Source organism: Tachyglossus aculeatus, chromosome 9 (assembly GCF_015852505.1).
Source record: "Tachyglossus aculeatus isolate mTacAcu1 chromosome 9, mTacAcu1.pri, whole genome shotgun sequence".
In the NCBI taxonomy this organism is placed as follows: Eukaryota; Metazoa; Chordata; class Mammalia; order Monotremata; family Tachyglossidae; genus Tachyglossus; species Tachyglossus aculeatus.
This window is the reverse complement of record NC_052074.1, coordinates 2,504,639-2,576,727: the sequence shown is the minus strand read 5'-3', so window position 1 is coordinate 2,576,727 and position 72,089 is coordinate 2,504,639. Positions and strand designations below refer to the sequence as shown.

The following is a 72,089-nucleotide window of genomic DNA, read 5'->3' as shown; positions in this document are numbered from 1 at the left end:
AGAGGTTGTGGGTTCGAATCCTGGCTCCGCCACTTGTCAGCTGCGTGACCTGGGGCAAGTCACTTCACTTCTCTGGGCCTCAGTGACCTCATCTGGAAAATGGGGATGAAGACTGGGAGCCCCACATAGGACAACCTGATTACCGGCGCTTAGAACAGTGTTTGGCACACAGTAAGCGCTTAGCAAGTATCATCATCATCATTATTATTATATCCCTCTGCACACAGTAAGCGCTCAATAAATACGATTGAATGAGTGACTATCCCAGCGCTTAGAACAGGGCTTGGCCCATAGTAAGCACTTAACAGATATTCATTCATTCATTCAATCGTATTTATTGAGCACTGACTGTGTGCGGGGCACTGTACTAAGCGCTTGGGAAGTACAATTCGGCAACAAATAGAGACAATCCCTACTCAACATTTATTCAGTCAATCGTATTTACTGAACGCTTACTTGCAGGGCACTGTACTAAGCGTTTGGAAAGTACAATTGGGCAACAAATAGAGACAATCCCTACCCAACATTCATTCATTCATTCAATCGTATTTACTGAGTGCTTACTGGGTGCAGAGCACTATACTAAGCGTTTGGAAAGTACAATTCGGCAACAAATAGAGACAATCCCTACCCAACATTCATTCATTCAATCGCATTTACTGAGCGCTTACTGGGTGCAGGGCACTGTACTAAGCGTTTGGAAAGTACAACTTGGCAACAAATAGAGACGATCCCTACCCAACATTCATTCATTCAATCGTATTTACTGAGCGTTTACTGGGTGCAGGGCACTGTACTAAGCGTTTGGAAAGTACAATTGGGCAACAAATAGAGACAATCCCTACTCAACATTTATTCAGTCAATCGTATTTACTGAGCGCTTACTGGGTGCAGGGCACTGTACTAAGCGTTTGGAAAGTACAATTCAGCAACAAATAGAGACAATCCCTACTCAACATTTATTCAGTCAATCGTATTTACTGAGCGCTTACTGGGTGCAGGGCACTGTACTAAGCGTTTGGAAAGTACAATTCAGCAACAAATAGAGACAATCCCTACCCAACATTCATTCATTCAATCGTATTTACTGAGCGCTTACTGGGTGCAGGGCACTGTACTAAGCGTTTGGAAAGCACAATTTGGCAACAAATAGAGACAATCCCTACTCAACATTTATTAATTCAATCGTATTTACTGAGCGCTTACTTGCAGGGCGCTGTACTAAGCATTTGGAAAGTACAATTGGGCAACAAATAGAGACAATCCCCACCCAACATTCATTCATTCAATCGTATTTACTGAGCGCTTACTGGGTGCAGGGCACTGTACTAAGCGTTTGGAAAGTACAATTCGGCAACAGAGACAATCCCTACCCAACATTCATTCATTCAATCATATTTACTGAGCGCTTACTGGGTGCAGGGCACTGTACTAAACGTTTGGAAAGTACAATTCAGCAACAAATAGAGACAATTCCTACCCAATATTCATTCAATCATATTTACTGAGCGCTTACTGGGTGCAGAGCACTGTACTAAGCGTTTGGAAAGTACAATTCGGCAACAAATAGAGACAATCCCTACCCAATATTCATTCAGTCAATCGTATTTACTGAGCACTTACTGGGTGCAGGGCACTGTACTAAGCGTTTGGAAAGTACAATTCGGCAACAAATAGAGACAATCCCTACCCAACATTCATTCAGTCAATCGTATTTACTGAGCGCTTACTGGGTGCAGGGCACTGTACTAAGCGTTTGGAAAGTACAATTCAGCAACAAATAGAGACGATCCCTACCCAACATTCATTCATTCAATCGTATTTACTGAGCGCTTACTGGGTGCAGGGCACTGTACTAAGCGTTTGAAAAGTACAATTGGGCAACAGAGACAATCCCCACCCAACATTCATTCATTCAATCGTATTTACTGAGCGCTTACTGGGTGCAGGGCACTGTACTAAGCGTTTGGATAAATGCTATTGTATAATACATCATTTATTATAATGGCATTTAATTTAGCGCTTACTGTGTGCGAAGCTATCATCATTATTATTAGATTATTATTATTAGAGAAGCAGCGTGGCTCAGTGGAAAGAGCACGGGCTTTGGAGTCAGAGGTCATGGGTTCGAATCCTGGCTCCGCCACTTGTCAGCTGTGGGACCTTGGGGCAAGCCACTTAACTTCTCTGTGCCTCAGTTCCCTCACCTGTAAAATGGGATTAAGACTGTGAGCCCCACATGGGACAACCTGATCACCTTGTATCCCCCCCAGCGCTTAGAACAGTGCTGGGCACATAGTAAGCGCTTAATAAATGCCATTATTATTATTATTATTATTATTATTAACAACAGGCTCACAGTCTAGTTACAAGATAATCAAGGGAGATACAGTCCCTGTTCATTCATCATTCATTCAAGCGTATTGACTGAGCGCTGACTGTGTGCAGAGCACTGTACTAAGCGCTTGGAAAGTCCAATTGGGCAACAGATGGAGACAACCCCTACCCAACAACGGGCTCACAGTCTAGATACATGATAATCAGGTGAGATACAGTCCCTGTTCATTCATTCATGCATGCAAGCGTATTGACTGAGCGCTGACTGTGTGCAGAGCACTGTACTAAGCGCTTGGAAAGTCCAATTGGGCAACAGATGGAGACAACCCCTACCCAACAACGGGCTCACAGTCTAGATACACGATAATGAGGTGAGATACAGTCCCTGTTCATTCATTCATTCATGCAATCATATTGATTGAGCGTTGACTGTGTGCAGAGCACTGTACTAAGCGCTTGGAAAGTCCAACTAAGCATTTGGAAAGTCTAATTGGGCGACAGACGGAGACAACCCCTACCCAACAACGGGCTCGCAGTCTAGATACAAGATAATCAGGTGAGATACAGTCCCTGTTCATTCATTCATTCATGCAATCGTATTGATTGAGCGCTGACTGTGTGCAGAGCACTGTACTAAGCGCTTGGAAAGTCCAACTAAGCGTTGGGAAAGTCCAACTGGGCAACAGATGGAGACAACCCCTACCCAACAATGGGCTCACGGTCTAGATAACCGATAATCAGGTGGGATACAGTCCCTGTTCATTCATTCATTCATGCAATCGTATTGATTGAGCGCTGACTGTGTGCAGAGCACTGTACTAAGCGCTTGGAAAGTCCAACTAAGCAATTGGAAAGTCCAATTGGGCGACAGATGGAGACAATTCCTACCCAACAACGGGCTCACAGTCTAGATACAAGATAATCAGGTGAGCTACAGTCCCTGTTCATTCATTCATTCATGCAATCGTATTGATTGAGCGCTGACTGTGTGCAGAGCACTGTACTAAGTGCTTGGAAAGTCCAACTAAGCATTTGGAAAGTCCAATTGGGCAACAGATGGAGACAATTCCTACCCAACAATGGGCTCGCAGTCTAGATACAGGATAATCACGTGAGATACAGTCCCTGTTCATTCATTCATTCATGCAATCATATTGCTTGAGCGCTGACTGTGTGCAGAGCACTGTACTAAGCGCTTGGAAAGTCCAACTAAGCAATTGGAAAGTCCAATTGGGCGACAGATGGAGACAATTCCTACCCAACAACGGGCTCACAGTCTAGATACAAGATAATCAGGTGAGCTACAGTCCCTGTTCATTCATTCATTCATGCAATCGTATTGATTGAGCGCTGACTGTGTGCAGAGCACTGTACTAAGTGCTTGGAAAGTCCAACTAAGCATTTGGAAAGTCCAATTGGGCAACAGATGGAGACAATTCCTACCCAACAACGGGCTCGCAGTCTAGATACAGGATAATCACGTGAGATACAGTCCCTGTTCATTCATTCATTCATGCAATCATATTGCTTGAGCGCTGACTGTGTGCAGAGCACTGTACTAAGCGCTTGGAAAGTCCAACTAAGCAATTGGAAAGTCCAATTGGGCGACAGATGGAGACAATTCCTACCCAACAACGGGCTCACAGTCTAGATACAAGATAATCAGGTGAGCTACAGTCCCTGTTCATTCATTCATTCATGCAATCGTATTGATTGAGCGCTGACTGTGTGCAGAGCACTGTACTAAGCGCTTGGAAAGTCCAACTAAGCATTTGGAAAGTCCAATTGGGCAACAGATGGAGACAATTCCTACCCAACAACGGGCTCGCAGTCTAGATACAGGATAATCACGTGAGATACAGTCCCTGTTCATTCATTCATTCATGCAATCATATTGCTTGAGCGCTGACTGTGTGCAGAGCACTGTACTAAGCGCTTGGAAAGTCCAACTAAGCATTTGGAAAGTCCAATTGGGCAACAGATGGAGACAACCCCTACCCAACAATGGGCTCGCAATCTACATACACGATAATCAGGTGAGATACAGTCCCTGTTCATTCATTCATTCATGCAATCGTATTGATTGAGCGCTGACTGTGTGCAGAGCACTGTACTAAGCGCTTGGAAAGTCCAACTAAGCATTTGGAAAGTCCAATTAGGCAACAGATGGAGACAACCCCTACCCAACAACGGGCTCACAGTCCAGATACACGATAATCAGGTGAGCTACAGTCCCTGTTCATACATTCATTCATGCAATCGTATTGATTGAGCACTGACTGTGTGCAGAGCACTGTACTAAGCGCTTGGAAAGTCCAATTGGGCAACAGATGGAAACAACCCCTACTCAACGACGGGCTCACAGTCTTAGATACAAGATAATCAGGTGAGATACAGTCCCTGTTCATTCATTCATTCACGCAATCGTATTGATTGAGCGCTGACTGTGTGCAGAGCACTGTACTAAGCGCTTGGAAAGTCCAATTGGGCAACAGATGGAGACAACCCCTACCCAACAGTAGGCTCACAGTCCAGATACAAGATAATCAGGTGGGATACAGTCCCTGTTCACCCAATCTCCAGAGAAGCAGCGTGGCTCAGCGGAAAAAGCAGGGGCTCTGGAGTCAGAGGTGGTGGGTTCAAATCCCAACTCTGCCACTTGTGTGCTGGGTGACCTCGGGCAAGCCGCTTAACTTCTCTGTGCCTCAGTTCCCTCATCTATGAAGTCTTTTAGACTGTGAGCCCACTGTTGGGTAGGGACTGTCTCTATATGTTGCCAATTTGTACTTCCCAAGCGCTTAGTACAGTGCTCTGCACATGGTAAGCGCTCAATAAATACGATTGATGATGATGATGATGAAGACCGGGAGCCTCATGTGGGACAACCTGGTGACCTGGATGACCCCAGCGCTGAGAACAGTGCTCAGCACATAGTAAGTGCTGAACAAATACCGTCATTATTAATCAATCAATCAATCAATCAATTGTATTTATTGAGCGCTTACTATGTGCAGAGCACTGTACTAAGCGCTTGGGAAGTACAAATTGGCAACACACAGAGACAGTCCCTACCCAACAGTGGGCTCACAGTCTAAAAGGGGGAGACAGAGAACAGAACCAAACATACCAACAAAATAAAATAAATAGGATAGAAATGTACAAGTAAAATAAATAAATAAATAAATAAATAGAGTAATAAATATGTACAACCATATATCCATATATCCAGGTGCTGTGGGGAAGGGAAGGAGGTAAGATGGGGGGGATGGAGAGGGGGACGAGGGGGAGAGGAAGGAAGGGGCTCAGTCTGGGAAGGCCTCCTGGAGGAGGTGAGCTCCAGAGGTGATCGGGTTATTATTCATTCATTCATTCATGCAACCTCATTGATTGAGCGCTGACTGTGTGCAGAGCGCTGTACTAGGCGCTTGGAAAGTCCGGCTGGGCAAAGGATGGAGGCGTCCCAGGGATACCCCAGCAACGGGTATCCCCCCCGCCCCCTCCCCGTTGCCATGGCAACCAAAGGATGCGGGGCCGGGTACCTTGGAGTACCCAGTTGGCAACAGATGGAGACAACCCCCACCCAACAATGGGCTCACAGTCTACAGCCATGATAATCAGGTGAGATACAGTGGAAAGAGCCCGGGCTTTGGAGTCGGAGGTCCTGGGTTCAAATCCCGACTCCTCCAATTGTCAGCTGGGTGACTTTAGGCAAGTCACTTCACTTCCCCGGGCCTCAGTTCCCTCATCTGGAAAATGGGGATGAAGACTGGGAGCCCCCCGTGGGGCAACCTGATCGCCTTGTAACCTCCCCAGCGCTTAGAACAGGGCTTTGCACACACTAAGCGCTTTTCCCTCATCTGTAAAACGGGGATGAAGACTGGGAGCCCCCCGTGGGGCAACCTGATCGCCTTGTAACCTCCCCAGCGCTTAGAACGGCGCTTTGCACGTAGTAAGCGCTTAATCAATCAATCAATCAATCAATCGTATTTATTGAGCAATTACTGTGTGCAGAGCACTGTACTAAGCGCTTGGGAAGTACAAGTTGGACAAGTACAAGTAATAAATGCCATTATTACTACGATTGAGCGCTGACTGTGTGCAGAGCGCTGTAGTAGGCGTTTGGGAAGTCCAAGTGGGCAACGGATCACCCCGATCACCTCTATTTATTTTACTTGTCCATATCTATTCTATTTATTTTGTTAGTATGCTTGGTTTTGTTCTCTGTCTCCCCCTTTTAGACTGTGAGCCCACTGCTGGGTAGGGACCGTCTCTATATGTTGCCAATTTGTACTTCCCAAGCGCTTAGTCCAGTGCTCTGCACCCAGGAAGCGCTCAATAAATACGATTGATGATGATGATGATGAACGGATGGAGACGATCCCTGCCCAGCAACGGGTATCCCCATCGCCCCCTCCCCGTTGCCATGGCGACCAAAGGATGCGGGGCCGGGTACCTTGGAGTATTCCTGCGCCAGCTTCTGGTACTTGCCCTGCAGCTCGGCCGCCGCCGCCGCCGCCATCGCTTCCCCGCGGCCTCGCCGCAACGTGCCGCACAGCCCCCAAACCCGACCCGCGCATGCGCACAACCGCAAAAACGCCGCGCTTCCGGGATGCCCCCTGGCGGGAGGCCGAGAGACGGCGCTGCGCATGCGCGCGAGGAGAGGTGGGGGCACGCCCCGACGCCCCTCCCCCCCCGGGGCACGCCCGGGTGACGTCATCGCGCCGCCAGGCAGGGGCGGGGCTACGCCCGACGTCGCTCCCCCCCACACCGGGCACGTCCGGGTGACGTCATCGCGCCGCCCGGCCGGCGCCCTCACGCCAAGAGGCGCTGCCGCGCATGCACGCAAGGAGGGGCGGGGCCACGTCCCGACGCGGCCCCCCTCCTCGCGCACGTCAGGGTGACGTCATCGCGCCTCCTGGCCGGCGCTCTCGCGCCCAGAGGGGCCGCCGCGCATGCGCGCGAAGAGAGGCGGGGCCACGCCCCGACGCCGCTCCCCCCCTCCTAGGTCACGTCCGGGTGGCGTCATCCCGACGCCTGGCGGGCGCCCTCGCGCATGCGCGCGAGGAGGACGGCAGCGTGGCTCAGTGGGAAGAGCCCCGGCTTTGGAGTCAGAGGTCATGGGTTCGAATCCCGGCTCCGCCACATGTCTGCTGTGTGACCTTGGGCAAGTCACTTCACTTCTCTGAGCCTCAGTTCCCTCATCTGTAAAATGGGGATTAAGACTGTGAGCCCCCCCGTGGGACAACCTGATCACTCTGTATCCCCCCCCAGCGCTTAGAACAGTGCTTTGCACATAGTAAGCGCTTAACAAATGCCAGCATTATTATTATTAAGGAGGGGCAGGGCCACGCCCCGACGCCGCTCCCCCCCCCCTCCTCGGTCACGTCCGGGTGACGCCATCGCACCGCCTGGCCGGCGCCCTCGCGCCCAGAAGCGGTGCCGCGCATGCGCGCTAGGAGGGGCGGGACCACGTCCCGACGCGGCCCCCCCCCATCGGGCACGTCCGGGTGACGTCATCGCGCCTCCTGGCCGGCGCCCTCGAGCCCAGAGGGGCCGCCGCGCATGCGCGCGAAGAGAGGCGTGGGCACGTCCGGGTGATGCCATCGCACCGCCTGACAGGGGCGGATCCGCGTCCCGACGCCGCTCCCCCCTCCCCGGCACGTCCGAGTGACGTCATCGCGCCGCCTGGCAGACGCCTTCCCGCCCAGAGGAGCCGCTGCGCATGCGCACGTGCCGACGCTACCCCCTCCTCGTCGGGCACGTCCGGGTGACGTCATCGCTCCGCCTGGCTGGCGCCTTCCCACCCAGTGGGGTCGCCGCGCATGCGCGCGAGGATGGGCGGGGCCACGTCCCGACGCCGCTCCCCCTCCTCACGCACGTCCGGGTGACATCATCGCGCCGCCTAGACGGCGCCCTCGCGCCCAGAGGTGCCACCGCGCATGCGCATGAGGAGGGGCGGGGCCACCTCCCGACGCCGCTCCCCCCTCCTCCGGCACGTGCGGGTGACGTCATCGCGCCGCCTGGCCGGCGCCTTCCCGCCTCGAGGCGCCGCCATCTTGACGCCCGGACCAAGATGGCCGCGCGGGCGGCGGAGGCGGGCCTCGGTTGCCATGACAACCGGCGGGCTCGCTGAGGGCTCGTCGTGATAATGATAATAATAATAATAATAATACATAAATAATGGTGGTATCTGTTAAGCGCTTACTATGTGCCAAGCACTGTTCTAAGCGCTGGGGGGGTGGATACAAGGTGATCAGGTTGTCCCACGTGGGCCTCACAGTCTTCATCCCCATTTTAATAATAATAGTATTATAATAATCATATAATACGCCATTTAAATAATAATAGTATTATAATAATCACATAATGTAATATTATTATTTTAATAATGATAATGTTGGTATTTTTAAGCGCTTACTATGTGCCAAGCACTGTTGTAAATGCGGGGGGTGATACAAGGTGATCAGGTTGTCCCACGTGGGGCTCACAGTCTTCATCCCCATTTTAATAATAATAGTATTATAATAATCATATAATACCCCATTTAAATAATAATAGTATTATAATAGTCATATAATATATATTATTATTATTTTAATAGTGATAATGTTGGTATTTGTTAAGCGCTTACTATGTGCCAAGCACTGTTCTAAGTGCGGGGGGTGGATACAAGGTGATCAGGTTGTCCCACGTGGGGCTCACAGTCTTCATCCCCATTTAAATAATAATAGTATTATAATAATCATATAATATATATTATTATTATTTTAATAATGATAATGTTGGTATTTTTAACCGCTTACTATGTGCCAAGCACTGTTCTAAGTGCGGGGGGGGATACAAGGTGATCAGGTTGTCCCACGTGGGGCTCACAGTCTTCATCCCCATTTAAATAATAAAAGTATTATAATAATCATATAATACCCCATTTAAATAATAATAGTATTATAATAATCATATAATATTTACTATTATTTTAATAATGATAATGTTGGTATTTTTAAGCGCTTACTATGTGCCAAGCACTGTTCTAAGTGCGGGGGGTGATACAAGGTGATCAGGTTGTCCCACGTGGGGCCTCACAGTCTTCATCCCCATTTTAATAAATAATAATATGATATATAATATCATATTATTATTTTAATAATGATGTTGGTATTTGTTAAGCACTTACTATGTGCCAAGCACTGTTCTAAGCACCGACGTGGATACAAGGTGATCAGGTTGTCCCACGGGGGGCTCACAGTCTTCATCCCCATTTTAATAATAATAATAATAATACGATATATAATATCATATTATTTTAATAATGATGTTGGTATTTGTTAAGACCACGTGTCCCACGTGGGGCCACGTGGGGTACAAGTACGTGGTATTTGTCCCACGAGGGGCCTACAGTCTTCATCCCCATTTTAATAATAATGTTGGTATTTGTTAAGCATTTACTATGTGCCAAGCACTGTTCTAAGCACCGAGGTGGATACAAGGTGATCAGGTTGTCCCACGGGGGGCTCACGGTCTTCATCCCCATTTTAATAATAATATTATGATAGATAATACAGTATAATATTATTTTAATAATAATGTTGGTATTTGTTAAGCCCTTACTGTGTGCCAAGCACTGTTCTAAGCACCGAGGTGGATACAAGGTGATCAGGTTGTCCCACGGGGAGCTCACAGTCTTCATCCCCATTTTAATAATCATAATAATAATATGATATATAATATATTATTATTTAAATAATGATGTTGGTATTTGTTAAGCACTTACTGTGTGCCAAGCACTGTTCTAAGCACCGGCGTGGATACAAGGTGATCAGGTTGTCCCACGGGGGGCTCACAGTCTTCATCCCTATTTTAATAATAATAATAATACGATATATAATATCATATTATTTTAATAATGATGTTGGTATTTGTTAATACCACGTGTCCCACGTGGGGCCACGTGGGGTACAAGTACGTGGTATTTGTCCCACGTGGGGCCTACAGTCTTCATCCCCATTTTAATAATAATGTTGGTATTTGTTAAGCATTTACTATGTGCCAAGCACTGTTCTAAGCACCGAGGTGGATACAAGGTGATCAGGTTGTCCCACGGGGGGCTCACGGTCTTCATCCCCATTTTAATAATAATATTATGATAGATAATACAGTATAATATTATTTTAATAATAATGTTGGTATTTGTTAAGCCCTTACTGTGTGCCAAGCACTGTTCTGAGCACCGAGATGGATACAAGGTGATCAGGTTGTCCCACGGGGGGCTCACAGTCTTCATCCCCATTTTAATAACAATATATTATATTATATATAATATCATTATTTTAATAATAATAATAATCATGGTATTTTTAAGCACTTACTATGTGCCAAGCACTATTCTAAGCACTGGGAAGGTTACAAGGTGATCAGATTGTCCCATGGGGGGCTCACAGTCTTTATCCCCATTTTAATGATAATAATATAATATAATATTATTTCAATAATAATGTTGGTATTTTTAAGCACTTACTATGTGCCAAGCACTGTTCTAAACGCTGGGGGTGGATTCAAGGTCATCAGGTTGTCCCACGTGGGGCCTACAGTCTTCATCCCCATTTTAATAATAATGTTGGTATTTGTTAAGCGTTTACTATGTGCCAAGCACTGTTCTAAGCACTGGGGTGGATACAAGGTGATCAGGTTGTCCCACAGGGGCTCACAATCTTCATCCCCATTTTACAGATGAGGGAACTGAGGCCCAGAGAAGTTAGGAGATTTGGCCTAAAGTCACACAGCTGATAAGAGGCCGAGTCGGGATTTGAACCCATGACCTCTGATTCCCATGCCCTTGCCACTAAGCCATGCTGCTTCCCTTGGGCCTTGTGGAGCGCTTTTATTCATTCATTCTATCGTATTTATTGAGCGCTCACTGTGTGCACAGCACTGGACTAAGCGCTTGGGAAGTCCAAATCGGCAACATATAGAGATGGTCTCTACCCAACAACGGACTCACAGTCTAGAAGGGGGAGACAAACAACAAAAGAAGTACAAAGGTGTCAATACCATCAAAATTTATCCATTCAGTCATTCAATCATATTTATTGAGCGCTTATTGTGTGCAGAGCACTGTACTAAGCGCATGGGAAGTCCAAATCGGCAACATATAGAGACGGTCCCTACCCAACAACGGACTGGACTCACAGTCTAAAAGGGGGAGACAGACAGTAAAACAAAACAGGTAGACAGGCGAAATACCACTACCACCATCAAAATAATACTAATGATGGCATTTATTAAGCGCTTACTATATGTGCCAAGCACTGTTCTAAGCGCTGAGGAGTTTACAACGTGATCAGGTTGTCCCAAGGTGGCTCACAGTCTTCATCCCCATTTTACAGATGAGGGAACTGAGGCCCAGGGAAGTGAAGTGACTCGCCCAAACTCACACAAATGACAGTTGGCGGAGCGGGGATTTGAACCCGGACCTCTGAGTCCAAATACCATTTCTTAATACCACTATTAATATTATTATTAAAGTCAGAAAGTGTGTAGAGTAGGGTAGAGAGAAGGAGCGTGGCTCAGTGGAAAGAGTGCGAGCTTTGGAGTCAGAGGTCATGAGTTCAAATCCTGGTTCCACCACTTAGCTGTGTGACTTTGGGCAAGTCACTTCACTTCTCTGGGCCTCAGTTCCCTCATCTGTAAAATGGGGATTAAGACTGGGAGACCCCCGTGGAACAACAGGACCACTTTGTAACCTCCCCAGTGATTAGAACAGTGCTTTGCACGTAGTAAGTACTTAATAAATTCCATTATTATTATTACTATTATTGTGAGAATTTGCTAAAATGAGAATGGGATGGGGTGCCTAATACCATCTCTGCGCCATCAGGCCTGCTCCCGAGGCAAACTCCATGGGGCAGAAAGTGCCATTGTTCATTCATTCATTCAATCGCATTTATTGAGCACTTACTGTATGCAGAGCGCTGTACTAAGCGCTTGGGAAGTCCAAGTTGGCAACATCTAGAGACGGTTCCTACCCAAAAGTGGGCTCACAGTCTAGAAGGGGGAGACAGACAAGACAAAACATATTAACAAAATAAAATAAATAGAAGAGTAAATATGTGCAGGTAAAATAAAGAGTAATAAATTCATTCATTCATTCAGTCGTATTTATTGAGCGCTTACTGCGTGCAGAGCACTGGACTAAGCGCTTGGGAAGTCCAAGTTGGCAACATCTAGAGCCGGTCCCTACCCAACAGTGGGCTCACGGTCTAGAAGGGGGAGACGGACAACAAAACAAAACACATTAACAAAATAAATAGAAGAGTAAATATGTCCAAGTAAAATAGAGTAATAAATTCACTCATTCATTCATTCAATCGTATTTATTGAACACTTACTGCATGCAGAGCACTGTACTAAACACTTGGGAAGTCCAAGTTGGCAACATCTAGAGACGGTCCCCACCCAACAGCGGGCTCACAGTCTAGAAGGGGGAGACGGACAGCAAAACAAAACATATTAACAAAATAAAATAAATACAAGAGTAAATATGTCCAAGTAAAATAAGTAGAGTAATAAATTCATTCATTCATTCAATCATATTTCTTGAGCGCTTACTGCGTGCAGAGCACTGTACTAAACGCTTGGGAAGTCCAAGTTGGCAACATCTAGAGACGGTCCCCACCCAACGGCGGGCTCACAGTCTAGAAGGGGGGAGACAGACAACAAAACATATTAACAAAATAGAAGAAATGGAAGAGTACATACGTCCAAGTAAAATAGAGTAGTAAATTCATTCATTCATTCCTATTTATTGAGCACTTACTGTATGCCGAGCACTGGACTAAGCGCTTGGGAAGTCCAAGTGGGCAACATATACAGACGGTCCCTACTCAACAAAGGGCTCACGGTCTAGAAGGGGGAGACAGGCAACAAAATCAATCGCATTAACAAAACAATCGTCTCAATCAAACAAAACATATTAACAAAATAAAATAAATAGAATAGTAAATATGTCCAAGTAAAATAAATCAGAGTAATAAACCTGTACAAACATATATACAGGGGCTGTGGGGAGGGGAAGGGGGTAAGGACCGTCTCTATCTGCTGCCAACTTGGACTTCCCAAGCGCTTAGTCCAGTGCTCTGCACACAGTAAGCGCCAATAAATACGATTGAATGAATGAATGAATGAATGAATGAATGAATGAGGGGCAGGGTGAGGAGCGGCCAATGGGAAAATGGGGAGGAGGCCGGAAGTGACGTCACGAGGCCCCGGCTTGCTCCGCCCTCGTGGGCGCGGCTGGCGTCGTGCCGCGCGCGGCCACTAGGCGGCGCCTGCCGCCTGCACAGCCCCGGCACCGGACACCCCCCCCCCCTTCATTCATTCGTTCGCTCATTCATTCATTCACTCAATCATTCATTCGCTCACTCAGTCATCCATTCCTTAATACATTCGTCCATTCGCTCACTGTCATCCATTCATTAATACATTCGTTCATTCATTCATTCGCTCACGCAGTCATTCATTCATTCACTCATTCTTTCATTTGCTCATTCATTCGTTCGCTCAGTCATCCATTCGTTAATACATTCGTTCATTCGCTCATTCATCCATTCGCTCACTCAGTTATCCATTCATTCCTTCGCTCACTCAGTCATCCATTCATTAATACATTCGTTCATTCGCTCATTCATTCAATCGCTCACTCAGTCATCCGTTCATTAATACATTCGTTCAATCGCTCATTCATTCATCCATTCATTAAAACATTCATCCATTCGCTCATTCATCCATTCGCTCACTGTCATTCATTCATTAATACATTCGTTCATTCGCTCATTCATCCATTCGCTCACTCAGTTATCCATTCATTCCTTCGCTCACTCAGTCATCCATTCATTAATACATTCGTTCATTCGCTCATTCATTCAATCGCTCACTCAGTCATCCGTTCATTAATACATTCGTTCAATCGCTCATTCATTCATCCATTCATTAAAACATTCATCCATTCGCTCATTCATCCATTCGCTCACTGTCATTCATTCATTAATACATTCGTTCATTCGCTCATTCATCCATTCGCTCACTCAGTTATCCATTCATTCCTTCGCTCACTCAGTCATCCATTCATTAATACATTCGTTCATTCGCTCATTCATTCAATCGCTCACTCAGTCATCCGTTCATTAATACATTCGTTCAATCGCTCATTCATTCATCCATTCATTAAAACATTCATCCATTCGCTCATTCATCCATTCGCTCACTGTCATTCATTCATTAATACATTCGTTCATTCGCTCATTCATCCATTCGCTCACTCAGTTATCCATTCATTCATTCGCTCACTCAGTCATCCATTCATTAATACATTCGTTCATTCGCTCATTCATTCAATCGCTCACTCAGTCATCCATTCATTAATACATTCGTTCAATCGCTCATTCATTCATCCATTCATTAAAACATTCATCCATTCGCTCATTCATCCATTCGCTCACTGTCATCCATTCGTTAATACATTCGTTCATTCGCTCATTCATCCATTCGCTCACTCAGTTATCCATTCATTCATTCGCTCACTCAGTCATCCATTCATTAATACATTCGTTCATTCGCTCATTCATTCAATCGCTCACTCAGTCATCCATTCATTAATACATTCGTTCAATCGCTCATTCATTCATCCATTCATTAAAACATTCATCCATTCGCTCATTCATCCATTCGCTCACTGTCATCCATTCGTTAATACATTCGTTCATTCGCTCATTCATCCATTCGCTCACTCAGTTATCCATTCATTCATTCGCTCACTCAGTCATCCATTCATTAATACATTCGTTCATTCGCTCATTCATTCAATCGCTCACTCAGTCATCCGTTCATTAATACATTCGTTCAATCGCTCATTCATTCATCCATTCATTAAAACATTCATCCATTCGCTCATTCATCCATTCGCTCGCTGTCATTCATTCATTAATACATTCGTTAATTCGCTCATTCATTCATTCGCTCACTCATTCATTCATTCGTTCATTCATTCGCTTACTCAGTCATCCATTCATTATTACATTCATTCATTCGCTCACCCAGTCATCCATCATCATCATCATCATCAATCGTATTTATTGAGAGCTTACTATGTGCAGAGCACTGTACTAAGCGCTTGGGAAGTACAAATTGGCAACATATAGAGACAGTCCCTACCCAACAGTGGGCTCACAGTCTAAAAGGGGGAGACAGAGAACAAAACAAAACATACTAACAAAATAAAATAAATAGAATAGATATGTACAAATAAAATAAATAAATAAATAGAGTAAAAAATATGTACAAACATCTATACATATATACAGGTGCTGTGGGGAAGGGAAGGAGGTAAGATGGGGGGATGGAGAGGGGGACGAGGGGGAGAGGAAGGAAAGGGCTCAGTCTGGGAAGGCCTCCTGGAGGAGGTGAGCTCTCAGCAGGGCCTTGAAGGGAGGAAGAGAGCGAGTTTGGCGGATGGGCAGAGGGATTGGGGGCATTCCAGGCCCGGGGGAGGACGTGGGCCGGGGGTCGATGGCGGGACAGGCGAGAGCGAGGTACGGTGAGGAGATCAGCGGTGGAGGAGCGGAGGGTGCGGGCTGGGCTGGAGAAGGACAGAAGGGAGGTGAGGTAGGAGGGGGCGAGGGGATGGACGGACAGCCTGGAAGCCCAGGGTGAGGAGTTTCTGCCTGATGCGCAGATTGATTGGGAGCCACTGGAGATTTTTGAGGAGGGCAGTAACATGCCCAGAGCGTTTCTGGACAAAGATAATCCGGGCAGCAGCATGAAGTATGGATTGAAGTGGAGAGAGACACGAGGATGGGAGATCAGAGAGAAGGCTGGTGCAGTAGTCCAGACGGGATAGGATGAGAGCTTGAATGTCTCCCCCTTTTAGACTGTGAGCCCACTGTTGGGTAGGGACTGTCTCTATATGTTACCAATTTGTACTTCCCAAGCGCTTAGTCCAGTGCTCTGCACATAGTAAGCGCTCAATAAATATGATTGATGATGATGATGATGATGATGATTATTATAGGGAGAGGGTCCAACCCAATTTGCTGGTTTCCACCCCAGCTCTTAGAATGGTGCCTGGCACGTGGTAAGTGCCTAGCAAACAAATAATAATAATAATAATAATAATAATAGCGTTTATTAAGTGCTTACTATGTGCAGAACACTGTTCTAAGCGCTGGGGAGGTTACAAGGTGATCAGGATGTCCCACGGGGGGGCTCCCAGTCTTCATCCCCATCCTACAGGTGAGGGAACTGGGGCACAGAGGAGCTGAGTGACTCGCCCAAAGTCACACAGCTGATGAGTGGCGGAGCCAGGATTTGAACCCATGACCTCTGACTCCAAAGCCCGGGCTCTTTCCACTGAGCCACGCTGCTTCTCATGCAAGTACCACAGTTATTATCATTATTATTAGCATTATCATTAATTGGGCTGCCCCTTGAATTAATTCAGTCCCAGCAGGAGGAAGGAAAGGATCACCGCGCCAAGCCCATTTCACAGATGGGGAAACTGAGGCTCAAGGGATCCGAAAACCCCAGATAAGGCTAGATCAGACTCAAACGTCCCCCTGAATCGAACCTCCCCGATTGCTGCTCCTGCGTATTCCCCTCGGACCCAAGATGCCAGCAATCCCCGCTGCAGTCTTCCCCACATCGCTCATTCTCGCTTGACAACGGCGGGAGACGGAGGCTGAATGTTAAGTGTCCAGTCACACTCAGCCAAGTATCTTGTCAGCTGCGCAACACATCATCATCATCATCATCATCATCAATCGTATTTATTGAGCGCTTACTGTGTGCAGAGCACTGGACTAAGCACTTGGGAAGTACAAGTTGGCAGCATATAGAGACGGTCCCTACCCAACAGTGGGAACACATCTTCACTGTCCATCTGCTGAGGGTGGTCCTCCCGGCCGGAGAGCCCGAGGGGAAAATCTGCGAAGGGCAGGCTCTTCAGGGCTGTATTTCTAGTGCTTTTGCCTGTGAGCCCACTGTTGGGTAGGGACTGTCTCTATGTGTTGCCAATTTGTACTTCCCAAGCGCTTAGTACAGTGCTCTGCACACAGTAAGCGCTCAATAAATACGATTGATGATGATGATGATGAAGAGGAGGCAAAAGAAGGTAGGGTGAAACCTCATCTTGGGTTCCCGATTCCAAGCAGCGCGGTGTAGCGGAGAGAGCCCGGGGGGCCTGGAAGTCCGAAGGACCTGGTTTCTAATCCTGGCTTCACCGCTTGTCTACTGGGTGACCCTGGACAAGTCACTTCACTTCTCTGTGCCTCAGTCACCTCATCTGCAAAATGGGGATTGAGGCCATGAGCCTCACGCGGAACAACCTGGTGACCCCGTATCCACCCCAGCACTTAGAACGGTGCCTGGCACACAGTAAGCGCTAAACAAATTATTATTATAATGCCTGGCATATAGTAAGCACTTCTTAACAATCAATCAATCAATCGAATTTATTGAGCGCTTACTGTGTGCAGAGCACTGTACTAAGCGCTTGCTTAGTACAAATACCAATCCATACTTGACTCCGTTGCCTGGATCATTTTTCTACACAGAGGTTCAGTCCCTGTTTCCCCAGTCCTCAAGAACCCCCGGTGATTACCCACCCACTTTTGCACCAAACAGAAACCCTTTACCGTTGAGTTGAAAAAGCACAAGCGCCTTGCGCCTCCTACTTTATCTCTCTGATTTCCTACTACTAATAATAATGACGGCATTTGTTAAGCGCTTACTATGTGCCCAGCACTGTTCTAAGCGCTGGGGGGATACAAGGTGATCAGGTTGTCCCACGTGGGGCTCACAGTCTTCATTCCCAGTTTACAGATGAGGGAGCTGAGGCTCAGAGAGGTCGAGTGACTTGCCCAAGGTCACACAGCAGGCACGTGACGGAATCAGCATTCGAACCCATGACCTCTGACTCCAAAGCCCGGGCTCTTTCCCCTGAGCCACGCTGCCGTCTCTACTACACCTTCCAGACTGTAAGCCCGTTGTTAGGTTGGGATTGTCTCTATGTGTTGCTGAATTGTGCTTTCCAAGCACTCAGTACAGTGCTCTGAACACGGTAAGCACTCAATAAATACGATTGACTGGATGAATCCCGGACCCCATGCTTCACTTCTCTAATGGTAACCTACTCACCGTAGCTTGATCTTGTCTATCTCACCACCAGCACCTTAGCCACATCCTGTCTCTGGCCTGGAATTGCCCTCCCTCTTCATATCCGACAATCACAAATAGAATAAATATGTACAAATAAAATAAATAAATAAATTGAGTAACAAATACGTTCAAACATATATATATATATGTATATATATATATGTTTGAACGCATTTGTTACTCTCTCTCTCTCTCTCTCTATATATATCGGTGCTGTGGGGAGGGGAAGGAGGTGAGGCAGGGGGATGGGGAGGGGGAGGGGGGCTCATTCATTCATTCATTCATTATTTATTGAGCGCCTACTGTGTGCAGAGCACCACACTAAGCGCTTGCGAAGTCCAAGTTGGCAACACATCTAGAGACGATCCCTACCCAACAGCGGGCTCACAGTCTAGAAGGGGGAGACAGACGACAAAACCAAACCCACTAACAAAACCTGATGCTTCTCATCAGGTTGCGGCACGTGGGGCTCCCAGTCTCAATCCCCATTTTCCAGATGAGGGAACTGAGGCCCAGAGAAGTGAAGTGGCTTGCCCGAGGCCACACGGGGCGAAGCCGGGATTAGGACCCACGACTCTCTGACTCCAAAATGCTGTGCTCTTTCCACCTCTAAGCCACTCTGCTTCCCTAGGTAGGCTTAAGAAAGTGCTTAACGAATGCCATCATTTATTATTATTACTAATAATAATATTAATGATAATAAGGCTCAACCTGACAGTGGTTTTCACACCAACCCCCAACCTGGGAACGCGAAAATCCAGGCCCTGAGTGACCCCGAAAACTCTCCCCGAACCCCGTCGCGAGTCACGGGAGGCGAGCCCCGGGTGTTACAAAACCAATTTTATTATTTTTTTTTTTTGCAATACTTCCTCATAACGAATTGCATCTCTTTGGTAAAAATAAACTTTATAAACATCTTAATTAACAGAGATTAGATACAAAAAAAAACAACGAAATATCCGCGAGCCGTCCCGAAAACGAGCCAGAGACTTGGAGCCGAAGGGAGGCAGCCCCCCGCCTCGGCTCCGTCGGCCACTCGAACCACCCTCCCGGCCTCCGCGCCGGGAAGGGATTTGGGTCGGAGGCGCGAAAACGCTCCGCTCGGAAAGCTTCCATCCGCTTTCTGCTCCGAATAAATAACAGTCCCGACGAATTGGCAATCATCAGTGGTTTGGGATGGCTAGAATGGCAATGTAATACTTTTAAATTAAGCACTGTAGTTGATTAGGAAACGTACGGCCATCGCGACAGGAGGGGCAAAAAATGGCAGGCGGACCACGCGGTGGGGGCGATTTTCACGCCGCCGTGAGGGCCTGTGACCATTTTTGGAAGCGAAAAAGCGGGCCGTCTCTCCAACCTTTCCCTTTGCCCAAATCTCACCTCGCTCCCCTCCCGGAAGCCCCCTCGACTCTTCAAAACCAAAAAAATCAACCGAAACGGATTCGAACGGACCTCCCGGCCCGCTTCAAAACCCAGATTTGAACAGATCCGCGCCCCTCACGGAAGCTTCCTCAGCTCTTCGAAGCAAAAATCAACCGAAACGGATTCGTGCGGACCTCCCGGCCGGCTTCAAAACCCAGATTTGAACAGATCCGTTCCCCTCACGGAAGCTTCCTCAGCTCTTCGAAGCAAAAATCAACCGAAACGGATTCGCACGGCCTCCCGGCCGGCTTCAAGACCCAGATTTGAACAGATCCGCTCCCCTCACGGAAGCTTCCTCAGCTCTTCGAAGCAAAAATCAACCGAAACGGATTCGCACGGCCTCCCGGCCCGCTTCAAGACCCAGATCGGAACAGATCCGCTCCCCTCACGGAAGCTTCCTCAGCTCTTTAAAGCAAAAATCAACCGAAATGGATTCACACGGCCTCCCGGCCCGCTTCAAAACCCAGATTTGAACAGATCCGCTCCCCTCACGGAAGCTTCCTCAGCTCTTTGAAGCAAAAATCAACCGAAACGGATTCGCGCGGACCTCCCGGCCGGCTTCAAAACCCAGATCGGAACAGATCCGCTCCCCTCACGGAAGCTTCCTCAGCTCTTTAAAGCAAAAATCAACCGAAACGGATTCGCACGGCCTCCCGGCCCGCTTCAAAACCCAGATTGGAACAGATCTGCTCCCCTCACGGAAGCTTCCTCAGCTCTTTGAAGCAAAAATCAACCGAAACGGATTCGCGCGGACCTCCCGGCCCGCTTCAAGACCCAGATTTGAACAGATCCGCTCCCCTCACGGAAGCTTCCTCAGCTCTTTGAAGCAAAAATCAACCGAAATGGATTCGCACGGCCTCCCGGCCCGCTTCAAAACCCAGATCGGAACAGATCCGTTCCCCTCACGGAAGCTTCCTCAGCTCTTTGAAGCAAAAATCAACCGAAACGGATTCGCACGGCCTCCTGGCCCGCTTCAAGACCCAGATTTGAACAGATCCGCTCCCCTCACAGAAGCTTCCTCAGCTCTTTGAAGCAAAAATCAACCAAAACGGATTCGCACGGACCTCCCGGCCCGCTTCAAAACCCAGATCGGAACAGATCCGCTCCCCTCACGGAAGCTTCCTCAGCTCTTCGAAGCAAAAATCAACCGAAACGGATTCGCGCGGACCTCCCGGCCCGCTTCAAAACCCAGATTTGAACAGATCCGTTCCCCTCACGGAAGCTTCCTCAGCTCTTCGAAGCAAAAATCAACCGAAACGGATTCGCACGGCCTCCCGGCCCGCTTCAAAACCCAGATTGGAACAGATCCGCTCCCCTCACGGAAGCTTCCTCAACTCTCTAAAGCAAAAATCAACCGAAACGGATTCGCACGGACCTCCCGGCCCGCTTCAAAACCCCGATTTGAACAGATCTCCCGATACCAACCCTGCGTGTCGTGTCGCGGAAAGCGTCCCCTCCCCGGCCCCACGAAAAAGGGGAAGAAAATAATGAAGTCACTAGGTAAAACTATATACAAAAGGGCCTCTCCCTGGGATGAGTCGTACTGGGTGGAAAAGCACGGGGACAGAGGACGGGCCCCTCGCTTTTCCCGCCGGCCCTGAGGGCCGTGGGGGCTTTGCCTTCGGCACCGGGACATCGGGTCCGTGAAAACGCCGCCTCCGGGACCCGTCGGCGGGTCGATTTTTCCCGGCGATTCTTCCCCGGAGAGGATGCCCGGTCTTCTTCCCGGTTTCCCGCCCTGCGCCGGCCCCAAGACACGACCGGGCCTTCCCTAAACCGAAGCCCTTCCGGCTTACACCAGGTTGCTACGTATTTTGGGGGCGTGTTGGCTATTTGGCTAGCAGGATGGCTATTTTATCAGCACCCTCCAGGACCAGGGGGCCGCCGGGCCCGAGGCTTCCACCCGCCGACGGAGCGTGGGGGGAGCCCGGTCCTCGTCTGGGAAACGCGCTTGGGCGCATCTGACCTTTGCCCCCACAAGGTTGGCACCGCCGGGAATCGGAAAAGGAAGACGGGGGGACGGAAGGACGGGGCGGCCGGCGGGAGCCCGTGTCCGCGGGACCCGCCCCCCCTGAGATCGATGGCTCTGGTCCACCCTGGGAAGAGCTTGGCACCGCGCCGTATCGCCCAACGGCGCTCGCCCGCGGCTCGCGTGAGCCCGGCGATCGAGGGCCCCAAGGGAGCCATTCCGGGTCATTCCGGAGCTCCCGCCATCCCGTTCTTGGTTTGGCTCCGTTCCGGCTAAGACCCCGCCGGGAGAGGGGAGAGAGTCGAGAGGTTATCTTAGTGCCCGGAGGCCGGCACGAGGGACCGGGTGCCCCGTGGACGCCCCCGTCGCTCCGGGGACGGGGCGATCCCGGGGAGACGGGGGACACGGGACCTAAATCCGCTCGGCCTGTCGGCCGGGGAGAAAAATCGTCCCGTCCCGGATCTCTTCCCGACTCCAACCGAACCCGCTTTGCTTTCGCCCGACGGCGCGAGTCCTGAGAACTGCCCCGACCCCGCTTCCCCCTGGCAGACGGGGCGAGCGAGGTGGGGGAGACGGAGGGAAGGGAGACGGCCCTAACGATTCCGATCCATCCGCTCGGCAGTGGGAAGGGAAATGAGGCGGAGCGGGAGCCCCCCGCCCCGGGCTGGCTAACGTTGCGGGGAGGAAGGCCGACGGACTCGGTTTTCCCTCGGCAGTGATTTAAACAGACCCCCAAAATGAAATAAAACGGGGGGGGCAAGATCCAAAGGGGGCCATTCTCGCGTGTCCCCCTCCCCGGAGCTAACGGGTCCATTATGGCTTTGATCTCCCCGAGAGGAGAAGGGTATCGCCGCGCGCGTGGCACGTGCAGGGAGCGATGACGGCGGGGGGGGGGGGGGGGTTCCCGCCCCGGCCCGGTGCCCCCCGCCCGCTCCCGGCCTATTTTTTCCGCTGCTTCTGGCTGCGGGCCTTGGCAGTACTTAGGAGGCAGGTGCGAATGCCGGCGAGGTGGAGCAGGGAGCCGGCCGCCTCCTTCAGCTCCTCGTCGATCTCCTGGCCGCCCTCCCCGCGGGCCTGCTGCCCGCTCCGCCCGGGGCCCGGGCCGGACCTCCGCGGGCACGGGGGGCCCTGGTCCTCGGCGGCGTCGTCGTCATGGCGACGGGCATCCCCCGGGGAGGCCGGGGCGGGCACGGCGGCGCTGGCGCTGTAGTTGTGGTCCTCCCGCGGCCCCCCGTCGGGCCCCTCCGGCCAGTCGGGCTCGCGGGGCCGCGCCGAGGGGCCGAAGGCGCTGCCGTGGCTCCTCTTCTTGGGCGGGCCCGCCTTGGCCGGCGGGGGCTTCTCGCCTGCGGAGAAGGGGCGTTCGATCGGATTGATTGGGCGCCCACTGTGCGCGGGGCACTATACTAGGCGCCGGGGAAGCACAGAGCGGCACGGCCACGCTAGGCGGGCTCTCTAATAATAATAATAGAGAAGCAGCGTGGCTCGGTGGAAGGAGCCCGGGCTTTGGAGTCAGAGGTCGTGGGTTCGAATCCCGGCTCCGCTCCATGTCTGCTGTGTGACCTTGGGCAAGTCGCTTCACTTCTCCGAGCCTCAGTTACCTCCTCTGTAAAATGGGGGTGATGACTGTGAGCCCCGCGTGGGACAACCTGATCACTTTGTATCCCCCCAGCGCTTACAACAGTGCTTTGCACATAGTAAGCGCTTAACAAATGCCATTATAATAATAATAATAATAATGATGGCATTTATTAAGCGCTTACTATGTGTAAAGAACTGTTCTAAACGCTTGGGAGGTAACAAGGTGATCAGGTTGTCCCACGGGGGGCTCACAGTCTTCATCCCCGTTTGACAGATGAGGGAACTGAGGCACAGAGAAGTTAAGTGACTTGCCCAATAATAATAATAATAATAATGGCTGGGCAGGGAATGCGCCTGTCCAGTCATTATTCATTCATTCAATCGGATTTATTGGGCGCTTACTGTGCGCGGGGCACTATACTAGGCGCCGGGGAAGCACAGAGCGGCACGGCCACGCTAAGCGGGCCCTCTAATAATAATAATGATGGCATTTATGAAGCGCTTACTATGTGCCAAGCACTGTTCTAAGCACTGAGGGAGATACAAGGTGATCAGGTTGTCCCACGGGGGGCTCACAGTCTTCATCCCCGTTTGACAGATGAGGGAACTGAGGCACAGAGAAGTTAAGTGACTCGCCCAATAATAATAATAATGGCTAGGCAGGGAATGCGCCTGTCCAGTCATTATTCATTCATTCAATCGGATTTATTGGGCGCTTACTGTGCGCGGGGCACTATACTAGGCGCCGGGGAAGCACAGAGCGGCACGGCCACGCTAAGCGGGCTCTCTAATAATAATAATGATGGCATTTATGAAGCGCTTACTATGTGCCAAGCACTGTTCTAAGCACTGAGGGAGATACAAGGTGATCAGGTTGTCCCACGGGGGGCTCACAGTCTTCATCCCCATTTGACAGATGAGGGAACTGAGGCACAGAGAAGTTAAGTGACTTGCCCAATAATAATAATAATAATAATGGCTGGGCAGGGAATGCGCCTGTCCAGTCATTATTCATTCATTCAATCAGATTTATTGGGCGCTTACTGTGCGCGGGGCACTATACTAGGCGCCGGGGAAGTACAGATCGGCACGGCCACGCTAAGCGGGCTCTCTAATAATAATAATGATGGCATTTATGAAGCGCTTACTATGTGCCAAGCACTGTTCTAAGCACTGAGGGAGATCCAAGGTGATCAGGTTGTCCCACGGGGGGCTCACAGTCTTCATCCCCATTTGACAGATGAGGGAACTGAGGCACAGAGAAGTTAAGTGACTTGCCCAATAATAATAATAATGGCTAGGCAGGGAATGCGCCTGTCCAGTCATTATTCATTCATTCAATCGGATTTATTGGGCGCTTACTGTGCGCGGGGCACTATACTGGGCGCCGGGGAAGCACAGAGCGGCACGGCCACGCTAAGCGGGCTCTCTAATAATAATAATAGAGAAGCAGCGTGGCTCAGTGGAAGGAGCCCGGGCTTTGGAGTCAGAGGTCGTGGGTTCGAATCCCGGCTCCGCTCCATGTCTGCTGTGTGACCTTGGGCAAGTCACTTCACTTCTCCGAGCCTCAGTTACCTCCTCTGTAAAATGGGGGTGATGACTGTGAGCCCCGCGTGGGACAACCTGATCACTTTGTATCCCCCCAGCGCTTAGAACAGTGCTTTGCACATAGTAAGCGCTTAACAAATGCCATTATAATAAATAATAATCATAATAATAATGATGATGGCATTTATTAAGCGCTTACTATGTGTAAAGAACTGTTCTAAATGCTTGGGAGGTAACAAGGTGATCAGGTTGTCCCACGGGGGGCTCACAGTCTTCATCCCCATTTGACAGATGAGGGAACTGAGGCACAGAGAGTTAAGTGACTTGCCCAATAATAATAATAATAATGATGCCATTTATTAAGCGCTTACTATGTGCAAAGCACTGTTCTAAGTGCTGATAATGGCATTTATTAAGCATGTACTAGGTGTGAAGCACTGTTCGAAGCGCTGGGGGGATACAAGGTGATCAGGTTGTCCCACGTGGGATTCACAGTCTTAATCCCCATTTCACAGATGAGGGAACTGAGGCACAGAGAAGTGAAGTGACTTGCCCAATGTCACACAGCGGACGAGTGGTGGAGCCGGGATTTGAACCCATGACCTCTGACTCCAAAGCCCGGGCTCTTTTCCACTGAGCCACGCTGCTTCTCCAGCTTCTCTAGACCGTAAGCTCGTTGTGGGCAGGGAATGCGCCTGTCCAGTCATTATTCATTCATTCAATCGGATTTATTGAGCGCTTACTGTGTGCGCTTGGAAAGTACAACTCCCAGCTCCGCCACTTGTCAACTGTGTGACTTTGGGCAAGTCACTTCACTTCTCCGGGCCTCAGTTCCCTCATCTGGAAAATGGGGATGAAGACTGTGAGCCCCACGGGGGACAACCTGATTCCCTTGTATCTGCCCCAGCGCTTAGAACAGTGCTTTGCACATAGTAAGCGCTTAACAAATACCAACATTATTATTATTATTACAACACGGCCATAGAGAGACAATCCCTGTCCACACCGGGTTTACAGTCTAGAGGGGCAGGGGCAATCAATCAATCAATCAATCGTATTTATTGAGCGCTTACTGTGTGCACAGCACTGTACTAAGCGCTTGGGAAGTCCAAGTTGGCAACATCTAGAAATGGTTCCTACCCAACTTCACTTCTCTGGGCCTCAGGGACCTCATCTGGAAAATGGGGATGAAGACTGTGAGCCCCACGAAGGACAACCTGATCACCTTGTAACCCCCCCAGCGCTTAGAACAGTGCTTTGCACATAGTAAGCGCTTAATAAATGCCATTATTATTATTATTATTCTCTGGGCTCACGCTTTTAATCCCCATTTTCCAGATGAGGGAACTGAGGCCCACAGAAGTGACTTGCCCAAGGCCACACAGCGGACAAGTGGCGGAGCCGGGATTAGAACCCAGGACCTCTGACTCCCCAAGCCCGGGCTCTTTCCACTGAGCCACGCCGCTTCTCTTCCCTCTAGACTTTAAGCTCCTTATGCTCATTAGAGAAGCGGCGTGGCTCAGTGGAAAGAGCCCGGGCTTGGGAGTCAGAGGTCCTGGGTTCTAATCCCGCCTCCGCCCCTTGTCAGCTGCGTGACTTTGATCAAGTCACCTCACTTCTCTGGGCCTCAGTCACCTCATCTGGAAAATGGGGATGAAGACTGGGAGCCCCCCCGTGGGACAACCTGCTCACCCTGGATCCTCCCCGGCGCTTAGAACAGTGCTTTGCTCATAGTAAGCGCTTAATAAATGCCATCATTACTGTTATTATGGGCAGGGAACGTGTCCGCTAACTCTGCTGAATCATACTCTCCCAAGCGCTCAGTACAGTGCTCTGCCCACGGCAAGCGCTCAATAAATACCACTGATTGATTAGGCCACGTTGCATCTTCCCGGAGAGTCGCTCGGAAAATCCAAAGTGCGATAGAATCACTGACTTGCTCTCTAATAATTATAATTTTGGTATTTGTTAAGCGCTTACTATGTGCAAAGCACTGTACTAAGCACTGGGGAGGATACAAGGTCAGCAGGTTGTCCCACATGGAGCTCACAGTCTTCACCCCCATTTTCCAGATGAGGGAACTGAGGCCCAGAGAAGTGAAGTGAGTTGCCCAAAGTCACAAAGCTGACAGGCGGAGCGGGGATTTGAACCCATAATAATAATACTACTAATAATAGCATTTATTAAGCGCTTACTATGTGCAAAGCACTGTTCTAAGCGCTGGGGGGGGATACAAGGTGATTAGGTTGTCCCACGTGGGGCTCACAGTCTTAATCCCCATTTTACAGATGAGGGAACTGAGGCCCAGAGAAGTGAAATGACTTGCCCAAAGTCACACAGCTGACAGGTGGCGGAGCGGGGATTTGAACCCATAATAATAATAATAGCATTTATTAAGCACTTACTATGTGCAAAGCACTGTTCTACGCGCTGGGGGGGGGATACAAGGTGATTAGGTTGTCCCACGGTGGGGCTCACAGTCTTAATCCCCATTTTACAGATGAGGGAACTGAGGCCCAGAGAATAATAATAATAATAATAGCATTTACTAAGCAGGCCCAGAGAATAATAATAATAATAATAATAATAATAGCATTTACTAAGCGCTTAGTATGCATAAGGCACTGTTCTAAGCTCTGGGGAGGATACAAGGTGATCAGGTTGTCCCACATGGGGCTCCCAGTCTTCATCCCCATTTTCCAGATGAGGGAACTGAGGCCCAGAGAAGTGAAGTGACTTGCCCAAAGTCACCCAGCTGGCAATTGGCGGAAGCCGGGATTTGAACCCACGACCTCGGACTCCCAAGCCCGGGCTCTTTCCACTGAGCCACGCTGCTTCTCTGTTGTCCTCTCCTTAGCGTTCAGTACAGTGCTCTGCACACAGCAAGCGCTCGATAAATACCACTGATGGATCCCGGCTCCGTATTCCAGAGGTAAAGACTGTGAGCCCACCGTTGGGTAGGGACTGTCTCTATATGTGGCCAACTTGTACTTCCCAAGCGCTTAGTCCAGTGCTCTGCACATAGTAAGCGCTCAATAAATACGATTGATGATGAAATACGATTGACGATAAAGCAACTCTGCCTCAGATCCGTCGGGCTCCTCGTGAACGGGGGATGTATCTGCACCGCGCTTCATCGTCCATTCGGTCAGTCGCATTTATTGAGCGCTTCTTGGGTGCAGAGCACTGTACTAAGCGCTTGGGGGGGGGGCACAGCCTAACAATTAACAGACGCATTACCCTTTTAGACTGTGAGCCCACTGTTGGGTAGGGACCGTCTCTATATGTTGCCAACTTGGACTTCCCAAGCGCTTAGTCCAGTGCTCTGCACACAGTGAGCGCTCAATAAATACGATTGATTGATTGATTACCCACAGTGAGCGCTCAATAAATACCACTGATGGACTGACTACCCCCTGCCTCCCGTCGGTGATAACGGTTAGTGTGTGCTTACAGTCCAAAATCCCTCGCTCGATAGAAGAATTTAACAGCATCATTGCAGTGGCGGCGTCGAAATCGGACTCTGAAAAGAGAGGGGAGAGGAGGTGAGATCCGGGGGGGTGATAATAATAAAATAATAATAATAATAATAATAATAATGATGGCATTTATTAAGCGCTTACTATGTGCAAAGCACTGTTCTAAGCGCTGGAGAGGTTACAAGGTGATCAGGTGGTCCCACGGGGGGGCTCACAGTCTTCATCCCCGTTTTCCAGATGAGGGAACTGAGGCCCAGAGAAGTGAAGTGACTTGCCCCAAGTCACCCAGTTGACAATTGGCGGAGCTGGGATTTGAACCCATGACCTCTGACTCCAAAGCCCGGGCTCTTTCCATTGAGCCACGCTGCTTCTCTGATAATAATAATAATAATTATGATGGCATTTATTAAGCGCTTACTCTGTGCAAAGCACTGTTCTAAGCGCCGGGGAGGTTACAAGGTGATCAGGTTGTCCCACGGGGGGCTCACAGTCTTCATCCCCGTTTTCCAGATGAGGGAACTGAGGCCCAGAGAAGTGAAGTGACTTGCCCGAAGTCACCCAGTTGACAATTGGCGGAGCCAGGATTCGAACCCACGGCCCCTGACTCCAAAGCCTGGGCTCTTTCCATTGAGCCATGCTGCTTCTCTGATAATAATAGTAATGATGGCATTTATTAAGCGCTTATTACGTGCAAAGCATGTTCTAAGCGCCGGGGAGGTTACAAGGTGATCAGATTGGCCCATGGGGGGCTCCCAGTCTTCATCCCCGTTTTACAGATGAGGGAACTGAGGCCCAGAGAAGTGAAGTGACTTGCCCAAAGTCACACAGCTGACACTTGACGGAGCCGAGATTTGAACCCATGACCTCTGACTCCAAAGCCCGGGCTCTTTGCATTGAGCCACGCTGCTTCTCTGATAATGATAATGATAATAATAATAATAATGATGGCATTTATTAAGTGCTTATTATGTGCAAAGCACTGTTCTAAGCGCCGGGGATGTTACAAGGTGATCAGATTGTCCCACGGGGGGGCTCAAAGTCTTCATCCCCATTTTACAGATGAGGGAACTGAGGCACAGAGAAGTGAAGTGACTTGCCCAAAGTCACACAGCTTACACTTGACAGAGCCGAGATTTGAACTCATGACCTCTGACTCCAAAGCCTGTGCTCTTTCCACTGAGCCACGCTGCTTCTCTGATAATAATAATAATTATTAAGATGGCATTTATTAAGCGCTTACTCTGTGCAAAGCACTGTTCTAAGCGCCGGGGAGGTTACAAGGTGATCAGGTGGTCCCACGGGGGGCTCACAGTCTTCATCCCCGTTTTACAGATGAGGGAACTGAGGCCCAGAGAAGTGAAGTGACTTGCCCAAAGTCACCCAGCTGACAAGTGGCGGAGCCAGGATTTGAACCCACGACCTGTGACTCCAAAGCCTGGGCTCTTTCCACTGAGCCACGCTTCTTCTCTAAGCGCTGGGGGAGATACAGGGTCATCAGGTTGTCCCACGGGGGAGGGCTCCCAGTCTTCACCCCCATTTTCCAGCTGAGGAAACTGAGGCCCAGAGAAATGACTTGCCCAAAGTCACCCAGCAGACAAGTGGCGGAGCCGAGATTTGAACCCACGACCGCTGACTCCAAAGCCCGGGCTCTTTCCACTGAACCACGCTGCTTCTCGTACAGAGTAATCAGGCTGTCCCCCGTGGGGCTCACAGTGTTAATCCCCATTTTCCAGATGAGGTAACTGAGGCCCAGAGAAGTTAAGCGAGTCGCCCAAGGTCACCCAGCAGACAAGGGGCGGAGCCGGGATTAGAACCCACGTCCTCTGACTCCCAATAATCATTTTGGTATTTGTTAAGCGCTGACTATTCATTCATTCAACAGTATTTATTCATTCATTCAATCGTATTTACTGAGCGCTTACTGTGTGCAGAGCACTGTACTAAGCGCTTAGCGCTGTATAAAGACCGAAAGCCCCCCGTGGGACAACCTGATCACCTTGTATCCCCCCCCAGCGCTTAGAACGGCGCTTTGCACATAGTAAGCGCTTAAGAAATGCCGTCATTATGATTATTCATTCATTCATTCAATCAATCCTATTTATTGAGCGCTTACCGTGTGCACAGCACTGTACTAAGCGCTTGGGAAGTCCAAGTTGGCAACAGATAGAGACGGTCCCCACCCAACAGCGGGCTCACGGTCTAGAAATGCGCCAAGCACTGCTGGGGGGAGATACAAGGTGATCGGGTTGTCCCCCGGGGGGGCTCCCAGTCTTCATCCCCATTTTCCAGCTGAGGAAACTGAGGCCCAGAGAAGGGAAGTGACTTGCCCGCGGTCACACAGCTTCCCAAGCCCCGGCCCTTTCCGCTCAGCCACGCCGTCTCTTCCCACGACGGGGCCCTGGCGTCCCCCCCTTTTCCGGATGCGCCCGCGGGCTGGGATTCCGTGCTTCCCAAGCGCTTAGTCCAGCGCTCTGCACACAGTAAGCGCTCAATAAGTACGATTGATTGATCGATCGGTTCGGGAAGGGGGCGGCGTGCGGATTTTCCCGCCTTACCTTTGAGCGTCCGTCCTCGGTTCTGCTTCAGCGTGGACGTTAGGTCGTGGGGAGGCGATGACCCGCTGGAAGAACAACAACCGTGAGCTTTCTTCCGGGCGCTCAGTACAGTGCTCTGCACACGGTAAGCGCTCAATAAATACGACTGATTGACTTAGGGCCGCCGCCTCCGGGGAGACTTCCCCGATTCACCTCCCAACCTTCCCGCCGGGATTTCCGCCCCACCGTCCGAAGCTCACACGTGTGGCCTCTTCCGTAAGCAGTAGCTCCTGAATTTGCAACATAGTAAGCGCTTAATAGACGCCGTCGTCATTATTTTTATTAGTATTATTCCCCCCAACCTTTATTAAAAAGCGGTATTTCTTAAGCGCTTACTCTGTGCTGCCGTTTCGTCCTGCCCAAGCGCTCAGTACAGTGCTCCGCACACAGTAGGCGCTCAATAAATACGACTGAATGAAGGCAGGCCGGGCCCCGTAAGAAGAGCTGGCGTAGATAACGCTAATAATGGTGGTATCTGTTAGGCGCGTACTATGTGCCGAGCATTTCATTCATTCAGTCGTATTTATTGAGCGCTTACTGTGTGCAGAGCACTGGACTAAGCGCTTGGGAAGTACAAAACGGCAACATATAGTAAGCGCCTAATACCGTTTTTTAATAAAGGGTGGGGGGAATCATAATAATAACGATGGCGTTTATTAAGCGCCGTTCTAAGCACTGAAGGTACGACCTAATCAGAAGCAGCGTGGCTCGGTGGAAAGAGCCCGGGCTTTGGAGTCAGAGGTCCTGGGTTCGAATTCCGACTCCGCCACTGGTCAGCTGGGTGACTTCGGTCGAGTCGCTTCACTTCTCTGGGCCTCAGTTACCTCATCTTTAAAATGGGGGTGAAGACTGTGAGTCACATGGGACAACCTGATCACCTTGGAACCTCCCCAGCGCTTAAAACAGTGCTTTGCACATAGTAGACGCTTAATAAATGCCATTATTATTATTATTACGTCCCACACGGGGCTCACCGTCTGAATCCCCACTGTACGGGTGAGGTAACTGAGGCACGGAGAAGTTAAATGACTTGCCCGAGGTCTCACGGCAGGCAAGTGGCATTCATTCAATCGTATTTATTGAGCGCTTACTGTGTGCAGAGCACTGGACTAAGCGCTTGGGAAGTACAAAAGGGCAACACATAGTAAGCGCCTAAGAAACACCGTTTTTTAATAAAGGGTGGGGGGAATCATAATAATAATGATGGCGTTTATTAAGCGCCGTTCTAAGCACTGAGGGTACGACCTAATCAGAAGCAGCGTGGCTCGGTGGAAAGAGCCCGGGCTTTGGAGTCAGAGGTCCTGGGTTCGAATTCCGACCGCCAATTGTCAGCTGGGCGACTGGGCGAGTCGCTTCACTTCTCTGGGCCTCAGTTACCTCATCTGTAAAATGGGGATTAAGACTGTGAGCCCCACGTGGGACAACCTGATCACCTTGGAACCTCCCCAGCGCTTAGAACAGTGCTTTGCACATAGTAGGCGCTTAATAAATGCCATTATTATTATTATTATTATGTCCCACACGGGGCTCACCGTCTGAATCCCCACTGTACGGGTGAGGTAACTGAGGCACGGAGAAGTTAAGTGACTTGCCCGAGGTCTCACGGCAGGCAAGTGGCATTCATTCAGTCGTATTTATTGAGCGCTTACTGTGTGCAGAGCACTGGACTAAGCGCTTGGGAAGTACAAAAGGGCAACACATAGTAAGCGCCTAAGAAACACCGTTTTTTAATAAAGGGTGGGGGGAATCATAATAATAATGATGGCGTTTATTAAGCGCCGTTCTAAGCACTGAGGGTACGACCTAATCAGAAGCAGCGTGGCTCGGTGGAAAGAGCCCGGGCTTTGGAGTCAGAGGTCCTGGGTTCGAATCCCGGCCCTGCCACTGGTCAGCTGGGTGACTTCGGGCGAGTCACTTCACTTCTCTGGGCCTCAGTTCCCTCATCTTTAAAATGGGGATGAAGACTGGGAGTCACATGGGACAACCCGATCACCTTGGAACCTCCCCAGCGCTTAGAACAGTGCTTTGCACATAGTAGGCGCTTAATAAATGCCATTATTATTATTATTATTATGTCCCACACGGGGCTCACCGTCTGAATCCCCACTGTACGGGTGAGGTAACTGAGGCACGGAGAAGTTAAGTGACTTGCCCGAGGTCTCACGGCAGGCAAGTGGCATTCATTCAGTCGTATTTATTGAGCGCTTACTGTGTGCAGAGCACTGGACTAAGCGCTTGGGAAGTACAAAAGGGCAACACATAGTAAGCGCCTAAGAAATACCGTTTTTTAATAAAGGGTGGGGGGAATCATAATAATAACGATGGCGTTTATTAAGCGCCGTTCTAAGCACTGAAGGTACGACCTAATCAGAAGCAGCGTGGCTCGGTGGAAAGAGCCCGGGCTTTGGAGTCAGAGGTCCTGGGTTCGAATCCCGGCCCTGCCACTGGTCAGCTGGGTGACTTCGGGCAAGTCGCTTCACTTCTCTGGGCCTCAGTTACCTCATCTGTAAAATGGGGATTAAGACTGTGAGCCCCACGTGGGACAACCTGATCACCTTGGAACCTCCCCAGCGCTTAGAACAGTGCTTTGCACATAGTAGGCGCTTAATAAATGCCATTATCATTATTATTATTATTATGTCCCACACGGGGCTCACCGTCTGAATCCCCACTGTACGGGTGAGGTAACTGAGGCACGGAGAAGTTAAGTGACTTGCCTGAGGTCTCACGGCAGGCAAGTGGCATTCATTCAATCGTATTTATTGAGCGCTTACCGTGTGCAGAGCACTGGACTAAGCGCTTAACGGCAGAGTCGGCGTTTGGATGGTCGGAAATTTACGGTCTCCCCGGCCAGACTGAGAACCCTGAAAATATGAACCTTAAGAGAAGCAGCGTGGCTCGGTGGAAAGAGCCCGGGCTTTGGAGTCAGAGGTCATGGGTTCAAATTCCGACTCCGCCGATTGTCAGTCGGGTGACTTTGGGCGAGTCGCTTCACTTTTCTGGGCCTCAGTGACCTCATCTGGAAAATGGGGATGAAGACTGTGAGCCCCCCGTGGGGCAACCTGATCACCTTGTAACCTCCCCAGCGCTTAGAACGGTGCTTTGGACATAGTAAGCGCTCAATAAATGCCATTATTATTATTATTATTATTATTATTATTATTATTATTATTATTACGAACCACTTTTACTACCTGCATCACGCCCTCCCCTGGCACCTAGTGAATCAATCGATCAATCAATTGTATTTTTTGAGCGCTTACTAGGTGCAGAACACTGTACTAAGAGCCCGGGCTTGGGAGCCAGAGGTCATGGGTTCGAATTCCGGCTCCGCCACATGTCTGCTGTGTGATCTTGGGCAAGTCACTTCACTTCTCTGGGCCTCAGTGACCTCATCTGGAAAATGGGGATTAAGCCATGTGAGCCCCACGTGGGACAACCTGATCACCCTGTATCCTCCCCAGCGCTTAGAACAGTGCTTTGCACATAGTAAGCACTTAAATGCCTATTATTATTATTATTATTATTATTATTATTATTATTATCACTAAGACCTTGGAAGAGTACAATATAGTAACCGACACAAACCCTGCCCACAACGAGCTTCCAGTCAAGAGGGAGAGACAGAAATTAATAAAAAATAAATACATTACGGATATATAGTGCATGCTCTATACCCAGGACACACTTACTGGATATCAGTGACTGATTTTTTTTTTTAACAATGGCATTTGTTAAGCGCTTATTATGCGCCAGGCACTGTACTAAGCGCTGGCATCGAAACAAGCTAATCGGGTTGGACTCAGTCCCGATCTCACGTGGGGCTCACCGTCTCACTTCCCATTTTGCGGCTGAGGGGAACTGAGGCCCGGGGAAGTGAATAATAATAATAATGATGGCATTTATTAAGCGCTTATTAGGTGCAAAGCACTGTTCTAATCGTATTTATTCAATCAATCGTATTTATTGAGCGCTTACTGTGTGCAGAGCACTGTATTAAGCGCTTGGGAAGTCCAAGTTGGCAACATATAGAGTCGGTCCCTACCCAACCGATGGGGAGGTTACAGGGTGATCAGGTTGTCCCACGCGGGGCTCCCAGTTTTAATCCCCATTTTCCAGATGAGGTAACTGAGGCCCACAGAAGTGCCCCAAGTCACCCAGCTGACAATTGGCAGAGGCGGCATTTGAACCCATGACCTCTGACTCCAAAGCCCGGCCTCTTTCTACTGAGCCCCGCTGCTTCCCCTATTCAGTTGAAGCACTACTACTAATAACGGTGGTATTGGTTCATTCATTCATCCATTCAGTCGTATTTATTGAGCGCTTACTGTGTGCACAGCACTGTACTAAGCGCTTGGGAAGTACAAGTCGCTACCCAACAATGGGTAAAACAACAGTTTTAATCCCCATTTTCCAGATGAGGGAACTGAGGCCCAGAGAAGTGAAGCGACTTGCCCCAGGTCACCCAGCTGACAATTGGCAGAGCCGGAATTTGAACCCATGACCTCTGACTCCAAAGCCCAGGCTCTTTCTACTGAAGCACTACTACTAATAATGGTGGTATTTGTTCATTCATTCATCCATTCAATCGTATTTATTGAGCGCTTACTGTGTGCAGAGCACTGGACGAAGCGCTTGGGAAGTACAAGTCGCTACCCAACAACGGGTAAAACAACAGTTTTAATCCCCATTTTCCAGATGAGGGAACTGAGGCCCAGAGAAGTGAAGTGACTTGCCCCAAATCACCCAGCTGACAATTGGCAGAGCCGGGATTTGAACCCATGACCTCTGACTCCAAAGCCCGCGCTCTTTCTACTGAGCCCCGCTGCTTCCCCTATTTAGTTGCAGCACTACTACTAATAACGGTGGTATTTGTTCATTCATTCATCCATTCAGTCGTATTTATTGAGCGCTTACTGTGCGCAGAGCACTGGACTAAGCGCTTGGGAAGTAGAAGTCGCTACCCAACAACGGGTAAAACAACAGTTTTAATCCCCATTTTCCAGATGAGGGAACTGAGGCCCAGAGAAGTGAAGTGACTTGCCCCAAAGTCACCCAGCTGACAATTGGCAGAGCCGGGATTTGAACCCATGACCTCGGACTCCAAAGCCCAGGCTTTTTCTACTGAGCCCCGCTGCTTCCCCTATTCAGTTGAAGCACTACTACTAATAATAGTGGTATTTGTTCATTCATTCATCCATTCAATCGTATTTATTGAGCGCTTACTGTGTGCAGAGCACTGGACGAAGCGCTTGGGAAGTACAAGTCGCTACCCAACAACGGGTAAAACAACAGTTTTAATCCCCATTTTCCAGATGAGGGAACTGAGGCCCAGAGAAGTGAAGCGACTTGCCCCAAAGTCACCCAGCTGACAATTGGCAGAGGCGGGATTTGAACCCATGACCTCTGACTCCAAAGCCCGGCCTCTTTCTACTGAGCCACCCTGCTTCCCCTATTCAGTTGAAGCACTACTACTAATAATGGTGGTATTGGTTCATTCATTCATCCATTCAGTCGTATTTATTGAGCGCTTACTGTGCGCAGAGCACTGGACTAAGCGCTTGGGAAGTACAAGTTGCTACCCAACAATGGGTAAAACAACAGTTTTAATCCCCATTTTACAGATGAGGGAACTGAGGCCCAGAGAAGCGAAGCGACTTGCCCCAGGTCACCCAGCTGACAATTGGCAGAGCCGGGATTTGAACCCATGACCTCGGACTCCAAAGCCCAGGCTCTTTCTACTGAAGCACTACTACTAATAACGGTGGTATTTGTTCATTCATTCATCCATTCAATCGTATTTATTGAGCGCTTACTGTGCGCAGAGCACTGGACTAAGCGCTTGGGAAGTACAAGTCGCTACCCAACAATGGGTAAAACAACAGTTTTAATCCCCATTTTCCAGATGAGGGAACTGAGGCCCAGAGAAGTGAAGCGACTTGCCCCAAAGTCACCCAGCTGACAATTGGCAGAGGCGGAATTTGAACCCATGACCTCTGACTCCAAAGCCCGGGCTTTTTCTACTGAGCCCCGCTGCTTCCCCTATTCAGTTGAAGCACTACTACTAATAATAGTGGTATTTGTTCATTCATTCATCCATTCAATCGTATTTATTGAGCGCTTACTGTGTGCAGAGCACTGTACTAAGCGCTTGGGAAGTACAAGTCGCTACCCAACAACGGGTAAAACAACAGTTTGAATCCCCATTTTCCAGATGAGGGAACTGAGGCCCAGAGAAGCGAAGTGACTTGCCCCAAGTCACCCAGCTGACAATTGGCAGAGCCGGGATTTGAACCCATGACCTCGGACTCCAAAGCCCGGCCTCTTTCTATTGAGCCCCGCTGCTTCCCCTATTTAGTTGCAGCACTACTACTAATAATGATGGTATTTGTTCATTCATTCATCCATTCAATTGTATTTATTGAGCGCTTATGGTGCGCAGAGCACTGTACTAAGCGCTTGGGAAGTACAAGTCGCTACCCAACAACGGGTAAAACAACAGTTTGAATCCCCATTTTCCAGATGAGGGAACTGAGGCCCAGAGAAGTGAAGCGACTTGCCCCAGGTCACCCAGCTGACAATTGGCAGAGCCGGGATTTGAACCCATGACCTCTGACTCCAAAGCCCAGGCTCTTTCTACTGAAGCACTACTACTAATAATGGTGGTATTTGTTCATTCATTCATCCATTCAATCGTATTTATTGAGCGCTTACTGTGTGCAGAGCACTGTACTAAGCGCTTGGGAAGTCCAAGTCGCTACCCAACAACGGGTAAAACAACAGTTTGAATCCCCATTTTCCAGATGAGGGAACTGAGGCCCAGAGAAGTGAAGTGACTTGCCCCAGGTCACCCAGCTGACAATTGGCAGAGCCGGGATTTGAACCCATGACCTCGGACTCCAAAGCCCGGGAAGTGAAGTGACTTACCCCGGGTCACACGGCAGACAGGTGGCGGAGCCCGGGACTAGAACCCAAGCCCGGGCTCTACCCACTAGGCCACAGTGCTCCTCTGGCAGCCGGGACCCCGGGACACCGGTAGACGGGAAAGGTGGGAAACAGAGGGCACGGATAATAACGACGATGGGATTTGTTAAGCGCTTACTATGTGCCAAGCACTTTTCTAAGCGCTGAATGAATTTGTTAAGCGCTTACTATGTGCCAGGCACTGTACTGAGCACTGGGGAGGATCCAAGCAAATTGAGTGGAACACAGCCCCCGTCCCATGTGGGGTTCACCAGCTCAATCCCCATTTTACAGATGAGGTCACTGAGGGGCAGAGAAGTGACTTACCCAAGGTCACACAGCAGAGGAGTGGGGGGTCCAGGATTAGAACCCATGACCTTCTGACTCCCAGAACAGTGCTCTAGCCACTACTACTACTAATAATGGCATTTATTAAGCGCTTACTATGTGCAAAACACTGTTGTAAGCGCTGGGGGGATACAAGGTGATCGGGTTGTCCCACGGGGGGCTCACAGTCTTCATCCCCATTTTACAGATGAGGTAACTGAGGTTTAGAGAATGGTATTTATTAAGCACTTACTATGTGCAAAGCACTGTTCAAACGCAGGGGAGGTTACATATGTTTGTACATATTTATTACTCTATTTTATTTGTACATATTTATTACTCTATTTTATTTGCACATATTTATTCTATTTATTTTATTTTGTTAATATGTTTTGTTTTGTCGTCTGTCTCCCCCTGCTAGACTGTGAGCCCGCTGTCGGGTAGGGACCGTCTCTAGGAGTTACCAAGCGCTTAGTACAGTGCTCTGCACACAGTAAGTGCTCAAAAAATACGATTGAATGAATGAATGAATGAATGATCCCCCAATCTTTTCCAGGCCTCTCTCCGTCGATCGGTCGTACTTGTAATAACTAAAATACGTTGCCAACTTGTACTTCCCAAGCGCTTAGTACAGTGCTCTGCACACAGTAAGCGCTCAATAAATACAATTGAATGAATGAATGAATATGTATATATGTTTGTACATATTTATTACTCTATTTTACTTGTACATATTTATTCTATTTATTTTATTTTGTTAATATGTTTTGTTTTAGTTCTCTGTCTCCCCCTTCTAGACTGTGAGCCCGCTGTCGGGTAGGGACCGTCTCTATATGTTGCCAACTTGGACTTCCCAAGCGCTTAGTACAGTGCTCTGCACACAGTAAGCGCTCAATAAATACAATTGAATGAAGGAATGAATATGTATATATGTTTGTACATATTACTCTATTTTACTTGTACATATTTATTCTATTTATTTTATTTTGTTAATATGTTTTGTTTTGTCGTCTGTCTCCCCCTTCTAGACTGTGAGCCCGCTGTCGGGTAGGGACTGTCTCTATAGGTTGCCAACTTGGACTTCCCAAGCGCTTAGTCCAGTGCTCTGCACACAGTAAGCGCTCAATAAATACGACTGAATGAATGAATGAATGAATGAATACAAGGTGATCAGGTGTCCCACGGGGGGCTCACAGTCTTCAATCCCCATTTTACAGATGAGGGAACTGAGGCCCAGAGAAGTGACTGGCCCAAAGTCACCCAGCTGACAATTGGCAGAGTCAGGATTTGAACCCATGACCTCTCCCCCTTTTAGACTGTGAGCCCACTGTTGGGTAGGGATTGTCTCTATATGTTGCCAATTTGTACTTCCCAAGCGCTTAGTACAGTGCTCTGCACACAGTAAGCGCTCAATAAATACGATTGATGACGATTGATGATGACTCCAAAGCCCGGGCTCTTTCTACTGAGCCACGCTGCTTCTCTGCCTGCTGAGTGACCTCGGGCGAGTCACTTCACTTCCCTGTGCCTCAGTTCCCTCATCTGTCAAATGGGGACTGAGACTGTGAGCCCCACATGGGACAGAGACTACCTTCTATCTCCCCCAGCGCTCAGAACAGTGCCCGGCACATAGGAAGCGCTTAACGAATAGCACAATTATTATTATTATGGCACAGCAGCAGCGTGGCTCAGTGGAAAGAGCCCGGGCTTGGGAGTCAGAGGTCGTGGGTTCAAATCCCGGCACCGCCGCTTGTCAGCTGGGTGACTCTGGGCGAGTCGCTTCACTTCTCTGGGCCTCGGTGACCTCATCTGGAAAATGGGGATTAAGATCGTGAGCCCCCCGTGGGACAACCTGATCACCTTGGATCCTCCCCAGTGCTTAGAGCGGTGCTTTGCACATAGTAAGCGCTTAACAAATGGCATCATCATCACATCATCATCAACAAACACCATAATAATAATAATATAAGAATAATATTATTATAATTACATCATATAATATATATAGTTATATTATAATGATATAATAATATTATTATATATTATTATATAATTATATTATATAATAATATTAATATAATAATATATATAATTATATTATATTATAATATTAATATAATAATATATATTAATGTAATAATAATAATTATTATTATTATTAGAGGGATGGAAAGGACCCTCCCCGCTGCTCGCCGGGTGTTTCTCTTACCTTTCTGGAGAGGCCGGTGGAGTATAAAACGCAAACGCGGACGGGAAAGGCTGCTTCTTCAGAGCTTGGATGAGGTTGGGTTTATATTCCGGATCCACACACCATAAGGAACCTTTCCCGTTCACCTGGGACCGAACAAACAGCCCGTGTTAATAAACAGCAGCGGTAATAATAATATATATATAATAGTACTGATCTTACTCTATTTATTTATTTATTTATTTATTTATCTGTACAGATTTATTCTATTTATTTTGTTAATAAGTTTTGTTTTGTTCTCTGTCTCCCCCTTCTAGACTGTGAGCCCACTGTTGGGTCTCTATATGTTGCCAACCTGGACTTCCCAAGCGCTTAGTCCAATGCTCTGCACACAGTAAGCGCTCAATAAATACGATTGATTGATTGATGGATGTTGCCGACTTGGACTTCCCAAGCGCTTAGTCCAGTGCTCTGCACACAGTAAGCGCTCAATAAATACGATTGAATGAATGAATGAATAAATGCAATTGAATGAATATATATAATAGTAATAATATTACTCTATTTTTTGTACAGATTTATTCTATTTATTTTATTTTGTTAATATGCTTTGTTTTGTTGTCCGTCTCCCCCTTCTAGACTGAGCCCGCTGTTGGGTAGGGACCTTCTCTATATGTTGCCGACTTGGACTTCCCAAGCGCTTAGTCCAATGCTCTGCACACAGTAAGCGCTCAATAAATACGATTGATTGATTGATTGATGTTGCCGACTTGGACTTCCCAAGCACTTAGTCCAGTGCTCTGCACACAGTAAACGCTCAATAAATACGATTGAATGAATGAATGAATAAATGCGATTGAATGAATATATATAATAGTAATAATATTACTCTATTTTATTTGTACAGATTTATTCTATTTATTTTATTTTGTTAATATGTTTTGTTTTGTTCCCTGTCTCCCCCTTCTGGACTGTGAGCCCGCTGTCGGGTAGGGACCGTCTCTAGATGTTGCCCACTTGGACTTCCCAAGCGCTTAGTCCAGTGCTCTGCACACAGTAAGCGCTCAATAAATACGATTGAATGAATGAATGAATGCGTTTGAATGAATATATATATTATAGTAATAATATTACTCTATTGTATTTGCACAGATTTATTCTATTTATTTTCTTTTGTTAATAAGTTTTGTTTTGTTCTCTGTCTCCCCCTTCTAGACGGTGAGCCCGCTGCTGAGTAGGGACCGTCTCTATATGTTGCCGACTTGGACTTCCCAAGCGCTTAGTCCAGTGCTCTGCACACAGTAAGCGCTCAATAAATACAATTGATTGATTGATGGATGTTGCCGACTTGGACTTCCCAAGCGCTTAGTCCAGTGCTCTGCACACAGTAAGCGCTCAATAAATACGATTGAATGAATGAATGAATGCGTTTGAATGAATATATATATTATAGTAATAATATTACTCTATTGTATTTGCACAGATTTATTCTATTTATTTTCTTTTGTTAATAAGTTTTGTTTTGTTCTCTGTCTCCCCCTTCTAGACGGTGAGCCCGCTGCTGAGTAGGGACCGTCTCTATATGTTGCCGACTTGGACTTCCCAAGCGCTTAGTCCAGTGCTCTGCACACAGTAAGCGCTCAATAAATACAATTGATTGATTGATGGATGTTGCCGACTTGGACTTCCCAAGCGCTTAGTCCAGTGCTCTGCACACAGTAAGCGCTCAATAAATACGATTGAATGAATGAATGAATAAATGCGATTGAATGAATATATATAATAGTAATAATATTACTCTATTTTATTTGTACAGATTTATTCTATTTATTTTCTTTTGTTAATATGTTTTGTTTTGTTGTCTGTCTCCCCCTTCTAGACTGTGAGCCCGCTGTCGGGTAGGGACCGTCTCCATATGCTGCCGACTTGGACTTCCCAAGCGCTTAGTCCAGTGCTCTGCACACAGTAAGTGCTCAACAAATACGATTGAATGAATGAGTGAATAAATGCGATTGAATGAATATATATAATAGTAATAATATTACTCTTATTTGTACAGATTTATTCTATTTATTTTCTTTGGTTAATATGTTTGGTTTTGTTCTCTGTCTCCCCCTTTTAGACCGTGAGCCCGCTGTTGGGTAGGGACCGTCTCTCTATGTTGCCAACTTGGACTTCCCAAGCGCTTAGTACAGTGCTCTGCGTACAGTAAGCGCTCAATAAATACGATTGAATGAATGAATGAATGCCTAACAGAGACGAGTTTAAGGGTGGAAGGGTAATAAATGCTTATATATTAAGAACACATGCGCTCCACTTCATTTTCTAGTGTATTTATTATAATCTCCTCCTTGCCGATTTAATTATATGCCACAGAGGATTGGCTTTTTACGGCCACAGCAATTAGTCCCGCAGCAATGACAAGCCAGGGAAGTCTGAGGGGTAAAGGTGAGGAGAAGCACTGCGTGGCTCAGCGGAAAGAGCCCGGGCTTGGGAGTCAGAGGTCGTGGGTTCAAATCCCGCCTCCGCCAACTGTCAGCTGGGTGACTTTGGGCAAGTCACTTCACTCCTCTGGGCCTCAGTTCCCTCATCTGGAAAATGGGGATGAAGACTGGGAGCCCCACGTGGGACAAGCCGATCACCTTGTATCCCCCCCAGCGCTTAGAACAGTGCTTGGCACGGAGTAAGCGCTTAACAAATACCACCATTATTATTATCTCCTCCAAGAGGCCTTCCCAGATTAAGCCTCACTTTTCCTCATCTCCCCCTCCCGTGTCACCCTGACTCGCTCCCTTTGATAATATTAATAATAATGATGGCATTTATTAAGCGCTTACTATGTGCCAAGCACTGTTCTAAGCGCTGGGGAGGTTACAAGGTGATCGGGTTGTCCCACATGGGGCTCCCAGTCTTCATCCCCATTTTCCACATGAGGGAACTGAGGCCCAGAGAAGTGAAGTGACTCACCCAAAGTCACACAGATGACAATTCAATCAATCAATCAATCATATTTATTGAGCGCTTACTGTGTGCAGAGCACTGTACTAAGTGCTTGGGAAGTCCAAGTTGGCCACATCTAGAGACAGTCCCTACCCGACAGTGGGCTCACAGTCTAAAAGGGGGAGACAGAGAACAAAACCAAACATATTAACAAAATAAAATAAATAGAATAGATATGTACAAGTAAAATAAATAAATGAGTGATAAATACATACAAACATATATACATATATAATTAGCTGTGAGCCCACTGTTGGGTAGGGACCGTCTCTAGATGTTGCCAACTTGTACTTCCCAAGTGTTTAGCGCAGTGCTCTGCACACAGTAAGCGCTCAATAAATATGATTGAATGAATGAATTGGCAGAGCTGGGATTCGATCTTTGACTTAGTGTGGCTCAGTGGAAAGAGCCCGGGCTTTGGAGTCAGAGGTCATGGGTTCAAGTCCCAGCTCCACCAATTGTCAGCTGGGTGACTTTGGGCAAGTCACTTCACTTCTCTGGGCCTCAGTTACCTCATCTGGAAAATAGGGATTAAGACTGTGACCCCCCCCCCACCGTGGGACAGCCTCATCACCTTGTAACCTCCCCAGCGCTTAGAACAGTGCTTTGCACGTAGTAAGCGCTTAATAAATGCCAACACTATTATTATTATTATGCTCTTTCCACTGAGCCACACTGTTTCTCTGTAATTCTATTAATTTATATTGATGCTATTGAGGCCTGTTTCCTCGTTTTGATGCTGTCTCCATCCCTCTAGACTGCAAGCCCGTTGTGGGCAGGGATTGTCTCTCTTTGTGGCCGAATTCGCCTTTCCAAGCGCTTAGTCCAGTGCTCTGCACACAGTGAGCGCTCAATAAATACAATCGAACGAATCTCCTCCCCATCCCCCCGCCTTACCTCCTCCCCCACCCCAGCACCTGTATATATATGTATAGATGTTTGTATGTATTTATTACTCTATTTATTTATACATTCATTCAATCGTATTTACTGAGCGCTTACTGTGTGCAGAGCGCTGGACTAAGCGCTTGGGAAGTCCAAGTTGGCAACAGATAGAGACAGTCCCTACCCAAAAGCGGGCTCACAGTCTAGAAGGGAGAGACAGGCAACAAAACAAGACATATTAACAAAATAAAATAAATAGAAGAGTAAATATGTACAGGTAAAAGAAATAGAGTAATAAATCTGTACAAACATATTTACAGGTGCTGTGGGGAGGGGAAGGAGGTAAGGGGGGATGGGGAGGGGGAGGATGGGGAGAGGAAGGAGAGGGATCTATGTTGCGAACTTGTACTTCCCAAGCGCTTAGTACAGTGCTCTGCACACAGTAAGCACTCAATAAATACGACTGAATGAATGAATGAATGAATGAACTCAGGAGGAAAACACTCCTACCTAGTTGCAAATACCTTCCGCCTCTTATCTACTAGGATCTATGTTGCCAACTTGTGCTTCCCAAGTGCTTAGTACAGTGCTCTGCACACAGTAAGCGCTCAATAAATACGATTGAATGAATGAATGAATAAATGAATAAACTCAGGAGGAAAACACTCCTACCTAGTCGCAAATACCTTCCGCCTCTTATCTACTGGGATCTATGTTGCCAACTTGTACTTCCCAAGTGCTTAGTACAGTGCTCTGCACACAGTAAGCGCTCAATAAATACGATTGAATGAATGAATGAATGAATAAACTCAGGAGGAAAACACTCCTACCTAGTCGCAAATACCTTCCGCCTCCTATCTACTGGGATCTATGTTACCAACGTGTACTTCCCAAGCGCTTAGTACAGTGCTCTGCACACAGTAAGCGCTCAATAAATACAATTGAATGAATGAATGAATGAATAAACTCAGGAGGAAAAACACTCCTAGCTAGTCGCAAATACCTTCCGCCTCATCTACTGGGATCTATGTTGCCAACTTGTACTTCCCAAACGCTTCGTACAGTGCTCTGCACACAGTAAGCGCTCAATAAATACGATTGAATGAATAAATGAATGAATGAACTCAGGAGGAAAACACTCCTAGCTAGCCGCAAATACCTTCCGCCTCTTATCTACTGGGATCTTTGTTGCCAACTTGTACTTCCCAAGTGCTTAGTACAGTGCTCTGCACACAGTAAGCGCTCAATAAATACGACTGAATGAATGAATGAATGAATGGATGAATAAACTCAGGAGGAAAACACTCCTAGCTAGTTGCAAATACCTTCCGACTCATCTACTGGGATCTTTGTTGCCAACTTGTACTTCCCAAGCACTTAGTCCAGTGCTCTGCACACAGTAAGCGCTCAATAAATATGATTGAATGAATGAATGTATAAATAAATGAATAAACTCAGGAGGAAAACACTCCTACCTAGTCGCAAATACCTTCCGCCTCTTATCTACTGGGATCTATGTTGCCAACTTGTACTTCCCAAGTGCTTAGTACAGTGCTCTGCACACAGTAAGCGCTCAATAAATACGATTGAATGAATGAATGAATGAATAAACTCAGGAGGAAAACACTCCTACCTAGTCGCAAATACCTTCCGCCTCCTATCTACTGGGATCTATGTTACCAACGTGTACTTCCCAAGCGCTTAGTACAGTGCTCTGCACACAGTAAGCGCTCAATAAATACAATTGAATGAATGAATGAATGAATAAACTCAGGAGGAAAAACACTCCTAGCTAGTCGCAAATACCTTCCGCCTCATCTACTGGGATCTATGTTGCCAACTTGTACTTCCCAAACGCTTCGTACAGTGCTCTGCACACAGTAAGCGCTCAATAAATACGATTGAATGAATAAATGAATGAATGAACTCAGGAGGAAAACACTCCTAGCTAGCCGCAAATACCTTCCGCCTCTTATCTACTGGGATCTTTGTTGCCAACTTGTACTTCCCAAGTGCTTAGTACAGTGCTCTGCACACAGTAAGCGCTCAATAAATACGACTGAATGAATGAATGAATGAATGGATGAATAAACTCAGGAGGAAAACACTCCTAGCTAGTTGCAAATACCTTCCGACTCATCTACTGGGATCTTTGTTGCCAACTTGTACTTCCCAAGCACTTAGTCCAGTGCTCTGCACACAGTAAGCGCTCAATAAATATGATTGAATGAATGAATGTATAAATAAATGAATAAACTCAGGAGGAAAACACTCCTACCTAGTCGCAAATACCTTCTGCCTCTTATCTACTGGGATCTATGTTGCCAACTTGTACTTCCCAAGCGCTTCGTACAGTGCTCTGCACACAGTAAGTGCTCAATAAATACGATTGAATGAATAAATGAATGAATGAACTCAGGAGGAAAACACTCCTAGCTAGCCGCAAATACCTTCCGCCTCATCTACTGGGATCTATGTTGCCAACTTGTACTTCCCAAGTGCTTAGTACAGTGCTCTGCACACAGTAAGCGCTCAATAAATACGACTGAATGAATGAATGAATGAATGGATGAATAAACTCAGGAGGAAAACACTCCTACCTAGTCGCAAATACCTTCCGCCTCCTATCTACTGGGATCTATGTTGCCAACTTGTACTTCCCAAGTGCTTAGTACAGTGCTCTGCACACAGTAAGCGCTCAATAAATACGATTGAATGAATGAATGAATGAATGAACTCAGGAGGAAAACACTCCTAGCTAGCCGCAAATACCTTCCGCCTCATCTACTGGGATCTATGTTGCCAACTTGTACTTCCCAAGTGCTTAGTACAGTGCTCTGCACACAGTAAGCGCTCAATAAATACGACTGAATGAATGAATGAATGAATGGATGAATAAACTCAGGAGGAAAACACTCCTACCTAGTCGCAAATACCTTCCGCCTCATCTACTGGGATCTATGTTGCCAACTTGTACTTCCCAAGCGCTTCGTACAGTGCTCTGCACACAGTAAGCGCTCAATAAATAGGATTGAATGAATGAATGAATGAATAAACTCGGGAGGAAAACACTCCTAGCTAGCCGCAAATACCTTCCGCCTCATCTACTGAGATTATGTTGCCAACTTGTACTTCCCAAGTGCTTAGTACAGTGCTCTGCACACAGTAAGCGCTCAATAAATACGATTGAATGAATGAATGAATGAATGAATGAATAAACTCAGGAGGAAAACACTCCTAGCTAGTTGCAAATACCTTCCGCCTCATCTACTGGGATCTATGTTGCCAACTGGTACTTCCCAAGCGCTTAGTCCAGTGCTCTGCACACAGTAAGCGCTCAATAAATACGATTGAATGAATGAATGAATGAATAAATGAATAAACTCAGGAGGAAAACACTCCTAGCTAGTCGCAAATACCTTCCGCCTCATCTACTGGGATCTATGTTGCCAACTGGTACTTCCCAAGCGCTTTGTACAGTGCTCTGCACACAGTAAGCGCTCAATAAATACGATTGAATGAATGAATGAATGAATAAATGAATAAACTCAGGAGGAAAACACTCCTACCTAGTCGCAAGTACCTTCCGCCTCTTCTACTGGGATCTATGTTGCCAACTTGTACTTCCCAAACGCTTCGTACAGTGCTCTGCACACAGTAAGTGCTCAATAAATACGATTGAATGAATGAATGAGTGAATAAATGAATAAACTCAGGAGGAAAACACTCCTACCTAGTCGCAAGTACCTTCCGCCTCATCTACTGGGATCTATGTTGCCAACTTGTACTTCCCAAACGCTTCGTACAGTGCTCTGCACACAGTAAGCGCTCAATAAATACGATTGAATGAATGAATGAATGAATAAATGAATAAACTCAGGAGGAAAACACTCCTACCTAGTCGCAAATACCTTCCGCCTCCTATCTACTGGGATCTATGTTGCCAACTTGTACTTCCCAAGCGCTTCGTACAGTGCTCTGCACACAGTAAGCGCTCAATAAATACGATTGAATGAATGAATGAATAAATGAATAAACTCAGGAGGAAAACACTCCTACCTAGTTGCAAATACCTTCCGCCTCTTATCTATTGGGATCTATGTTGCCAACTTGTACTTCCCAAGCGCTTTGTACAGTGCTCTGCACACAGTAAGCGCTCAATAAATAGGATTGAATGAATGAATGAATGAATGAATGAATGAATGAATGAATCTAAGCCATGTTCTTCCAAAGGTCCAGGGCCCAGAGAAGGGGTCTGACCACACTTTTGTGGATGGACTGAGCGCAGTCAGGCAAGAGGGTTTCCAAGGTCCATCCCACCTGCCTGCTGGGATTGTAATAATAAAAGTTAATAAATGACTGAGATGGACCAAAGTCCTGCGGGGCTGAGGATAAAGGGGGGCTGATAAGTCCCAGGGTGACTCAGAAGGGAGAAGGAGTCAATCAATCAATCAATCGTATTTATTGAGCGCTTCCTGTGTGCCGAGCACTGGACTAAGCGCTTGGGAAGTCCAAGTTGGCAACACACAGTAAGCACTCAATAAATTTATTTTATTTGTACATATTTATATTTTATATATATACATACACACATATATATAATAAATGTATTTATTTTATTTGTACACATTTATTCTATTTCATTTTGTTAATATGTTTTGTTTGGTTCTCTGTCTCCCCCCTTCTAGACTGTGAGCCCAATGTTGGGTAGGGCTCTACATGTTTCCAACTTATACTTCCCAAGCGCTTAGCACAGTGCTCCGCACACAGTAAGCGCTCAATAAATACGATTGAATGAATGAATGAATATATCATATATATGATATGTAATAATAATGATGGCATTTATTAAGCGCTTACTATGTGCAAAGCACTGTTCTAAGCGCTGGGGAGGTTACAAGGTGATCAGGTTGTCCCACGGGGGGCTCAAAGTCTCAATCCCCCCTTTTAGACTGTGAGCCCACTGTTGGGTAGGGACCGTCTCTATATGTTGCCAACTTGTACTTCCCAAGCGCTTAGTACAGTGCTCTGCACACAGTAAGCGCTCAATAAATACGATTGATGATGCTGATGATGATGATGAATCCCCATTTTAACAGATGAGGTCACTGAGGCCCAGAGAAGTGAAGTGACTTGCCCGAAGTCACCCAGCTGACAAGTGGCGGAGGCGGGATTTGAACCCGTGACCTCTGACTCCAAAGCCCGGGCTCTTTCCACCGAGCCATGACACACATATACATATATGTTGTTGTTGCCAATTTGTACTTCCCAAGCGCTTAGGTCAGTGCTCTGCATATACATATATGTTGTTGTTGCCAATCTGTACTTCCCAAGCGCTTAGTACAGTGCTCTGCACATAGTAGGCGCTCAATAAATACGATTGATGATGATGATGATGATATATATCATATATCATGATATGATTAATAACGATAATATTGTTATTACTAAATGACCGCCCACAGTCACACAGCAGGCGGGAGGCAGAGCCGGGATGCGAACCCAGGTCTTCGGACTCCGAGGCCCAACTGAAGCAGCGCGGCTCAGTGGAAAGAGCCGGTCTTGGGAGTCAGAGGTCGTGGGTTCGAATCCCGGCTCCGCCACTTGTCCGCTGTGTGACCTCGGGAAAGCCGCTTCCGTTCTCTGCGCCTCAGTTCCCTCATCTGTAAAATAAGGATGAAGACTGTGAGCCCCAAGTGGGACAACCTGATCACCTTGTATCCACTCCAGCGCCTAGTTACAGTGCTTGGCACATAGTAAGCGCTTAACAAATACCATTATTATTATTATTGGCGCCTCTGGGAACCGCATTCGGTTCTTTCCCGGGCCTCGCTTCCTCTTTGTGTTTGGGGAACTGATTCGCTTTTAGGGAAGATTGTCACGGGGCCTTCTGTCTGCCCGCTCGTCACGTTTCACATTTTGAGAAGCAGCGGGGCTCGGCGGAAAGAGCCCGGGCTCGGGAGTCCGAGGTCTTGGGTTCTAATCCCGACTCTGCCACTCGTCACGTTTCACATTTTGAGAAGCAGCGGGGCTCGGCGGAAAGAGCCCGGGCTCGGGAGTCTGAGGTCTTGGGTTCTAATCCCGACTCTGCCACTCGTCACGTTTCACATTTTGAGAAGCAGTGGGGCTCGGCGGAAAGAGCCCGGGCTCGTGAGTCCGAGGTCTTGGGTTCTAATCCCGACTCTGCCGCTCGTCACGTTTCACATTTTGAGAAGCAGCGGGGCTCGGCGGAAAGAGCCCGGGCTCGGGAGTCCGAGGTCTTGGGTTCTAATCCCGACTCCGCCGCTTGTCAGCTGTGTGACTTCGGGCAAGCCGCTTCACTTCTCTGGGCCTCAGTTCCCTCATCTGTAAAATGGGGGTGAAGACTGTGAGCCCCTCGGGGGGGACAACCTGATGACCTTGTGTCTATCCCAGTGCTTGGCATTCATTCAATCGTATTTATTGAGCACTTACTTTGTGCAGAGCACTGGACTAAGCGCTTGGGAAGTACAATTCAGCAACAGGGATGGCCCCTACCCAATAACGAGTAAGCGCTTAACAAATATCATAATTAAATACCCCATTATTATTATTATTATTATTGGGATGACACTTATATGTCCTGAACTGGACCATATTTCCTCAGAGTCTTAAGGCCAGGACTGAAGAAACAAAGGGGAGGATAAAAATATAATAATAATAATAATAATAATGGCATTTATAAAGCGCTTGCTATGTGCAAAGCGCTGTTCTAAGCGCTGGGAAGGATACAAGGTGATCAGGTTGTCCCATGTGGGGCTCACAGTCTTAATCCCCATTTTACAGATGAGGTCACAGAGAAGTGAAGCGACTTGCCCAAAGTCACCCAGCTGACAATTGGCGGGGCCGGGATTTGAACCCATGACCTCTGACTCCCAAGCCCGGGCTCTTTCCACTGAGCCACGCTGCTGCTCAAAAATATGGGTCGTTTCTACATAATAATAATAAAGATTATAATATATTATAATATATTATTATAATAATATACTTTTAATAATTATTATATATTATATATAATATTCTCCGTGGAAAGAGCCCGGGCTTTGGAGTTAGAGGTCATGGGTTCAAATCCCAGCTCCGCCAATTGTCAGCTGTGTGACTTTGGGCAAGTCACTTCACTTCTCTGGGCCTCATCTGGAAAATGAGGATTAAGACTGTGAGCCCCGCGTGGGACCACCCGATCACCTTGTAACCTCCCCAGCGCTTAGAACAGTGCTTTGCACAGAGTAAGCGCTTAATAAATGCCATCATTTCTAGACTGTGAGCCCGCTGTTGGGTAGGGACCGTCTCTAGATGTTGCCAACTTGGACTTCCCAAGCGCTTAGTCCAGTGCTCTGCACACAGTAAGCGCTCAATAAATACGATTGATTGATCATTATTATTATTATTAAGAGATGACACTTTTCACATTTGAGGGATTAGCTGACACAGAGGCAGAGCCACACATCCATGTCTGGTTACAAGGTTCCACGCTGCTGCTTAAAAATATGGGTCGTTCTACATAATAATAATAAAATTATTACATACTATAATATATTATTATAATAATATACTTTTAATAATTATTATATATTATATACAATATTCTCAGTGGAAAGAGCCCGGGCTTTGGAGTCAGAGGTCATGGGTTCAAATCCCGGCTCCGCCACTTGTCAGCTGTGTGACTTTGGGCACGTGACTTCACTTCTCTGGGCCTCAGTTCCCTCATCTGGAAAATGGCGATTAAGACTGTGAGCCCCACGTGGGACAACCTGATCACCTTGTATCCCCCCAGCGCTTAGAACAGCGCTTTGCACATAGTAAGCGCTTAATAAATGCCATCATTTCTAGACTGTGAGCCCACTGTTGGGTAGGGACCGTCTCTAGATGTTGCCAACTTGGACTTCCCAAGCGCTTAGTACAGTGCTCTGCACACAGTAAGCGCTCAATAAATACGACTGATAAATATAACCTGTATATATGTATATATGTTTGCACATATTTATTACTCTATTTATTTATTTTACTTGTCCATATCTATTCTATTTATTTTCTTTTGTTAGTATGTTTGGTTTTGTTCTCTGTCTCCCCCTTTTAGACTGTGAGTCCACTGTCGGGTAGGGACCGTCTCTAGATGTTGCCAACTTGGACTTCCCAAGCGCTTAGTACGGTGCTCTGCACACAGTAAGCGCTCAATAAATACGACTGATAAATATAACCTGTGTATATGTTTGTACATATTTATTACTCTAGTTATTTTACTTGTACATATCTATTCTATTTTATTTTGTTAGTGTGTTTGGTTTTGTTCTCTGTCTCCCCCTTTTAGACTGTGAGCCCACTGTTGGGTAGGGACCGTCTCTAGATGTTGCCAACTTGGACTTCCCAAGCGCTTAGTACAGTGCTCTGCACACAGTAAGCGCTCAATAAATACGACTGATAAATATAACCTGTATATATGTTTGTACATATTTATTACTCTATTTATTTTACTTGTCCATATCTATTCTATTTATTTTATTTTGTTAGTGTGTTTGGTTTTGTTCTCTGTCTCCCCCTTCTAGACTGTGAGCCCGCTGGTGGGTAGGGACCGTCTCTATATGTTGCCAACTTGGACTTCCCAAGCGCTTAGTACGGTGCTCTGCACACAGTAAGCGCTCAATAAATACGACTGATAAATATAACCTGCATATATGTTTGTACATATTTATTACTCTAGTTATTTATTTTACTTGTACATATCTATTCTATTTTATTTTGTTAGTGTGTTTGGTTTTGTTCTCTGTCTCCCCCTTTTAGACTGTGAGCCCGCTGTTGGGTAGGGACTGTCTCTCGATGTTGCCAACTTGGACTTCCCAAGCGCTTAGTCCAGTGCTCTGCACACAGTAAGCGCTCAATAAATACGACTGATGAATATAACCTGCATATATGTTTGTACATATTTATTACTCTATTTATTTTACTTGTACATATTTATTCTATTTATTTCATTTTGTTAATATGTTTTGTTTTGTTGTCTGTCTCCCCCTTCTAGACTGTGAGCCCGCTGTTAGGTAGGGACCGTCTCAATATGTTGCCAACTTGGACTTCCCAAGCGCTTAGTACAGTGCTCTGCACACAGTAAGCGCTCAATAAATACGATTGATTGATTGATTATTAGTAGTAGTAGTAGTAAGAGATGACACTTTTCACATTCGAGGGATTAGCCGACACAGGGGCAGAGCCACGCATCCATGTCGAATGGAGGGCTTCAGTGCGGGACGCTGAGGGGGCAAAGGCTTCCCTTTTAAAGCGGCCTAATCGTCGACATTTCCCATGAAGAAAAAAGGAAGGCCAGACAATAACTTCAAAAACGCAACCTACTGAGCGAAAAAGAGCCCTGACGTGTGTTTCCTGTTTCCATTGCACAAGTTCCTCTTGCGCTTGGCGAATCTAGTTTAAAGGCGACGCTTCCCCTGCCTCAACCTTCCCTTTTCCTCCGCTCCTCTTCCCGTCCCCGTCGCCCCAATTCCCACCCTCTGCCCTAACCCCTTCCCACCTCGCTGGTGTATATCTGCACATATTTATTATTCTATTTATTTTATTAATGATGTGCATAGATCTATAATTCAACTTTTTTATTCTGATGCTATTGAGGTCTCCCTGCAGATCTGTACATATTTATTATTCTATTTATTTTAGTAATGATGTGCATAGATCTATAATTCAATTTATTTATTCTGATGCTATTCAATCAATCAATCGTATTTATTGAGCGCTTACTGTGTGCAGAGCACTGTACTAAGCGCTTGGGCAGTACAAATTGGCAACATATTATAGTTATTACAAATATGACCAATCGACGGAGCGAGGCCTGGAAAAGGCTCGGGGGTCATTTGTTCATTCATTCAATTGTATTTATTCAGCGCTTACTGTGTGCAGAGCACTGTACTAAGCGCTTGGGAAGTACAAGTTGGCAACGTATTATAGTTATTACAAGTACGACCGATCGACGGAGCGAGGCCCGGAAAAGGCTCAGGGGTCATTCATTCAATTGTACTTATTGAGCGCTTACTGTGTGCAGAGCACTGTACTAAGCGCTTGGGAAGTACAAGTTGGCAACGTATTATAGTTATTACAGGTACGACCGATCGACGGAGCGAGGCCCGGAAAGGGCTCGGGGGTCATTCATTCATTCAATCGTATTTATTGAGCGCTTACTGTGTGCAGAGCACTGTACTAAGCGCTTGGGAAGTACAAGTTGGCAACACATTATAGTTATTATATAAGTACAACCAATCGACGGAGCGAAGCCTGGAAGAGGCTCGGGGGTCATTCATTCATTCATTCTTTCATTCAATCGCTTTTATTCAGCGCGTACTGTGCGCAGAGCACTGTACTAAGCGCTTGGGAAGTACAAGTTGGCAACATATTATAGCTATTATAAGTACAACCGATTGATGGAGTGAGGCCCGGAAAAGGCTCGGGGGTCATTCGTTCATTCAACTGCATTTACTGAGTGCTTACTGTGTGCACAGCACTGTACTAAGCGCTTGGAAAGTACAAGTTGGTGATGTATTACAGTTGTTACAAGTACGACCGATGGACGGAGCGAGGCCCGGAAAGGGCTCGGGGGTCATCCATCCATTCATTCAATCGTATTTATTGAGCGCTTACTGTGTGCAGAGCACTGTACTAAGCGCTTGGGAAGTACAAGTTGGCAATGTATTACAGTTATTACAAGTACGACCGATCGACGGAGCGAGGCCCAGAAAAGGCTCGGGGGTCATTCATTCGTTCAATCGTATTTATTGAGCGCTTACTGTGTGCAGAGCACTGTCCTAAGCGCTTGGGAAGTACAAGTTGGTGATGTATTACAGTCATTGGGAAGCAGCATGGCTCAGTGGAAAGAGCCCGGGCTTTGGAGTCAGGGGTCATGGGTTCGAATCCCGGCTCTGCCACATGTCTGCTGTGTGACCTTGGGCAAGTCACTTCACTGAGCCTCAGTTCCCTCATCTGTAAAACGGGGATGAAGACTGTGAGCCCCCCGTGGGACAACCCGATCACCTTGTATCCCCCCAGCGCTTAGAACAGTGCTTTGCACATAGTAAGCGCTTAACAAACGCCATCACGATTACTATTATTACAAGTACGACCGATGGACGGAGCGAGGCCCGGAAAGGGCTCGGGGGTCATCCATTCATTCATTCCATCGGATTTATTGAGCGCTTACTGTGTGCAGAGCACTGGACTAAGCGCTTGGGAAGTACAAGTTGGCGACTTATTATAGTTATTACAAGTACGACCGACCATCGGAGCGAGGCCCGGAAAAGGCTCGGGTGTCATTCGTTCATTCGATCGTATTCATTGAGCGTGTACTGTGTGCAGAGCACTGTACTAAGCGCTTGGGAAGTACAAGTTGGTGATGTATTACAGTTATTACAAGTACGACTGATTGACGGAGCGAGGCCCGGAAAAGGCTCGGGGGTCATTCATTCGCTCAATCGTACTTACTGAGCGCTTACTGCGTGCAGAGCACTGTCTGAAGCGCTTGGGAAGTACAAGTTGGCAACGTATTATAGTCATTGGGAAGCAGCGTGGCTCAGTGGAAAGAGCCCGGGCTTTGGAGTCAGGGGTCATGGGTTCGAATCCCGGCTCTGCCACGTCTGCTGTGTGACCTTGGGCAAGTCACTTCACTGAGCCTCAGTTCCCTCATCTGTAAAACGGGGATGAAGACTGTGAGCCCCCCGTGGGACAACCTGATCACCTTGTATCCCCCCAGCGCTTAGAACAGCGCTTGGCACATAGTAACGCTTAACAAACGCCATCACGATTATTATTATTACAAGTACGACCGATGGACGGAACGAGGCCCGGAAAGGGCTCGGAGGTCATCCATTCATTCATTCCATCGTATTTATTGAGCGCTTACTGTGTGCAGAGCACTGGACTAAGCGCTTGGGAAGTCCAAATTGGCGACGTATTACAGTTATTGTAAGTACGACCGATGGACGGAGCGAGGCCCGGAAAGGGCTTGGGGGTCATTCATTCATTCATTCAATCGTATTTATTGAGCGCTTACTGTGTGCAGAGCACTGGACTAAGCGCTTGGGAAGTCCAAGTTGGCGACGTATTATAGTTATTACAAGTACGACCGATGGACGGAGCGAGGCCCGGAAAGGGCTCTCGGGGCTGGGGGGGTCATTCGTTCGATCGTACCTATTGAGCGCCTACCGTGTGCAGACTAAGCGCTCGGGAAGGACAAATCACCATCATCATCAATCGTATTTATTGAGCGCTTACTATGTGCAGAGCACTGTACTAAGCGCTTGGGAAGTACAATTGTACATATTTATTACTCTATTTATTTATTTTACTTGTACATTTCTATCCTATTTATTTTATTTTGTCGGTATGTTTGGTTCTGTTCTCCGTCTCCCCCTTTTAGACTGTGAGCCCACTGGTGGGTAGGGACTGTCTCTATGTGTTGCCAATTGGTACTTCCCAAGCGCTTAGTACAGTGCCCTGCACATAGTAAGCGCTCAATAAATACGATTGATTGATTGATTTGGCAACACATAGAGACAGTCCCTACCCAAGAGTGGGCTCCCAGTCTAAAAGGGGGAGACAGATGGGCAACGGATAGGGACGATGCCCGCCCGCCCGCCGTCCTCTCACCTTTCCCCGACTCCGCTCCACCTTCCGGAAGCACTTGTTGAGCGACAGGTTGTGGCGGACGGAGTTCTTCCAGCCGGCGGGCGCCGTGCCGAAGTAGGGGAAGCGGGCGACGATCCAGCTGTAGATCTCCTTGACGGGCAGGCACTTGCCGGCCGAGTTCTCGATGGCCATGTAGATGAGCAGGCTGAAGGACAACGGGGGCTTGGCCGTGGGCGAGCCGGGGCCCGGGCCGGGGCCCGGGGAGCGCGGCGGGGCCGGGCCGGGGGCGTCCAGCGGGCCCACCGAGGGCAGGGCGGCCCCGCCCAGCCGCAGCCCCGTCAGCAGGTCCGAGCTCTCGTGCAGCCAGTTGAGGTTGGTCAGCTCCTCGTCCGGGCCGGCGCCGGCCGCGGGGCCGGGCCGGGGCCGGGGGGCGGCCAGGGCCTCGGGGGGCCCGCCCGCCCCGTCCGCCGGGCTCAGGCCCGCCGCTTTCCCGGCACCGGGCGTCTCGGCGCTGCCGTCGGGAGTCATCCCGGTGACCGGGCCCATCCGCGCCCCGCCTTCCGGGGCACGGGGACCCGTCGGTGGCGGTCACCCCTCCGGGGAGCCCGGTCCTCCTATGCGGGGGTCTCGCCTCGGAGACCGGCCGGTGGTGGTCACCCCTCCGGGAAGTCCGGTCCCCCTCGTCCTCCTATGCGGGGGTCTCGCTTCAGAGACCGGCCGGTGGTGGTCACCCCTCCGGGGACCCCTCGTCCTCCTCCTCCGCGGGGGTCTCGCCTCGGAGACCGGACGGTGGCAGTCACCCCTCCGGGACCCCCTCGTCCTCCTCCTCTGCAGGGGTCTCGCCTCGGAGACTGGTCAGTGGTGGTCACCCCTCCGGGGACCCCTCGTCCTCCTCCTCCGCGGGGGTCTCGCCTCGGAGACCGGACGGTGGCAGTCACCCCTCCGGGGCCCCCTCGTCCTCCTTCTCTGCGGGGGTCTCTCCTTCGGAGACCGGTCAGTGGCGGTCACCCCTCTAGGGTCCCCTCGTCCTCCTCCTCTGCGGGGGTCTCGCCTCGGAGACCGGACGGTGGCAGTCACCCCTCCGGGACCCCCTCGTCCTCCTCCTCTGCAGGGGTCTCGCCTCGGAGACTGGTCAGTGGTGGTCACCCCTCTGGGACCCCCTCGTCCTCCTCCTCCGCGGGGGTCTCGCCTCGGAGACTGGTCAGTGGTGGTCACCCCTCCAGGGGCCCCCTCGTCCTCTTCCTCCGCGGGGGTCTCGCCTCAGAGACCGGACGGTGGTGGTCACCCCTCCAGGGCCCCCCTCATCCTCCTCCTCCACGGGGCTCTCGCCTCGGAGACCAGTCAGTGGTGGTCACCCCTCTGGGGTCCCCTCGTCCTCCTCCTCTGCAGGGGTCTCGCCTCGGAGACTGGTCAGTGGTGGTCACCCCTCCGGGGTCCCCTCGTCCTCCTCCTCTGCGGGGGTCTCGCCTCGGAGACCGGTCAGTGGCGGTCCCCCCGCTGGGGTCCCCTCATCCTCCTCCTCCTCCTCCACGGGGGTCTCGCCTCAGAGACTGGTCAGTGGCGGTCCCCCCTCCGGGGTCCCCCCGTCCTCCGCGAGGGTCTCGCCTCTCGCCACCGTCAGCTCTTTGGCGGCGGGGTGGGGGGCTCTTGCACCGTCCTGCCAGAATAAAGATAACGGGGACGGTATTCGTTAAGAATAATAATGATGATGGTACTTGTTCATTCATTCATTCATTCAATCGTATTTACTGAGCGCTTCCTGTGTGCTTCTATAATAATAATGGCATTTATTAAGCGCTTACTATGTGCAAAGCTCGTTCATTCATTCATTCATTTGTATTTACTGAGCGCTTCCTGTGTGCTTCTATAATGATAATGGCATTTATTAAGTGCTTACTATGTGCAAAGCTCATTCATTCATTCATTCGTATTTATTGAGCGCTTCCTGAGTGCTTCTATAATAATGGCATTTATTAAGCGCTTACTATGTGCAAAGCTCATTCATTCATTCAATCATATTTATTGAGCACTTCCTGTGTGCTTCTATATTAATGGCATTTATTAAGCGCTTACTATGTGCAAAGCTCGTTCATTCATTCATTCAATCGTATTTATTGAGCATTTCCTGTGTGCTTCTATAATAATAATGGCATTTATTAAGCACTTACTATGTGCAAAGCTCGTTCATTCATTCATTCATTCAATTATATTTATTGAGCACTTCCTGTGTGCTTCTATAAAAATAATGGCATTTATTAAGCACTTACTACGTGCAAAGCTCGTTCACTCATTCATTCAATCGTATTTGAGCGCTTCCTGTGTGCTTCTATAATAATAATGGCATTTACGAAGCGCTTCCTGTGTGCTTCTATAATAAAAATGGCATTTATTAAGCGCTTACAATGTGCAAAGCTCGTTCATTCATTCATTCAATTGTATTTATTGAGCATTTCCTGTGTGCTTCTATAATAATAATGGCATTTATTAAGCACTTACTATGTGCAAAGCTCATTCATTCATTCAATCATATTTATTGGGCGCTTCCTGTGTGCTTCTATAATAATAATGGCATTTATTAAGCGCTTACTATGTGCAACACTCGTTCATTTATTCATTTGTATTTATTGAGCGCTTCCTGTGTGCTTCTATAATAATGGCATTTATTAAGCGCTTACTATGTGCAAAGCTCATTCATTCATTCAATCGTATTTACTGAGCGCTTCCTGTGTGCCTCTATAATAATAATGGCATTTATTAAGCGCTTACTATGTGCAAAGCTCGTTCATTCATCCATTCAATCGTATTTATTGAGCGCTTCCTGTGTGCTTCTATAATAATAATGGCATTTATTAAGCGCTTACTATGTGCAAAGCTCATTCATTCATTCATTAAATTGTATTTATTGAGCGCTTCCTGTGTGCTTCTATAATAATAATGGCATTTATTAAGCACTTACTATGTGCAACACTCATTCATTCATTCATTCATTCAATTGTAGTTATTGAGCGCTTCCTGTGTGCTTCTATAATGACAATGGCATTTATTAAGCGCTTACTATGTGCAAAGCTCATTCACTCATTCATTCATTCAATCGTATTTATTGAGCGCTTCCTGTGTGCTTCTATAATAATAATGGCATTTACTGAGTGTTATTGAGTGCTTACTGTGTGCAGAGAACTGAATTAAGCGCTTGGGAAGTACAAGTCGGCCACACAGAGAGACGCTTCACTTCTCTGGGCCTCAGTTCCCTCATCTGGAAAACGGGGATGAAGACCGTGAGCCCCACGTGGGACAACCTGATCACCCTGTGAACTCCCCAGCGCTTAGAACGGTGCTTTGCACATAGTAAGCGCTTAATAAATGCCATCATTATTAATTAGACGGGACCCAATCCCAGTCCCACAAGGGGCTCGGAGTCGAAGCGAATTAAACCAGCGGCCTATGCAGTCCGTGGAGCTGTTTAACCGCCTTTCAAGACCGTCTCAACATTTTAAAGACGCCCCCCAAATAGCTGTGCTCTATTTCCTGGATGAATCAATCGATCAGCGGGTATAATCCCGGCTCCGCCGCTTGTCAGCTGTGTGACTCTGGGCGAGTCGCTTAACCTCTCTGTGCCTCAGTTGTCTCATCTGTAAAATGGGGATTATGACTGGGAGCCCCACCCTGATTACCTTGTATCTTACTGTGTGCAAAGCACTGCTCTAAGCGCTTGGGGGGGAGGGGGAATACAAGTCACTTCACTTGATGATAATGATATTTGTTAAGCGCTTACTTTACGCCAAGCACTGTTCTAAGCGCTGGGGGGATACAAGGTGATTGGGTTGTCCCACGTGGGGCTCACAGTCTTAATCCCCATTTGACAGATGAGGCAACTGAGGCACAGAGAAGTGAAGTGACTTGCCCAAGTCACCCAGCTGACAAGTGGTGGAGCCGGGATTTGAACCCACGACCTCTGACTCCAAAGCCCAGGCTCGTTCCACTGAGCCACACTGCTCCTCCAATAATAATAATGGCATTTGTTAAGCGCTTACTAAGTGCGAAGCACTGTTCTAAGCGCTGAGGGGGGATACAAGGTGATCAGTTTGTCCCACGTGGGGCTTACAGTCTTAATCCCCATTTTACAGATGAGGCAACTGAGGCACAGAGAAGTGAAGTGACTTGCCCAAAGTCACACAGCTGACAACTGTCAGAGCCGGGATTTGAACCCATGACCGCTGACTCCAAAGCCCGGGCTCCTTCCGCTGAGCCACGCTGTGCCTCGGTGACCTCATCTGCAAAATGGGGATGAAGACTGTGAGCCCCCCGTGGGACAACCTCATCACCTGTAACCTCCCCAGTGCTTAGAACAGTGCTTGGCACATACTAAGCGCTTAACAAATACCACCATTATTATTATTATTTACTGGGCGCTTAACTATGGGCAGGAATAATAATAATGATCGTATTTGTTAAGCGCTTACTATGTACCAAGCACTGTTCTAAGCGCTGGGGAGGTTACAAGGTGATCAGGTTGTCCCACAGGGGCTCGCAGCCTTCATCCCCGTTTTACAGATGAGGGAACTGAGGCCCGGAGAAGTGAAGTGACGTGCCCGAAGTCACCCAGCTGACAATTGGCGGAGCCGGAATTTGAACCCATGACCTCTGACTCCAAAGCCCGGGCTCTTTCCACTGAGCCACGCCGCTTGGGAGCGTTTGGGAGAGTCCAATACGACAGAGTTGGCGGACACGTTCCCCCCGCAAAGGAGCTCGCGGTCTACACAGTATGCTCAAGTCTGCCTTCGATACGGAAAATTCATTCAGTCGTATTTATTGAGCGCTTACTGTGTGCAGAGCACTGTACTAAGCGCTGGGGAAGTACAATCAATCAATCAATCCTATTTATTGAGCGCTTACTGTGTGCAGAGCACGGACACGCTCCCCCCGCAAAGGAGCTCGCGGTCTACACAGTATGCTCAAGTCTGCCTCCGATACGGAAAATTCATTCAGTCGTATTTATTGAGCGCTTACTGTGTGCAGAGCACTGTACTAAGCGCTGGGGAAGTACAATCAATCAATCCTATTTATTGAGCGCTTACTGTGTGCAGAGCACTGTACTAAGCGCTGGGAAAGTACAAGTTGGCAACATACAGAGGCGGTCCCTACCCAACAGCGGGCTCACAGTTTAGAGAAGCAGCGTGGCTCAGTGGAAAGAGCCCGGGCTTTGGAGTCAGAGGTCATGGGTTCAAATCCCGGCTCCGCCAATAGTCAGCTGGGTGACTTTGGGCAAGTCACTTCACTTCTCTGGGCCTCAGTTACCTCATCTGCAAAATGGGGATTAATAATAACAATAATATTGGCATTTATTAAGCGCTTACTATGTGCAAAGCACTTTTCTAAGCGCTGGGGAGGTTACAAGGTGATCAGGTTGTCCCACGGGGGGCTCAGTCTTAATCCCCATTTTACAGATGAGGGAACTGAGGCACAGAGACGTGAAGTGACTTGCCCAAAGTCACACAGCTGACAATTGGCAGGGCCGGGATTTGAACTCATGACCTCTGACTCCAAAGCCCGTTCTCTTTCCACTGAGCCACGCTGCTTCTCTAGACTGTGAGCCCGCTGTTGGGTAGGGACCCCTGAGGGACAACCTGATCGCCTTGTCACCTCCCCAGCGCTTAGAACAGTGCTTGGCACATAGTAAGCGCTTAATAAATGCCATCATTATTATAATTATTATTATTATTATTATTAGAAATAAGGCGTCCTCATCATCCTTCGCTAATTGAGAAGCAGCGTGGCTCAGTGGAAAGAGCACAGGCTTTGGAGCCAGAGGTCGTGGGTTCGAACCCCGGCTCCACCACCTGTCTGTTGTGTGACCTTGGGCAAGTCACTTCACTTCTCGGAGCCTCAGTGACCTCATCTGTAAAATGGGGATGATAACTGTGAGCCCCATGCGGGACAACCTGATCGCCTTGTATCCTCCCCAGCGCTTAGAACAGGGCTTTGCACATAGTAAGCGCTTAACAAATGCCATTATTATTATTATTATTATTATTATCCTTTGCTAATTCTCCAAGTCAACGGGCACCGAAGCTTCGAGCGAGACGACGTCCGTGACGGGAAACTCCTGGAAATTTGTGCGGCCAAGTGAGGAAGGCGGGTCCGCGCCCTCTTCTCTTCTCTCCATCTATTTTTTCCTTCCCGTCCGCCTCGGCCCGCTCCGGAACAATACGCCTCCCGCCTCGGAAAAAGCGCCGGGGCTTGGGTTTAAATCCCAAATCCGTTGCCAAATCCCAAATAGATCCCAAATAGAGAGCCTCTATTTGATTACAATGCTAAATGATGTCATGTATCCAGGACAACTGGAGCATTATGGTCCCCCGGGGACGAAGAAAAAGAACAAAAAAAGGCTTCTTTTTTTTTTTTGAGGGCATTTATTAAGCGCTTCCTACGTGCAAAGCACTGTTCTAAGCGCTGGGGAGGTTACAAGGTGATCAGGTTGTCCCACGGGGGGCTCCAGCTTGGCTGGCCACTTCCTTTTTCTTTTTTTTGAGGTATTTATTAAGCGCTTACTACGTGCAAAGCACTGTTCTAAGCGCTGGGGAGGTTACAAGGTGATCAGGTTGTCCCATGTAGGGCTCCGGCTTGGCTGGACACTTCCTTTTTTTTTTTTTGAGGTATTTATTAAGCGCTTACTACGTGCAAAGCACTGTTCTAAGCGCTGGGGAGGTTACAAGGTGATCAGGTTGTCCCACGTGGGTCTCCGGCTTGGCTGGACACTTCCTTTTTTTTTTTTTGAGCATATTTATTAAGCGCTTACTCTGTGCAAAGCACTGTTCTAAGCGCTGGGGAGGTTACAAGGTGATCAGGTTGTCTCACAGGGGGCTCACAGTCTTCATCCCCATTTTCCAGATGAGGGAACTGAGGCCCAGAGAAGCGACTTGCCCAAAGTCGCACAGTTGACAACTGGTGGAGCGGGGATTTGAACCCATGACCCCTGACTCCAAAGCCCGGGCTCTTCAGTTCCCACATCTGGAAAATGGGGATGAAGATCTTGGTCCTAGATTTAGGGGACACGCCACGTGACATGTTGTCTGAGGCGAAAAAAGTGGGGGCAGCTGCAATCTCCAGCCAAACCAATCAATCAATCAATCGCATTTATTGAGCGCCTACTGTGTGCAGAACACTGGACTAAGCGCTTGGGAAGTCCAAGTTGGCAACATATAGAGACGGCCCCTACCCAACAGTGGGCTCGCAGTCTACAAAATCAATCGTATTTACTGAGCGCTTACCGTGTGCAGAGCACTGTACTAAGCCCTTGGGAAATCCAAGTTGGCAACATATAGAGACGGTCCCTATCCAACAGTGGGCTCGCAGTCTACAAAATCAATCAATCGTATTTATTGAGCGCTTACCGTGTGCAGAGCACTGTACTAAGCGCTTGGGAAGTCCAAACTGGCAACATCTAGAGACGGTCCCTACCCAACAGTGGGCTCGCCGTCTACAAAATCAATCAATCGTATTTATTGAGCGCTTACTGTGTGCAGAGCACTGTACTAAGCGCTTGGGAAGTCCAAGTTGGCAACATATAGAGACGGTCCCTATCCAACAGTGGGCTCACAGTCTACAAAATCAATCAATCGTATTTATTGAGCGCCTACTGTGTGCAGAGCACTGGACTAAGCGCTTGGGAAGTCCAAATTGGCAACATCTAGAGACGGTCCCTATCCAACAGTGGGCTCGCAGTCTACAAAATCAATCAATCGTATTTATTGAGCGCTTACTGTGTGCAGAGCACTGTACTAAGCGCTTGGGAAGTCCAAGTTGGCAACATATAGAGACGGTCCCTACCCGACAGTGGGCTCACAGTCTACAAAAAACCCCAAGGCACACGAAAGGAGGCGTTTCAAAGAGAAAGACCTGGCCATCATCATCATCATCATCATCAATCGTATTTATTGAGCGCTTACTGTGTGCAGAGCACTGTACTAAGCGCTTGGGAAGTACAAATTGGCAACATATAGAGACAGTCCCTACCCAACAGTGGGCTCACAGTCTAAATCTTACTGGACATCCCTCCCTCCCGCGCTGAAGACGGAGAACGTTGAATCTATCCCGTTTTTCCCTTCTGGGATCAAAACCTCTGGAAATCCTCCTCCCTCCTAAACGCTCCCCCGCCGCTTGCCGGCTCCGTGTCTCTAAGCGTGTCTCTGGAGCGTCTTGCTCTCTCTCCGAGACATCGACAACGATCCGGATTCTGGTCCTCACCGGCTACTTTCTGAGCGACCTCGAAGACCCTCGGCTGCCCTGCCTCGTTTGGCGGGTGAATCTGATCAAAAAAGAGAAGGGGCAAGGCCTAGAGGATAGACTTGTAATAATAATAATAATGGTATTTGTTAAGCGCTTACCATGTGCAAAGCACTGTTCTAAGCGCTTATATATTGTGTGCAAAGCACTGTATTAAGCTATAATAATAATAATAATGATGATGATGGTATTTGTTAAGCGCTTACTATGTGCAAAGCACTGTTCTAAGCACTTGGGGGATACAAGGTGATCAGGTTGTCCCACAATGGGTTTACAGTCTAGAGAGGGGCTGTATTTATTTATTAAGCATATATTGTGTGCCAAGCACTGTATTAAACTATAATAATAATAATGATGGTATTTGTTAAGCGCTTACTATGTGCAAAGCACTGTTCTAAGCGCTTGGGGGATACAAGGTGATCACGTTGTCCCACAATGGGTTTACAGTCTAGAGAGGGGCTGTATTTATTTATTAAGCATATATTGTGTGCCAAGCACTGTATTAAGCTATAATAATAATAATGATGGTATTTGTTAAGCGCTTACTATGTGCAAAGCACTGTTCTAAGCGCTTGGGGGATACAAGGTGATCAGGTTGTCCCACAATGGGTTTACAGTCTAGAGGGGGGATGCATTTATTTATTAAGCATATATTGTGTGCAAAGCACTGTATTAAGCTATAATAATAATAATGATGATGGTATTTGTTAAGCGCTTACTATGTGCAAAGCACTGTTCTAAGCGCTGGGGGGATACAAGGTGATCAGGTTGCCCCACAATGGGCTTATAGTCTAGAGGGGGGATGCATTTATTTATTAAGCATATATTGTGTGCAAAGCACTGTATTAAGCCATAATAATAATAATAATGATGGTATTTGTTAAGCGCTTACTATGTGCAAAGCACTGTTCTAAGCGCTTGGGGGATACAAGGCGATCAGGTTGTCCCACAATGGGTTTACAGTCTAGAGAGGGGATGTATTTATTTATTAAGCCTATATTGTGTGCCAAGCACTGTATTAAGCTATAATAATAATAATGATGGTATTTGTTAAGCGCTTACTATGTGCAAAGCACTGTTCTAAGCGCTTGGGGGATACAAGGTGATCAGGTTGCCCCACAATGGGCTTACAGTCTAGAGGGGGGATGCATTTATTTATTAAGCATATATTGTGTGCAAAGCACTGTATTAAGCTATAATAATAACAATAATAATGATGGTATTTGTTAAGCGCTTACTATGTGCAAAGCACTGTTCTAAGCGCTGGGGGGAATACAAGGTGATCAGGTTGTCCCACAGTGGGCTTACAGTCTAGAGGGGGGATGTATTTATTTATTAAGCATATATATTGTGTGCAAAGCACTGTATTAAGCTATAATATAATAATAATGATGATGGTATTTGTTAAGCGCTTACTATGTGCAAAGCACTGTTCTAAGCGCTGGGGGGGATACAAGGTGATCAGGTTGTCCCACAGTGGGCTTACAGTCTAGAGGGGGGATGTATTTATTGTACTTGTACTTTCCAAGCGCTTAGTACAGTGCTCTGTACACAGTAAGCGCTCAATAAATACGATTGATGATGACTGAATGAATGAATGAGTCAAGAGGACCCGGGTTCTAATCCCGGCTCCGGCACTTGTCCACTGTGGGGCCTTGGGCGAGTCACTTCACCTCTCTGGACTTCAGTTCTCCCATCCGTAAATCGGGGATAAAGATCGTGAGCCCGATGTGGGACAACCCCATGTGTTGCCCACTTGTACTTCCCAAGCGCTTAGTACAGTGCTCTGCACACAGTAAGCGCTCAATAAATACGTTTAAATGAATGAATGAATGAATGAATGAATGACAGGCACTGCGTCCAACCTGATTAGCTTGTATCTACCCCAGCGCTTAGTACAGTGCCTGGCACACAGTAAGCGCTTAACAATTCCGTAAAAAGAAAAACAGAAAGAGTGAGATCTGGGAAACTCCCTGCAGCGTGGCTCACTGGAAAGAGCCCGGGCTTTGGAGTCAGAGGTCATGAGTTCGAATCCCAGCTCCGCCAATTGTCAGCTGTGGGATGTGGGCAAGTCACTTAACTTCTCTGTGCCTCAGTTACCTCATCTGGAAAATGGGGATTAAGACTGTGAGCCCCATGTGGGACAACCTGATCACCTTGTATCCTCCCCAGCGCTTAGAACAGGGCTTTGCACTTAGTAAGCGCTTAATAAATGCCAGTATTATTATTATTATTATTAATTGTCAGCTGTGTGACTCTGGGCAAGTCGCTTCACTACTCTGGGCCTCAGTTCCCTCATCTGGAAAATGGGGATTAAGACTGTGAGCCCCACGTGGGACAACCTGATCACCTTTGTAACCTCCCCAGGGCTTAGAACAGTGCTTTGCACATAGTAAGTGCTTAATAAATGCCAATTTAAAAAACAGTGCTTTGCACATAGTAAGCGCTTATTAAATGCCATTAAAAAAACAGTGCTTTGCACGTAGTAAGTGCTTAATAAATGCCATTAAAAAAAGTGCTTTGCACATAGTAAGTGCTTAATAAATGCCATTAAAAAAAACAGTGCTTGGGACGTAGTAAGTGCTTAATAAATGCCATTAAAAAAAGTGCTTTGCACACAGTAAGTGCTTAATAAATGCCATTAATAAAAAAAGTGCTTTGCACATAGTAAGTGCTTAATAAATGCCATTAAAAAAACAGTGCTTGGCATATAGTAAGTGCTTAATAAATGCCATTTTAAAAAAAGTGCTTTGCACATAGTAAGTGCTTAATAAATGCCATTAAAAAAACAGTGCTTGGCATATAGTAAGTGCTTAATAAATGCCATTTAAAAAAAAGTGCTTTGCACATAGTAAGTGCTTAATAAATGCCATTAAAAAAACAGTGCTTTGCACGTAGTAAGTGCTTAATAAATGCCATTAATAAAAAGGTGCTTTGCACGTAGTAAGTGCTTAATAAATGCCATTAAAAAAACAGTGCTTTGCACGTAGTAAGTGCTTAATAAATGCCATTAATAAAAAAAGTGCTTTGCACGTAGTAAGTGCTTAATAAATGCCATTAAAAAAACAGTGCTTTGCACGTAGTAAGTGCTTAATAAATGCCATTAATAAAAAAAGTGCTTTGCACGTAGTAAGTGCTTAATAAATGCCATTAAAAAAACAGTGCTTTGCACATAGTGTTTAATAAATGCCATTAAAAAAAACAGTGCTTTGCACATAGTAAGCGCTTAATAAATGCCATTAAAAAAACAGTGCTTTCCACAAAGTAAGCACTTAATAAATGCCATTAAAAAAACAGTGCTTGGCACGTAGTAAGCACTTAACAAACACTATCATTATTATTATTATTACTAAAAGGTTGGCTGGGTGATTCCCTACATAAAAAGCTCATCTTGAATAACGTGGGCGATTAAATGCTGGTTTTTTTCCTAGGATCCCACGGTCCCTGCTAAACTAGAAACCGGGGGGCCTCAGTTCCCTCATCTGGAAAATGGGGATTAAGGCTGCGAGGCCCATGTGGGACAACCTCATCACCTTGTAACCTCCCCAGCGCTTAGAACAGTGCTTTGCACATAGTAAGTGCTTAATAAATGCCATTAAAAAAACAGTGCTTTGCACATAGTAAGCGCTTAATAAATGCCATTAAAAAAAACAGTGCTTGGCACGTAGTAAGTGCTTAATAAATGCCATTAAAAAAACAGTGCTTTGCACATAGTAAGTGCTTAATAAATGCCATTAAAAAAACAGTGCTTTGCATATAGTAAGTGCTTAATAAATGCCATTAAAAAAAGTGCTTTGCACATAGTAACTGCTTAATAAATGTCATTAAAAAAAACAGTGCTTGGCACGTAGTAAGTGCTTAATAAATGCCATTAAAAAAACCAGTGCTTTGCACACAGTAAGTGCTTAATAAATGCCATTAAAAAAAGTGCTTTGCACATAGTAAGTGCTTAATAAATGCCACTAAAAAAACAGTGCTTTGCATGTAGTGCTTAATAAATGCCATTAAAAAAGTGCTTTGCACACAGTAAGCGCTTAATAAATGCCATTAAAAAAACAGTGCTTGGCACGTAGTAAGCACTTAACAAACACTATCATTATTATTATTATTACTACAAGGTTGGCTGGGTGATTCCCTACATAAAAAGCTCATCTTGAATAACGTGGGCGATTAAATGCTGGGTTTTTTTCCTAGGATCTCACGGTCCCTGCTAAACTAGAAACCAGAGGGCCTCAGTTCCCTCATCTGGAAAATGGGGATTAAGGCTGCAAGCCCCACGTGGGACAACCTCATCACCTTGTAACCTCCCCAGCGCTTAGAACAGTGCTTTGCACATAGTAAGTGCTTAATAAATGTCATTAAAAAAACAGTGCTTTGCACATAGTAAGTGCTGAATAAATGCCATTAAAAAAACAGTGCTTTGCACGTAGTAAGTGCTTAATAAATGCCATTAAAAAAACCAGTGCTTTGCACACAGTAAGTGCTTAATAAATGCCATTAAAAAACAGTGCTTTGCACATAGTAAGTGCTTAATAAATGCCATTAAAAAAACAGTGCTTTGCACGTAGTAAGTGCTTAATAAATGCCATTAAAAAAAGTGCTTTGCACATAGTAAGTGCTTAATAAATGCCATTAATAAAAAAAGTGCTTTGCACATAGTAAGCGCTTAATAAATGCCATTAAAAAAACAGTGCTTTGCACATAGTAAGTGCTTAATAAATGTCATTAAAAAAACAGTGCTTTGCACATAGTAAGTGCTGAATAAATGCCATTAAAAAAACAGTGCTTTGCACGTAGTAAGTGCTTAATAAATGCCATTAAAAAAACCAGTGCTTTGCACACAGTAAGTGCTTAATAAATGCCATTAAAAAACAGTGCTTTGCACATAGTAAGTGCTTAATAAATGCCATTAAAAAAACAGTGCTTTGCACGTAGTAAGTGCTTAATAAATGCCATTAAAAAAAGTGCTTTGCACATAGTAAGTGCTTAATAAATGCCATTAATAAAAAAAGTGCTTTGCACATAGTAAGCGCTTAATAAATGCCATTAATAAAAAAAGTGCTTTGCACATAGTAAGCGCTTAATAAATGCCATTAAAAAAACAGTGCTTTGCACATAGTAAGCGCTTAACAAAAACTATCATTATTATTATCATTATTATTATTACTACTAATAGGTTGGCTGGGTGATTCCCTCCATAAAAAGCTCATCTTGCATAACGTGGGCGATTAAATGCTGGTTTTTTTCCTAGGATCCCACGGTCCCTGCTAAACTAGAAACCGGAGGAGACGGCGGCTGGCTTGTTGTTTAGAAATATGATTGAATGAATAGCTCAGTGGAAAGAGCCCGGGCTTTGGAGTCAGAGGTCATGAGTTCGAATCCTGGCTCCGCCAATTGTCAGCTGTGTGACTTTGGGCAAGTCACTTCTCTGGGCCTCAGTTCCCTCATCTGTAAAATGGGGATTAAGGCTGTGAGCCCCACGTGGGACAACTTGATCACCTTTGTAACCTCCCCAGCGCTTAGAACAGTGCTTTGCACATAGTAAGTGCTTAATAAATGCCATTAAAAAAACGGTGCTTTGCACATAGTAAGTGCTGAATAAATGCCATTAAAAAAAACAGTGCTTTGCACACAGTAAGTGCTTAATAAATGCCATTAATAAAAAAAGTGCTTTGCACATAGTAAGTGCTTAATAAATGCCATTAAAAAAACAGTGCTTGGCACGTAGTAAGTGCTTAATAAATGCCATTAAAAAAACAGTGCTTTGCATGTAGTAAGTGCTTAATAAATGCCATTAAAAAAAGTGCTTTGCACATAGTAAGTGCTTAATAAATGCCACTAAAAAAACAGTGCTTTGCATGTAGTGCTTAATAAATGCCATTAAAAAAGTGCTTTGCACACAGTAAGCGCTTAATAAATGCCATTAAAAAAACAGTGCTTGGCACGTAGTAAGCACTTAACAAACACTATCATTATTATTATTATTACTACAAGGTTGGCTGGGTGATTCCCTACATAAAAAGCTCATCTTGAATAACGTGGGCGATTAAATGCTGGGTTTTTTTCCTAGGATCTCACGGTCCCTGCTAAACTAGAAACCAGAGGGCCTCAGTTCCCTCATCTGGAAAATGGGGATTAAGGCTGCAAGCCCCACGTGGGACAACCTCATCACCTTGTAACCTCCCCAGCGCTTAGAACAGTGCTTTGCACATAGTAAGTGCTTAATAAATGTCATTAAAAAAACAGTGCTTTGCACATAGTAAGTGCTGAATAAATGCCATTAAAAAAACAGTGCTTTGCACGTAGTAAGTGCTTAATAAATGCCATTAAAAAAACCAGTGCTTTGCACACAGTAAGTGCTTAATAAATGCCATTAAAAAACAGTGCTTTGCACATAGTAAGTGCTTAATAAATGCCATTAAAAAAACAGTGCTTTGCACGTAGTAAGTGCTTAATAAATGCCATTAAAAAAGTGCTTTGCACATAGTAAGTGCTTAATAAATGCCATTAATAAAAAAAGTGCTTTGCACATAGTAAGCGCTTAATAAATGCCATTAAAAAAACAGTGCTTTGCACATAGTAAGTGCTTAATAAATGTCATTAAAAAAACAGTGCTTTGCACATAGTAAGTGCTGAATAAATGCCATTAAAAAAACAGTGCTTTGCACGTAGTAAGT

At 47.1% G+C, this 72,089-nt stretch overlaps 2 protein-coding genes across 3 annotated transcripts in view; both read right to left on the bottom strand.

Moving 5' to 3' along the window:
- Window positions 1-6,923, bottom strand: part of PPP1R21 (protein phosphatase 1 regulatory subunit 21) — a 77,302-nt gene extending 70,379 nt beyond the window's left edge. Inside the window, exon 1 of the mRNA XM_038751272.1 lies at window positions 6,791-6,923. Within this exon, the coding sequence (XP_038607200.1) occupies window positions 6,791-6,856 (66 nt within the window). The 5' untranslated portion in view covers window positions 6,857-6,923. The remainder of the gene's footprint in view (window positions 1-6,790) is intronic.
- A 15,950-nt stretch (window positions 6,924-22,873) lies between these two features.
- Window positions 22,874-58,183, bottom strand: FOXN2 (forkhead box N2). Of its 2 annotated transcripts, none has more exons than XM_038751690.1 (5): window positions 57,151-58,183; window positions 40,633-40,757; window positions 31,095-31,159; window positions 28,515-28,583; window positions 22,874-23,277 (listed from the first exon to the last, which is right to left on the bottom strand). In XM_038751690.1, exons 1-5 carry the CDS (start codon window positions 57,673-57,675, stop codon window positions 22,874-22,876), a joined length of 1,188 nt encoding a protein of 395 aa, XP_038607618.1. In that variant the 5' UTR covers window positions 57,676-58,183. The 2 variants fall into 2 exon arrangements, with proteins under 2 accessions (XP_038607618.1, XP_038607619.1); XM_038751691.1 differs by having other exon boundaries at window positions 40,663-40,757.
- Window positions 58,184-72,089: the final 13,906 nt, after the last annotated feature.

Coding starts and splice junctions, on each gene's coding strand:
- FOXN2 (XM_038751690.1), bottom strand. CDS start 57,675: ATGGGCCCGGTCACCGGGATGACTCCCGACGGCAGCGCCGAGACGCCC. Junction 28,584..31,094: donor CCGAGGACGGACGCTCAAAG/GTAAGGCGGGAA, acceptor CTCTCTTTTCAG/AGTCCGATTTCGACGCCGCC. Junction 23,278..28,514: donor CGAGCGAGGGATTTTGGACT/GTAAGCACACAC, acceptor CCTTCTCCGCAG/GCGAGAAGCCCCCGCCGGCC.